This window comes from Muntiacus reevesi, chromosome 1, assembly GCF_963930625.1.
Source record: "Muntiacus reevesi chromosome 1, mMunRee1.1, whole genome shotgun sequence".
Lineage (NCBI taxonomy): Eukaryota > Metazoa > Chordata > Mammalia > Artiodactyla > Cervidae > Muntiacus > Muntiacus reevesi.
Window position 1 is genome coordinate 198,797,247 of NC_089249.1, and position 54,288 is coordinate 198,851,534.

The window sequence follows — 54,288 nt, forward strand, 5'->3', positions numbered from 1 at the left end:
AAGATCCCCTGGAGAAGGTAAAGGTCACCCACTCCAGTATTCTGGCCTGGAGAATTCCATGGACTGTATAGTCCATGGGGTCGCAAAGAGTGGGACGCTACTGAGCGACTTTCACTTTACTTCACTTCTTCGTGGCTCCCAGGAAAACATCTGCTTAGATCCAAGAGTGGCGAGCCTAGAGGGATGTCAGCGATTCCCAGCAAAAAGGTTGAGCCTGGCTGCAAGCTGATGGGTGTGTTTGCAGGCTGAGAAGGGCGGGGCGGGTGGAAAGTCCCGAAGCCCGGAGGTCCCAGGGGCCAGTTTACAACAAAGAAATGCAAAACAGTTCAGCAGGTCTCTAATTAAGTCCCTAAGGGCCCTCTGGAACCCTCAGGAAAGGCGGAGTCCAGAACAGACCCACCTTCCCTTACCCTCCAGGAGTCTCAGTTTTAACTTCTGTAAACTGGATCTGAACAGAACCTCCAGAAGGGGCCAAGCTCCTCCCTGAGACCTAGACACAGTTCAGTGATCCTAGGCACCAGCACTGACCCGCCCATTCCCACCATGCAGCCTGCCAGACCTCCGTATAGTCAGCTGTCCAATCATTCAGAGAAGCGATACACCCCTTCCTAAAGCTATTCCAGAAAATTCCATGCAAAAGAATATCCCTGCTGCATGTAGCTGGACTACCTAACCCTCAGCTGTTTGCAATAATCCTGGACTCTGAGACAAAAGGAGAAATTGACAATAACTGGTCCTATCTTTAAAAAGTTGGATGCTGGGACTTCCCTGGTGGTGCAGTGGCTAAGATTGCTGCTGCTGCTGCTGTTGCTGCTGCTAAGTTGCTTCAGTCATGTCCGACTCTGTGTGACCCCATAGACGGCAGCCCACCAGGCTCTACCGTCCCTGGGATTCTCCAGGCGAGAGCACTGGAGTGGGTTGCCATTTCCTTCTCCAATGCAAGAAAGTAAAAAGTGAAAGTGAATTCACTCAGTCGTGTCCGACTCTTAGGGACCCCATGGACTGGAGCCTACCAGGCTCTTCCATCCATGGGATTTTCCAGGCAAGAGTACTGGAGTGGCGTGCCATTGCCTTCTCCAACATACTCCCAATGCAGGGTGGTCAGGGAATTAGATCCCACATGCCCCAACTAAGAGTTTGTGTGTGCAACTAAAGAACCCTCATGCCACAACTAAGAAGATCCTACATACCGCAACAAAGATTGAAGATCCTGTGTGTGGCAACTCAGACCTGGTGCAGCCAAATAAATAAAAATATTAAAAAATAAAAAGAAGAAGTTGGATACTTTCCTCGTCGTCATGGTCTGTTTTTGCATTTATTTGAATTTTAAAAAGTGATATTAAAATATAATCATCAGAGGGCTTCCCTGATGGTCCTGTTTTTAAGACTCCATGCTTCTAATGCAGGGGACACAGGTTCAATCCTGGTTGGGGAACTGAGATCCCACCTGCTACACAGTATGGACAAAAAAATTTTTTTTTTCCTTAATTTAATCATCAGAGCCATTTTCTGGTGGCCCAGTAGTAAAGAATCCGCCTGCCAATGCAGGAGACGTCCATTCGATCCCTGGATCAGGAGGATTCCCTGGAGGAGGAAATGGCTACTCACTCCAGTATTCTTGTCTGGAGAATCTCACGGATAGGGGAGTCTGGTGGGCTACAGTCCATGGGGTCGCAAAGAGTCGGACATGACTTAGAGACTAAACAACAATAACATCATCAGGGAGATTCCCTGGCAGGCCAGTTGGTTAAGACTCTGTACTTCAAATGTGGGGGAGCATGGGTTCAGTCCCTGGTTGGGGAACAATAAGACCCCCACATGCAACATGGTGCAGTCAAAAATAATAATGACCATTGGGACTGAGTTTTTTGGAGCACCCACCCCCTATTTAAATTTTATGCCTCAAAATTTAAGAGAGTTCCTTGCTCTCTTCAATAAAGCATGTAGTAAGTGTTAATAAATGTTCCTAGAAGGAATGGTTGCAATATATAAAGTCTAGTGTTTATTCCACAATGAGGGCTGTTTCAGTTTGCTGGGGCAGTCACAACAAAATGCCACAGACTGGGTGGCTTACACAGCAGAAACTTATCATCTCACAGTTGTGGAGGTCAGAAGTCCCAGATTGAGGTATATTGGCAAGGTTGGTTTCTCCCGAGGCCCTCCGTCCTTGGCTAGCAGACGGCTGCCTTCTTTCTGTGCCTCCACACAGTCTCCCTCTGGGCCTGTCTTTCCACAATCTCACCAATATGACTGCTGTCACATTAAGTTAGGACCTAAAGACCTCATTTTAACTTAATTGGCTCTTTCAAACCCTGTCTCCAAATAAACTCACATTCTGAGGTCCTGGGGTGTTAGGTCTTTAATATGTGAGTTGAGGAGCAGACACAGTTTAGCTCATAAGAGCAGCAAACTCTTCAATGGGGCTTAATGTGCTAGGTGCTTTTTTTTTGTTTTTTAATTTATTTATTTGGCTGTGTCCCATCTTAGTTGTAGTGTGTGGGATCTTTAGTTGTGGCACGTGAAATCTAGTTCCCTGACCAGGGGTGGAACCCATGTCCCTGCATTGGGAGCACAGAGTCTTAGCCACTGGACCACCAGGGAAGTCCCTAGGTGCTTTATTTATATTAACTTCTTTAAGGTTCACAAGATCCCCAAAATTCAACAGATTCTGTTATTATTCAACATTTTACATGAAGAAGAATTTGAGGCTCAGAGAAGTTATGTAACTTGCCCAAGATCCCACAGACAGTGAGGGCTGAATCTAAATTCACAATATCTGTCTTAATGTCAGCCAAATCTGAAATCCATCTAGGAAGTAGTAGTGGGGCAGAGTTGCTTCCTGACTAAGCCATGCCTTTATGACGTAATATTGACCTTTTTAATCATTTTTGAGTGTGCGGTTTAGTGTGTTCAGTACATTCACATTGTTGTGCAGCCACCCGCATCATCCATCTCCATGACTTTTCCATTTTTCCAAACTGAAACTCTGTCCCCTTTAAACACTGACTCCTGTCCCCTCTCCCTCAGCTCCTGGCACCCACTACTTTGCTTTGTCTTTTTCATTTGACTCCTTTAAGTAGTATACGTACAATTAAGGCTTCAAAGGTGGCACAGTGGTAAAGAATCCACCTGGCAAGCAGGTAGATAAGGGTTTGAACCCTGGGTGGGGAAGATCTCTGGAGAAGGAAATGGCAACCCACTCCAGTCTTCTTGCCTGGAAAATCGCATAGACAGAGGAGCCTGGTGGGCTACAGTTCATGGGGTCGTGGACAAGACTTAGTGACTAAACAGTGACAATAGGTAGAATTATACAATATTTGTCCTTTTGCTTCCAGCTTATTTCACTGAACATAATGTTGTCTTATCCATGTTGTAGCCTGGGTCAGAATTTCCTTCCTTTTTGAGGTTGAGTAATATTCCATTTGGAGAAGGAAATGGCAACCCACTCCAGTATTCTTGCCTGGAGAATTCCAGGGACGGAGGAGCCTGGTGGGCTGCTAGGGGGTCGCACAGAGTCGGACACGACTGACGCGACTTAGCAGCAGCAGCAGCAATATTCCATTAAACTGTACATTTTTAAGTCACTTGGTTCCGCCCTTATTAACTGTGTGACCTTGAGGAAGTTAATTCTCTGAGCCTCAGTTTGCTCCTGCATAAAATAGCCCACACAAAACCCGGAGTGTGGGGAAGCTTACATGAATGAATAAATTTAAAAGGTGGTGATGGGCATCAAATAAGCCCCTCAACAGCATCAAAGACAGATGCAAGGGGCGTGCAGTGGCGGCCTTTGGTCAGCAGGGGCCGCTGCCAGGGCCTCCGGGGGGCCTTCCTGTCTTCCCCGCGCCGCAGCATGCGCATGCGCAGCAGAGCCTCCCTGCAGAGGTTATTTTTTTCTCTCGGTTCCTCCCCGCCCTTTACCCCCGCAGGCATTTATTACTGCAGACCCGGAGCCTGGCTGTGGCTGCTTTTTCTCTGTGCTGAAGCTCTGCTTCTCCCCCAAGCTTATGGGTCTGGTGGGGAGTTGTCTTCTGCCAACACCTGGCCCCATCCCTACAGCTTCGAGATGGAACTCCTCCCCAAGTGGGTTAGAGTGTAGAAAGAGCAGTCGCTCAGTCGTGTCCGACTCTTTGCGACTCCATGGACTGTAGCTGACCAGGCTCCTGCGTCCATGGGATTTTCCAGACAAGAATACTGGAGTGGGTTGCCATTTCCTTCGCCAGGGAATCTTCCTGATCCAGGGATTGAACCCAGATCTCCCGCATTGCAGGCAGGCTCTTTACCATCTGAGCCACCAGGGAAGCCCTGTATGAGGAGGGATGTCTTAAATTTCGCCGTCCTCTTCTCCCCAACTTCTTTAACTTAGACTAAGTTAAAATTTCTCAATAAACAATCTATTCACTTAAGAACAAATTCAACCCTATTAATGAAAACCTTTGCTTTTCATTTCTGAAATGTTCTATTTTGCAAGGAGGTGGTGGTCAAGTGCCTAAGACGGAGCTAGCACAAGTTGTATGCTGAGAGCACTTTAAACACTAAAAAAAATTAAGATAAAACATTTATTAAGAATGGGAAGCTGGATACCCATCTGCTGAAAACGCGTCCCCCGAAGGGCGCATGCACTTGCCTTGCAAAATTAATATAAAACGTTTCTGACACGAACACAGGCACACGTGTTTGAACACCCGGAATTGAGCTAGGGCATTGATTTTAGCTGTCTGCAGCTCTGCGTCTCGGTTGCTCAATAGATATTTAGGGAGCACCGCCTTACTGCCTCAGTTTCCTCCTGGGTTAAACGTGGGATAGTGATAATAATCTTTGATTAAATGAAATCAGGGCTGTGACCACGCTTTACAAAGCAAAATGCGTAAACCCTTTGTAGAGATAGGAGAAGACAATCTTATTTTAGACTCCATATCCGAACTTGCATAGTTTTTTACAGAGGCACAACTGTCTCTTCTCTTCCCAGAGCAGGGAAATCACTGCAGGCTCCCTTCTTTTGACAGAGTGAATTTAGAGGAAGATTTGTTGAAGGGGATTTATTTACGCTAATGAGAATATGATTACCTGATGCAAGATATACTTATGAGCGCCTACTGTGTACCAGGCATTGAGCTGGGTTCTTTATAAAGAATAAAGATCCTGAATTAAATGCCAATTCTTTCTCTCGAGTCGAAGATCTGATATACAACGGTTTCTTAGGGTCATATCAGGACACGAATACAAAGTAGTGTTCCTGCGCCTCCCCCTGGAGAGAAAATGAAGTAGAAAATGAGATTGCGCATGTAGAAAAACGCCTAGCTCCCACGCTTGCGACGCAGCAAACCAGTCCCTGAAATGTGTTCTATAATGGTAACGATAACTAATTAGAAATAACTGAGGTGTATTGAGGACTGTGTCAGACTCGGTGCTAATCCCTCTACATGTATTTAGTGAATTTTACTCTCCCTCAAAGAAGTAGTATTGATCATCCCATTGCGCAGATAAAAAAACTGAAGCATAGAAAAACCTGTATATCTAGTGTAAGAACACTTAAATTGATGGAGCTGATATGGTGTTTTATTTACTGTTTTATCCACAAAGCCTATAGCAATGCCTGGCGTAGTAGACGCTGAATTTATGGGAAAAGTGGGTGATTAATATCTGCTTTTGAAAAGGTTTTTTTTTTAAAGAAATAATTATAAACAGGTGATTGCAGAAATAGTGCAGAGGTCCCAAGTACTCTTCTCCCAGTCCCGGACCTAGTACTGTCACTGTCATCTTACATCATATCAAACCTTAATCTTAGTACAAGCCACAGACCCCATTCATATCGTAATATCCTTTTCATAGAAGTGCTTGGCACTTTGCAAAATGACATAGTTGCTAAGATATGGTTAACAGTCTCAGCTAAAATGCCACTCTTCGCTTTTTGCACCTAAGTATTGCATCCTGGAGGCGTGCACCCAGCTAGAGGCAACCACGCCCCCGGGAAAATCCAAGCCTGGAATGCAGACCCTTGGTATTAAAGCAGCCGCGCCGCCGCCTAAGGGGTTACCCGGGTGGGGTGGTGGTGGTGGCGGGGAGGGTGTTCCTGCGCTTGCGCGCGGCGTCGCTTCGCTCCGCCCCCGAAGCGCGATCAGATGACCCGCCCAACCGGCGTCGGCCTATAAAGTCTCGGGTGTTGACGTCAGCGTTCTCTTCCGCCGTCGTCGCCGCCATCCTCGGCGCGACCTAGCTTCCTCGTATCTGCCTGGGAGAATCCACCGCCATCCGCCACCATGGTGAGCAACGCTGTTCAACCGGGGGCCTGAAACGGCAGCGAGGCCTCGGCATGGCTGGCGCTGCCAAGCCTGGAAACCTGTGGCCTCCCTGACTGGGAGGAGACATGGCGCCGGCGGGGCCGGGGCAGGTGAAGGGGCTGCCGCCATGTCTGCGCGCCGCACTGCTCGCCTACCTCCGCTTCCGGGGGCGCCGCCGCCTCGCGGGGTCTCGGGCCCGGCTGAAGCTGGGGCGGAGGCGGGGCGGGGGGGGGTTATGATGATGTGGCAGACGCTGTAATGGCGGGCGCCGCACCGCGAGCCGGGAGAGGGGAGCCGCCTTATGTAACTCGCGGGCCGGTAGTTTCAGTCCGATTTTCTGTCGGGAGCCGTGGGCATCTTGGAAATGGCTGAAGGAGAGAAGAGTAAGACCTTTAGAAGCGTCCGATCTTCTCGTGCTGTGTAATCTTGGCCTGGTCTCTTGTCTTTCGTGAACCTCCCAATTGTGAACACCTGATCCTAGAGCCACGAGGTGGAGGCTCGCGCCTGTTAGTGCTGCGCACCGCCCCCCCCCAAACCGGGGATGGCATATTTACGAATCAAAGGTGGGGTGGGTGGCTCTAACTGACCCCCACAACCCCAGAGTGGGGTGACCTTGGAGTTCGGAGAGCCCCTTTAGTTGGGAAGCCTCGGGGTATACCAGTGGCCACACAGTGAGACACTTGCGGTTCAGCCGAGAAACCCGTTTCTACGTAGTATGAAGGAAATCTGTTGTCACTCTTTGGGACTTAGTCCCCAATTTCCGTTCTGAGTTGTCACTTTGGTGTGACAGCCAGGATCAGGCTTTTCAGGGACAGGATGAGTTGGACGTCTTTAAAGGGGTGTTAACAAAGAAAGGGGGATTTAGGTCGGAGTTGGCAGCACTGGGGACCAGCCCCTTTTGGCTAGGGCCTTGCAGCCTCTATTGATCAAAGTCTCTGTGCCAAGGGTCTTTTCCTGGAGTGCTGGCCTGTCATGACCCTCCCCTCCCCCACCCTGCCCAGGTGAACTTCACAGTAGACCAGATCCGGGCCATCATGGACAAGAAGGCCAACATCCGGAACATGTCTGTCATTGCCCACGTGGACCATGGCAAGTCCACTCTGACAGACTCTCTGGTGTGCAAGGCGGGTATCATCGCCTCTGCCCGGGCTGGGGAGACCCGCTTCACTGACACCCGGAAGGACGAGCAGGAGCGTTGCATCACCATCAAGTCAACGTGAGTAAATCCCTTGGTGTCATCTCCACAGGGAAAGGGGTTGCTGCTTGCTCTGAGTCTTTGGTAGTGGGCAGGAAGGATAGACAGGCCTTTTCCCACAGGATTCTGGGGAGAGGAGCACTTTGGAGCTGGGCTTCTGAACTAGGAGGGATGATAGAGTTTCATCTAGTGGGATGGGCACCTTTGCCTCCAGGGGAAGAGGCACAGTGATGGGTGGTAGAGTTAAGGAGGTTGGAGGGGAAGGGAGCTGGGGGCTCTTGGCAATGTCTGGAAAAGTCTGAGGATGCTATTGGCACTCGGGGTCAATGCCCACGGCAGCTCCCTGTGTTTTCTGACCCCAGATGTCAGGGTGAGAACCTCCCCCACCCCAAAGAAAAAACAGTTGTCTTCATTTAGTTGTTTGTCTTTGGTCGTTGCTCTGAGACTCACTTCCCTGCAGGGCAGGGAAGGGTGAAAAGTAGACTTTGGGATGTCTAGCTCCTTTTTGACAACAGATGTGTCGAGCCTGGGAGGACCCAGGTGGACTCTGGTGCCAGGGAAGTGGCTATCCCTGGCAGAGGGTGCTGCAAAGGTAAATGTCCCCAGATGCGGTGGCTCTTGTGTGGAAAGTCTTAAGTTCATCTCTAGGGATGAGTAATGCAGGGGGAGGGGACAGGTTGCAGCATCTGCCTGGCTTTTTATTGGATCCCAGCCTCACTTAGAAATGAAGAGTGTCCATCCTGACTCCCCCTCGGTGGGAACCTGATTGACCACAGGCCAGGCTAAGGTGTGGCTTTCACCTGGCTCACCTGTCCCTATTTTTTCAGGGCCATCTCCCTTTTCTACGAGCTTTCAGAGAACGACTTGAATTTCATCAAGCAGAGCAAGGATGGCTCTGGCTTCCTCATCAACCTCATCGACTCCCCTGGGCACGTTGACTTTTCTTCAGAGGTGACAGCCGCGCTCCGTGTCACTGATGGTGCCTTGGTGGTGGTGGACTGCGTGTCGGGTAAGCAGTGGGCACCCCTTAGGATGACTTGGAATCTGGGGCTGTCCCCTCTCTGGCTGCAAGAGCCGCCTCATCCTTTGCTGGTCTCCAGGTGTGTGTGTGCAGACAGAGACGGTACTGCGCCAGGCCATCGCTGAGCGCATCAAGCCGGTGCTGATGATGAACAAGATGGACCGGGCCCTGCTTGAGCTGCAGCTGGAGCCTGAGGAGCTCTACCAAACCTTCCAGCGCATCGTGGAGAACGTCAATGTCATTATCTCCACCTATGGCGAGGGCGAGAGCGGCCCCATGGGCAACATCATGGTAGGACAGCCTGACTGCTGGGTTTAGGGTACCTCCCTCTGCTGTGTTCCTAGTACCCCCTTCCACTTCTCCCGCGGGACAGACTGGAAGGGCTGTGGTCTTGGGCTGCCCCTTGGGGAACTGCTTCTGAATCAGTGACTTCCTAGGGATTCTTGGGAGGTGGAGCTGGGGTTCCAAGGAACCTTAAGAGTGACAGGAAAGCTGGACTTCTGGGGAGGTGAAGTAGTGGCTCCCCCTGCTTGCTGACAGGTGCATGGGGCAGTCCCTGTGGAATCTTTGCACACACACCCCCTCTGGGGGTTGGGCACCTTGTACATGATGACTAAAATTTCTTCACTTTGACCTGATGGCTGTTGAAGAAATCTAAAGTCTGAGGCGTGGGGTGCCCGGGGATTTTGTAACTGGTTTCTGTACAACTATTCCAGCTAAACTGTCTCCTGATCTTGCAGATCGACCCTGTCCTTGGTACTGTTGGCTTCGGGTCTGGTCTCCATGGTTGGGCCTTTACCCTGAAGCAGTTTGCAGAGATGTATGTGGCCAAGTTTGCCGCCAAGGGCGAGGGGCAGCTGGGGCCTGCTGAGCGGGCCAAGAAGGTGGAGGACATGATGAAAAAGCTGTGGGGAGACCGGTGAGTGTTAGAGACACAGCTCAAGTGTCTGGGGGGTCTTCCCCCCCGCCCCCTTCCCTGCCTCTGATTTCTCTAACTCTTGGGTTGGGTATTCTCTGAACAGATACTTTGATCCAGCCACCGGCAAGTTCAGCAAGTCAGCCAACAGCCCTGATGGCAAGAAGTTGCCACGGACGTTCTGCCAGCTCATCCTGGACCCAATCTTCAAGGTGAGCCAGTGTAAACTTGGTAGATACCCATCCCCAGGTTGTCCTTGGGCTCCCCAGACAGTCTGGTACCCAGCCTGCTGCAACCAATGGCAAGATGCCACAAGGCAAGGCAGGGCCAGGCTGCATGGTCAGCTCCTGGAACAAGGATGAGACCACATGAGGTCAAAAGGCCCTCAGTTCAACCCTGGCTAGCAGGTCTCCGACACTCTTGGGCTGCATCTTGGGGTCAGTCAGCCTCCTTGACTGGACAGCAGATGAGGTGTGGCAGAAAGGGCTGACTGTTGTAAGCCAGTGAGTTTTCAGTGAGTGTGTGCCCACTTACATAGGGTGGGTTTTAAGTCTGTTGAGAGATTTCTTTGGTATTTGCTAGATTAACTCAGGCATTTGATGGTGAGTGAGGACTTTTTTTTGCAGCTTTGGCCCTGCTCCATCCATGCCCTTCAGAATCTAGGACATAACTGCAGACTTCAAGTATGTTCCCAAACCCACTTTGCCATCTTTCCTGCATGTTAGGTGTTTGATGCAATCATGAACTTCAAGAAAGAGGAGACGGCAAAACTAATTGAAAAACTGGACATCAAGTTGGACAGTGAAGATAAGGACAAGGAGGGCAAACCACTTCTGAAGGTGAGCGGAGAGACACTCCCGGGAGTCCCACTTTCTTGGAGCTGCTGGTGTCGGTTTTCTTTCTGGTCTCTCTCTGACGTTTCCCTTTGACATCCTCTACTCTAGGCTGTGATGCGCCGCTGGCTGCCTGCTGGGGACGCCCTGCTGCAGATGATCACCATCCACCTGCCTTCCCCTGTGACGGCCCAGAAGTACCGCTGTGAGCTCCTGTACGAGGGGCCCCCAGATGATGAGGCAGCCATGGGTATGTGGGGCCTGCCTGCACCCAGGGGGCCTGATGGTGGACAGAGCCTCAGGAGTCTGGAAAGCTGAGCTGCCATGGAATCACGTTTTCCCCTTTGGGGGTTTTATTTCTCTTCTCAGGCATTAAAAGCTGTGATCCCAAAGGCCCTCTCATGATGTACATTTCCAAAATGGTGCCGACCTCTGACAAAGGTCGGTTCTATGCTTTCGGCCGGGTCTTCTCAGGGCTGGTGTCCACTGGACTGAAGGTCCGCATCATGGGACCCAACTATACTCCTGGGAAGAAGGAGGACCTGTACCTGAAGCCAATCCAGAGGTGAGGTACTCAGGGAGTTAGAGGGGGCCCCAACAGCTTCCTGCTCCTCCTCCATCCAGTGAAAGGGGAAGGGTGGGGTCATCTGAATGTAAGAGACCTGCCGGGGGGAGGGAAGCACCAGGAACTAGCATCCTTCCTCTAACTAAGGATTCTCAGTGTGACATAGTCCTCAGCTGGGAAGCAGGTAGGAAATTAGAGTGATGGGATAGTTAAGGTACCTCGAGAGCAGGCCCTGATCCCAAAGACCTCAGCTGAGGGTGGTGCCCCCAGTCACTGCTGCAGGTGTAGGACTCTGAGGCCCTGACTGCACTAGTATGCAGAGGCTTGCACAGGCACAGCAGCACATTGCCTGGTCTTGCGGTGATAAGAGCCAGAACCCTCACTGAGATGTCACTGGGTTACTGGCCCCTGGTGAGCTGGCTCTGTCCCTCTAGATACGAAGATAGCCGTAGGCTCAAAGGAGGGAACTTTGTGCTTCCACTGCAGCGGGCTTGGGTTCAATCGCTGGTACATGCAGTGTGATACTACCAAAAAAACAAGGGAGGCTTGTCTGGTGATTTGGCGATGTGGCACACAAGTGCTAGTGTGTTGACACCATTTGTGTCATTCCCCCCGCTCCCCCCCAGGACAATCCTGATGATGGGCCGTTACGTGGAGCCCATCGAGGATGTGCCTTGTGGCAACATTGTGGGCCTGGTGGGTGTGGACCAGTTCCTGGTGAAGACTGGCACCATCACCACCTTCGAGCATGCCCACAACATGCGAGTGATGAAGTTCAGTGTGAGCCCTGTTGTCAGGGTCGCTGTGGAGGCCAAGAACCCAGCCGACCTGCCCAAGCTGGTGGAAGGTCTGAAGCGGCTGGCCAAGTCGGACCCCATGGTGCAGGTGGGTGGCCCTTGACCAGAGGTGACACCTGCCACGGTGGCTTGTTGACTTGTTGATGTGGTGTGACTGGGCTGACCTGGCAGAACTCCTTCCCATTTAAATGGTGGTTTTCCACCCAGGAGTCCAACTTTGATACACTACCAGACGGGTTGAACCCTGAGGCCCTTTTTAGAAAGTTAATGTTGAAAACTAGTAAAATGGGCCCTGATACCTTCCCCCCTAAACCCTGTGTTGGGAGTCCACCTTATCCAGCTGGAGCTGGCTTTCCACGTGCCCCCTGGAATCCCTTGAGTTACCGCATGGTCCTGGGGTCAGTGTTGGGCTGATGCTTTGCCTTCTGCAGTGCATCATCGAGGAGTCTGGGGAGCACATCATCGCAGGGGCTGGGGAGCTGCACTTGGAGATCTGCCTCAAGGACCTGGAGGAGGATCACGCCTGCATCCCCATCAAGGTGAGGCTGGCGCTGCCACGCAGTGACAGCTGGAGGCCTGCATCCCCTATACCAAGAGGGCTGATGGAGAGCACGACCTGGGTGGGCTCTGAGGGGCCCGCTGGTGGGGGTCGCTCGGTTCTGCTTCCTTCTGCCCCTTCTTACCAGATAATATGTGCTGTTGTGATATCAGCTGTTGAGATGCACAGGCAGGGTTGGAGTGTGAGGGGTCTGCTAACTTCTGCTAACATAAGTTTACAAAAAAAAAAAACCTTGTGAAAAGGGCAGACTCTGTTTCTGTAGGTGGCTCACCACCCCCAGCTGGTGCACTCAGGTTTCCATTTTCTGCTTTTTCATAGACATGAGCTCAGGTCTGTGTCTGCTTAGCCGAGGTTTTGGGTTTCTTTACATGCTATTTTTCCTTGTTAAACCTCTCTAGTTACGGGAATGAGAGTTTCCATTCTTCAGGGAATTGACAGTTTTTTCACATTCTTTTTTGAATGAGGAAATTATACTGAAAACGGGATCTTGCACTTGTATGTTTACACTTTTCAATTAATACTGCACGTACAGTTTTGCCACAAGTGTTTGTTTAGCCAGCCCTGTTGGCAGTGGGTGTTTAGGGAGTAGCTGCACACTTGTTTACACGAAGTCAGGTGAAGCCTGCTCTGCTCTCTACCCTCTGCCAGTGTGAAGTGGGCATCATTAGGAAGATGCTTCTCTGGGGTGTCTGCTTCCTGGGGCAGACCTGACCCTGCACCTTCCTCTTCCAGAAATCTGACCCAGTTGTCTCATACCGGGAGACTGTCAGTGAGGAGTCGAACGTGCTCTGCCTGTCCAAGTCCCCCAACAAGCACAATAGGCTTTACATGAAGGCGCGGCCCTTCCCTGATGGCCTGGCTGAGGACATCGACAAGGGCGAGGTGTCCGCCCGCCAGGAGCTCAAGCAGCGGGCCCGCTACCTGGCTGAGAAGTACGAGTGGGACGTGGCCGAGGCCCGTAAGATCTGGTGCTTTGGCCCTGATGGCACGGGTCCCAACATCCTCACGGACATCACCAAGGGTGTGCAGTACCTCAATGAGATCAAGGACAGTGTGGTGGCTGGCTTCCAGTGGGCCACCAAGGAGGTGAGGGGGTGCTCAGGTACAGCACTGCAGGTCCAGTCAGCGGGTTAGGTGGGATTGTGTGTGGTCTTGGGAACAGACAGCTGTGGCCAGCCTGTCCCTCAGCTGCTGTGGAGGTGGGTTCTTAAGACGGTGGTCGTCCTTCTTCCTTAGGGGGCGCTGTGCGAGGAGAATATGCGGGGCGTGCGCTTTGATGTCCATGATGTGACGCTGCACGCTGATGCCATCCACCGTGGGGGTGGCCAGATCATCCCCACGGCTCGGCGCTGCCTGTATGCCAGTGTGCTGACTGCCCAGCCCCGGCTCATGGAGCCCATCTATCTTGTGGAGATCCAGGTAAGGGGGCTGGGCTGGGAACCTCCAGCTGCTGTTTTGGGTTCCATCCTGCCCAGCAGCCACTCGAGCCCTTTTTTGCCCGACAGTGTCCGGAACAAGTGGTTGGTGGCATCTACGGTGTCTTGAACAGGAAGCGGGGTCACGTCTTTGAGGAGACCCAGGTCGCTGGCACGCCTATGTTTGTTGTGAAGGCCTACCTTCCTGTCAATGAGTCCTTCGGTGAGTACCAGTCTGGTGTGGTCCTCAGATGTCCACTGCATTCAGGATGGAGCCCAGCAGACATACAGCTGTGGCCCATCCTTTCTTACCATGATGGGAGCTGCCTACTGCAGTTTCCTGCAGCACACTTGTGAAGAAGGGGGTGACCTATTTCTCTCACATGTGGGTCTCAGGACTGTTGATTTAGTGGAGAGGCCTCGGCCTGTGGACCTAAGCAGAGCCACAGAGCATCTGTGCTGGAGATCTGGCTCATCCTCAGAAGGTGCAGATAGAGGCATGGGGCCCAGGAATGGCCAGCCCTGCCTCCCTCTTTAATCAGTAGCCCTTGAGGGAACCTTTGGGTGAGGCGTAGGGTAATGGGGTTAACATCTAACATGACTCTGGGACCCTCTGGTGTGAGTCTGTATTTCTGGTCTCGGCCAGGGGACCGTGAGGCACATACCTGAGCTTCCCAGTGAGCACTGTTTGCCCCTTCTGCAGGCTTCACTGCTGACCTGAGGTCCAACACGGGCGGCCAGGCCTTCCCCCAGTGTGTGTTCGACCACTGGCAGATCCTGCCCGGTGACCCCTTTGACAACACCAGCCGCCCCAGTCAAGTGGTGGCGGAGACGCGCAAGCGCAAAGGCCTGAAAGAAGGCATCCCAGCCCTGGACAACTTCCTGGACAAGTTGTAGGCGGCCTCTGCTCGGCCCACCATTGGGTGGGACTCAGCGCGGCCCTCGCGCCCAGGGACAGTGACCACAGCAACAAGCCCCCACATTCTCCACAACACCTCGAGGCTGTCCAGACCCAGTAATGCTCTGCCTGACAGGTTTCTGGGGCCCACTTCGTGCCATCGCTCAACATGAACACTTGATGCCGTTTCTTTCGATATTTATTTCCAGATTTCAGGGGCAGCAGAAGTGCCCTTGCAGCAGGGACTTATCTGGCCGGTGGGGATGGGGGAGGGGATGGGACATCCAATACTTTTTTGTTGAGAGGGAAATATAATGTCAAAAAAAAGTTAAAAATAAACGCATTAAGAGGTTTATTTGGGTAAATGGCCCATAGTGGATTTTCCTCCAGAAAGGGGGAAGAAACAAGCGGGTAGATGTTCTCTTTGGACAGAAGCTAGAAGGCAGGAAACCCCTCCCACACAGTGTCACTGAGCACCTCCAGCTGTATTAGTGCCATTGGAATAATAAACTTGACATGGTGGAGACTGTGTGTGTGTGTGTGTGGTCTTTCTCCATCTGCTCAGGCTCCAGTGGACTCCCTGGGCCAGTGAGCAAGTCCATTGGTGATATCCAGTACAGTGTTGAGTGTCACCTCCAAGTGACAGTCCAGGAGTCCATCTGTCACACAGCCAGCCAGTCAGACATCTGTACCCCAGAAAGGGGCAGCCACTTTGCCCATGGGTCCTATAAGCATTAGAAATGGGAGCAGTGTGCCTCAAGAACTGAGTGTTTAAATATTGGGTTGGCAAGAAAGCTTATTTGGATTTTTCTGTAACATGTCGGAAAAAACCTGAAGGAACTTTTTGGCAAACCCAGTGTTTACATAGTTGACACTGGTGGTGCAGTAGCAGGCAGTGCAGGCTTGGAAGATTTGCCTGTGTGCTCACTTTGGACCCATCCAAACCATCCCTTGTTATTTCTATGCTGTTTGTTGCTAAGTTGCGTCTGACTCTTGCAACCGCATGGACTGTAGCCCCCCAGGCTCTTCCATCCATGGGATTTCCCAGGCAAGAATACTGGAGTAGATAGCCATTTCCTTCTCCAGGGGGGTCTTTTCGACCCAGGGATGGAACCTTAGTCTCCTGTGTAGCAGGCAGATTCCTTACCGTTGAGCCTCCTGGTGTTAAGTGTGAAGAGGGAGGAAGAGTAGAAACCTGGTGAATATTGCCTAGGACCAGGTGACCAAGGTCAACATCAGTGGTAGGTCCCCATGATGGTATGGGTACCACATGGTCTTAAAACTCATCCCTTCAGTTTAACTGAGAAAAACATCAAGACAAATTCACATTGAGGGAACAGATCAATCTTCAAAACCCAAGTCATCAAAACCCCTGTAAATGAGACTCAAAAAGCACAGAGGACCTAAGGAGACAAATGTGACATGATACTGGGACAAGAAAAGATGGGAGAGTCTAGTAGGGAGTGGTTAATGTGTCACTGTTGGTTCTTTAGTGGGGACAAATGTACCAGATTAATGAGAAAATAATAGGGAAAAGTGAATGAATGTGAGAGAAAGTGCTGCTTTAGCTGTGAAGTGTGCTTTAGGTTTAGTGGAGGAAGGTGGTCCCCAGGCAGGAAGAAGAGTTTTAGTGTCAGCGCTTAAGCGAGGATGAGGTGTGAGGCGAAGAAGGGAAGTCGTGGTGAAGTGAAGTGGAATTGCATGAGGTTGGGACTATCACGACCAGAGGATGGCCTGTGTCAGACGGTATCTGAAGTGGTTCAGCGTGGGCTTTGGGTTCAGGCCTCTCTGGGAAGGAATATCAGTTAATGCCTTTACTGGCTGTGTGACTCTGGGTGGGTTACTTTAATCTCTCTGGGTCTGTTTCCCTAAGTATAGAACTAGTAAAATATTTTACTTCACGTTGTTGATTGGTATGCAGTAAGGCTCAATCAATGCCAGTTCTTATGTATCTTAAGCCTAAAAGGAGTCAAAACAATCCTCAAGCATTTAATGGCAACACCTATCCTAGTTTGAATCTTTATGTATTTGCAATATGGCTAACAGCTTCCCAGGTAGCGCTGGTGGTAAAGAACCCACCTGCCAATGGAAGGTGACTTGAGGTTTGATCCTTGGGTCGGGAAGGTCCCCCAGAGAAGAAAATGGCAACCCACTCCAGTATTCTTGCCTGGAGTATCCCATGGACAGTGGGGACTGGCGAGCTATGCAGAATCGAACACAACTGAAGCAACTTAGCACCCCTAACATTTTACAAAGGAGAAAACTTCCTGTGACTGAAGCAGCCCCAGGGTCCGGCTCAGGAGCTGTCATGAGAGAACTTGGGCATAGGATTCACGTATTTCATGCCCAAGGAAGGCAGGAATGGGGATGCAGGACTTCAGCATCCTACTTCCCAGCTTCAGGACCCCGGTCAGAGGAGAAGGGGCGGGGCGGTTCAGGGACCGGAAGTCGGGAGGCCGACTTCCGTAAATTTGACCGACGTTCTTTGCAGCCAATCAGCTGTGAGCCTGTACCAAACGTGAGGCCTCATTTTGGTGAGGAGGGCCGGAAGCCCGTGTGCGGGGGCCTGAAAGGAGGCGGTGGGCGGGAATTCACGAGCGGTGTGTGTGCTAACCAATGGGCAGTGGGATCCACCTCTCGGGGGCGGGCTCTGGCGGGCGCGGTGACGATGCAAAGGTCTGCGCGTCGCGGCGGCCGAGGCGGCGGGGCCTGCGGACGGGGTGCTCGCCAACGCGGCTGAGGGACAGGTCCGCGGTGCGGGGCCGAGGGTGCGGAGCGAACTTGGTCCGAGGATGCCGGGGGAGGAGATCCTGGGGGACGTAGTAGGGGGGACATTTGGGGACTCGTGGGATGACTGGACGGGAGAAGGATCTGGGCCGGGGCCTGTGAGGGGCGTGGCGGCCTCTGGGACGCTGGAGCCGGGAAGTTAGGGGTTGGGGGAATCTTGGGGGCGTCTCTGAAGGAAGTCGTAGGGGTCTGCCTCGGAGCTTGTGAGAAGGTTGGGGGCGAAGGATGGAGGAGATTCAGATGTGGCCCTTTGCGGGGTTCCGTTGAGGGTGTGGAGCTTGGGGCGGGGGCCTTTGAAACTTGAAAGAGGTGTCTTCGAGGAAGGGGGAGGAGGAAGTTAACTTTGCTAGCACGGCGGAGGGCAGAGGGCGCAAGAATGGGTTAGGAGCTTGGAAGCCATTGTCCAGTTCCTGGGAAATTCAGGAAGGCGGGGGTAAGAGATGGGGTAAGCCCAGCGCCAGAGAGGGTCTTAGAGACCAGCCGAGGAGGGGAGGGCTTGTGGGGGCAGTGGGTAAGAGGAGGAGGGGTTAAGCTTGCTGAGGTACAGGGAGATGGGAGTGTGTTGGAAGTCTAGCAGACAATCAGGGTGTCCCAGGGTTTGGGGTGTGAAGAGCGTGGGAGAACTTATAGGAATTTGGGGTCTATGGATGAGATTGGGAGGAGCCTAGAAGGAAGAGGCAGAAAAAGACTGGGGTGTTGTGTGCAGAACCGCAGATCTATGGCTCCTGGGAGTTACGGGGGTGTAAGTGGCACAAGCTGGGCTAACACTGAACCTTGGGGCAGTGTGGTATCTAAATGAGATGACACATGAAAGTGCCCCACCCACCAAATGCAAGTGCCTTCCACCGGGAAGGTGGAATTTCAGCATGGTGGATCTGAAACCTATTTGGGGGATGCTGATCGATCCTTTGACCCAGAGGTAATGACTGGCATCTCAGTCCTTTGCTATTTCTCTGTCTCCTCCAGAGTCACGGCGAGAGGACTCCGTGAGGTACTATTCCCTGACCACTGACCAGGTTTGTACTGGAGTGGAAGACGCTGGAAGGCAAACCGACCACCATGTCAACATTCAGGCAGGAGGATGTGGAAGATCACTATGAGATGGGAGAGGAGCTGGGAAGGTGAGTAGTCACCTCTGATGGGGCCCCGAGGAGGGGGAGACCCGATCCACTGTGGGGTCTTCTGGGGTATGTCCTCTCCTCCTGCTCTCCCTAAGCAGGGATTAGTCAGGATGCGCTGTGGGATGAGTTTGTGCTTTGGAGGCAGCCAGTCTGGGCCTGGAATTCTTGTTCCAACATCCCCTGTGCACTTCCTTTGGGAATAAAAACATGATCAAGTCCAAACAGCACCTAATACAGTGCCTGGCCTATGGCATGAGAGCAGTAGATGTTGGTAAAGGTCTGTCTGTGTCTTTAAACCTCTCTTGTGGGAGGCGGTGGAGCCTCCTGGGCCTCCTGTCCCGGCCCACACCCTGGCGCATTGTTAGCATTCTTGTGGGAAAGAGCAGAGGTTTCCCAATCCAGCCGGGCAGCTGATTTCCTGCCAGGCCAGGCCTGGGAGCATCCCCTGGGAGCTCTCCAGCCTCAGACCTGCCAGCCACCATCCTTTTTTCTGTCGAGCCTCAACCCTTATTTGGTGAGTTTGTTGCTGGCTGGCCTTCCCGGAGCCGCCTTGGCTGGCCCGATGATGTCACCAGAAGGGAATGTAAATAACTGAGCTGTTAATCAGGCTTTTGCTGAGAGAGCTCGTGGGGCTCATTTGGGATTCTGAAGTCCCTCCTTTAGGAATTTCCTCTGGTAGAGCGGCAGGGAATGCAGACCATCTCCTCCACCCCCACGGAAATCTCAGACTCTATTATTGAAAATGTTCGGGCCTTCTGCTGAGAGTAACTGGGCAGTAGTCAGTAAAACTATCATATATGTTCCGTTTAACCCACTGATTTCACTCATAGGAGTTAATTCTGTGGGTATAGCATATACGTAGACCTAAGATCTAGGGATGGGGAGAGTCACTGTAAGGACTTTATGTGAGCAGAAGATGGAGTCTTTTCAGTGACCATCACAGCACCACTACCTTGTCAACAGAATATTATGCAGCCATTAAAAAGAACATGGCAACTTATATAAAGACATTTTATTGAAATTCTCTGGTAGCTGTCAACTTTAATAATTTTATTATAATGTGTTTTATTTAACCTGTTAGGTCAAACTATTATCATTTTGGTTGTCATTCATTATAAAAATTATTATTATTATTTTAAAAATATTTATTTATTTGGCTGCTCCAGGTCTTAATTGCAGCACTAAGGATTTTTTTTAGTTGTGGCATGCAAGATCTAGTTCCCTGACCAGGGATGGAACCCAGACCCCCTGGATTGGGAGCGTGGAGTCTTGGCCACTGGACCACCAGGGAAGTTCCTATAAAAATTTTCAATGAAATAGTTTACTACCTGTTTTTGATGTGAAGCCTTTGAATTCGGGTGTGTCTTGTATGCTCAACACACCTCAGTTTGAATGGGCTGGACAGCTTCCGTGTGGCCAGTGGCTGTCATCATGGACAGTGCTGCCCTATGTAATGATCTAGAACATTCTTAGAGACACACGAGGTGAAGGATTAATGCCCTGGAACACTGTGCATACTGTGCTGCAACTGTAGAACTTGTAGATGTTGTTTGGCCATCTGAGTCCTGGGCTGTTTTTTGTTACACTCCCATTCATCTGTGAAAGGCTCTACCAGGCAGGACCAGTATCATCCCCATTTTGTGGATGAAGAAACTGAGGCTCAGAGCAGGAAATCAGCTTGCCCAAGGCCATGTAGACTGAAGGTGGCCAGGCAGGACTCAGGCCTTGAGACTAAGCCCTGCTGATCGCAAAGCACAGGTGTGTTGGAGCCAGAGGTGGGCGTCTGGCTTCTGCTTTGAGTTAAGCCCAGCCTAGTCATGGGCTGAATAAAATGGGAGTGAGTATTTTTGTGTGGATGTGTATGGAGGGTTCTCCCAAGTCAAGTCACCTGGGCAATCTTGGGAGATAAATTAGTCTGCGGTTGGTCAGTGTGGACGTCAGCCTGGTTTCTGTGTCACGGAGTGTGTCTGCATTCGTCTCCTCAGGCTGCTGGAGGCTGGATATCAAAGATCAAGGTGTCGCAGGCTTGGTTCCCCCTGAGGCCTTTCTCACTGGTGTGTAGATGCCCACTTTCTCCCTGTGTCCTCACATGGTCTCCCTCTGTGCGCATTTGTGTCCTAACCTCCTCCTCTTATACGGACACCTAACCCTGTTGGTTTAGGATCCACCCCAGTGACCTTGGGCTTCGCTGGTGGCTCAGTGGTAAAGAATCTGCCTGCCAGTGCCGAAGATGCAGGTTTCATCCGTGGGTTGGGAAGATTCCCTGGAGGAGGAAATGGCAACCTGCTCCAGTATTGCCTGGAGAATCTCATGAACAAGAGGAGCCTGGCGGGCTAGTTTATGGGGTCGCAGAGAGTCAGACACAACTGAGCAACTGAGCGCCAGTGACCTCATTTTTACTAAATTACCTCTTCGAAAGCCCTAAATCACAGTAGTCAGATTTGGGGGTCCTAGGGATTAGGATTTTGGGGGACACAGTTTAGCACTAATAGTGTCTTTGTTTCCCTTCCCATGAACTTTTTATTTTTAAAGAGAATATATTATTTATTTGGCTCTGCCAGGTCTTGCAGCACGTGGGATCCTCGAACCTCATTGCAGCATGTGGGATCTAGTTCTTAGACCAAGGCTCCCTGCGGTGGGAGTGCAGAGTCTTAGCCATTAGACGACTAGGAAAGTTTCACCTCCCCCCTGCCATGAACTCTTTGTTAGTTTTTTGGTTCATCTTAGAATAAAACTAGAGGGGAAGAAATCCTTGTATTTGAGAATTAGGACACACATTCAGGCCTAGAGTGTTCGTAATAGGCAGCAAACACTCGGCATTCAATGTCATTACTGTCGGAGTGTCATTGTGGGGTGGGAGGTGGACCTGGAAGAATTTGCCTGGTTGATGTAGGCGGAGGGGAGAAGGAAAGACATTTCAGGAGTGAGGAGTGTTAGCTAAGATGTTGATGGGGTCAGGAGCACAACATACCCAGGGGACCGTTGCGGTGGATTTAAGGGATTGGGGGGAGGCCTGATCAGGGACACTTGACATTTCTCATCTGACTGTGCTCTTGGCTTTTAAACTAGTGTATGAGTTTCCTGTTGCTGCTATAACAAATTACCACAGTTTAGTGGCTGAGAAGAATACCTATGTTTTACGTCAAGGTCTGGGAGTCAGAAGTCTAAAATGAATCTGCTAGGCTGGTCCCTCCGGAGGCTCCTGCCTTTTCCAGCTTCTAGAGGCGCCGCATCCCTGGCTCGCGGCCCCTCCTTCCATCTTCAGCCAACAGCGCAGCATCTCTCGTCTCTCTCTGCCTCTGACCCTCCTGCCTCCCTCTTATGAGGACCCTGTGATGACACTGGGACCACTGGGGAGTCCAGGGTCGTCCCCATCTCAGGGGCCTTAATTCTGTCTTCAGAGCCCCTCTGCCCCATGAGGTGACATGCCCATAGGTCCCAGGGATTCAGATGTGGACCATTATTTAGCTCACCTTGATTGGTGATAATTTGCACTTCCCACCTGCCTACGTTGACCTTACCTGCCTGAGTGGGCACAGAGCATGTCTGTAGCAGCCTGCTGTGGTGCCTTTGTGCCTTGATGCTCACGTGTATAGCGGCTTTAGATGCTTGCCAGCTGCACCTGGTACTGAGTGTCCTAGTAAGGTCCGCTTACTGGGTTCCTTGGGTTTTCTGAAGACCCGACTGGCTGGGCAAAGACACCCTCACTCATCTGTCTCTTGTTCTGCCTGTCCTGTCTGTGCTATCACCAGCTGAGGAGACCCACCTGTCCCCAGGGCACATCTCTGCTGCTCCTTCCTCTACACACTTGGTCCCATTTCTGTGAGTTGTCACATAGTCACCTTGTCTCCTTTCTCTTGACCCCTGGGGGTACCTGGTTGAGGTCTCTTGTGTGCCTTCTGTCTTAGACTTAGTCTTTACTTTCACATGACCCAGTGACCCATAGCCAGTGGGCCACATCCAGCCCTCGCCTAGTTCAGTATGGTCCACTCATGAACGTAGGATGGTTTTTTACTTTTTTAAAGGGTTGTAAAAACACACACAAATTGTGACAGAGACCATATGGCCTGTAAAGCTTAAAATAATTATCCTCTGGCCTTTTTCACTCAACTCCTGAGTGAAAGCAAGTTAACATAGCTAAGTTCCTAGACAGCAAAAGAATTTGGACATTGGACAGCTCCCTGGAGGACAGTAAATAGTTTCTTTCTCTTCAAATAACAGCTGTCTTGAGATATAATTCACACACCATACAGTTTACTCTATTAAACTGTACAACTTAACAATCTTCCATATATTCACAGTTTTACAACCATCACCATTAAATAGTCTCAGAACGTTTTCTTCATCCCAAAAGGAGCCCAGTCCCCATGATCAGTCACCCTCATCGCCTCCTCAGCCTCTGACAACCAGAAACCCACTCTCTGGGATGTATACACTGATTATACACTGAGTGTCCTTCGGCATCTGTTTCTCTCACTGAGCATCATATTCTCAGGGTCCATCCACATTGTAGCAAGTGTCAGGGCTTCACCCCTTTTCAGGACTGAGTGATGCTCCTGTGTGTGGAGGGACCACATTTTGTGTATGCTCTATCCCCTGATCAGCGTTTATCTCTACTTTATGACTGCTGTGAATGATGGTGCTGCGAACATTTGTGTACAAGTTTTTGTAGAGTGGAATTCCTGAGTCTGAAGGTAATTCCATGTTTTGCCTTTTAAGGAACCTGCAGATAGTTTTCACCACAGCTTCCCCATCTGGCTTTCCCCCTAACCGTGCACCAGGCTTCCAGTTTCTCCATAGCCTCCCTCCTCTCTTGTGAAAACGTGTGTGCTTCTTTCACTCTGAAGCCGTTTTGAACTCAGTGGCTTTTTATCTTTTCTTAGATTTTAAACTGTGATGAAATGTTCTGTGAGGAGTTGAATCATATAGAATCGTATCAAATATTAATAAAAAGAAAAAACCCCTCTTCACTGCCCTCAGTCCCACTCTTCAGAGATATCTGCTGCTCATAGCCGGGCATGTGTCCTTCAGACCTCTTACCCGTGGCAACCTCTTACATGTCAGCATACCTCTGTATGTGGGATAACATGTACCTTTCTTTTTTTTGATTAATTAATTAATTTTTGTCTGAGCTGGGTCTTCGTTGCTGCTCAGGCTTTCTTTAGTTGTAGTGAGTTGGGGCTACTCTAATTGTGGTGCATAGGCTTCTCATTGCAGTGGCTTCTTTTGTTGAGGAGCACTGGCTCTAGGGCACCTGGGCTCAGTAGTTCTGGCACTTGGGCTTAGTTGCCCCATGGCATGTGAGATCTTCCCGGACCAGTAATTGAACCTCTGACCCCTGTATTGACGGGCAGATTCTCAACCACTGAACCATCAAGGAAATCCTGTACCTTTCTGTTTTACCTAAAATAACCTCATTCCTTGTGTTCCTCTGCTGCTGTCTTCACTGAGGAGGTCTTCATGGGGGTCTGTCCTCTCAGCGCCTAAAGAATCGTCTTTCAAGAATGCATAAAATTCCACCTGACTTGCCATGATAGGGTCCAGCTTCATTTTGGTAAACATGGAACCATGTTGGTTCTTTCACTACTGCACACACTCTGAGCAGCCACTGTGTTCAGTGCCAGTTTGTGCTCACGTGGAGCACTGCTGCCAGGGGTGCATTCTTGAGGTGGTTGGGACGCACTGTCCTGGGAAGTGGCCCAGGTCCCCAGAGTCCTGCGTCTCTCTCAGCGCCTGCTCCCTCCTCCCGTCCCTTCCGTCCCTGCAGTGGACAGTTTGCGATTGTGCGGAAATGCAGGCAGAAGGGCACCGGGAAGGAGTATGCGGCCAAGTTCATCAAGAAGCGCCGCCTGTCGTCTAGCCGCCGGGGAGTGAGCCGAGAGGAGATTGAGCGGGAGGTGAACATCCTGCGGGAGATCCGGCACCCCAACATCATCACACTTCACGACATCTTTGAGAACAGGACGGACGTGGTGCTCATCCTTGAGCTGGTCTCAGGCGGCGAGCTCTTCGACTTCCTGGCCGAGAAGGAGTCGCTGACCGAGGATGAGGCCACCCAGTTCCTCAAGCAGATCCTGGATGGTGTCCACTATCTGCACTCTAAGCGCATTGCCCACTTTGACCTCAAGGTAGCCCACTGGGCCCGCAGCACAGAGCCAGGAAGGGGCCTGGCCAGCGTGGGTGAGGACGGGGCTGAGAAGGTCCACTTCCCTTCTCCCAGGGTGTCCCTGCTGGGGGCGTTGAGGAGATGGATGGCTCTGGGCTGGACCTGTGGAGGGGAGTCAGCCTGCACACACCCCACATGCTGGGCTGGGCCAGTGCTGTTCCCTGAGACATGGGGCCAGCAGCAGCAGAGCCCCCTGCCTTCTCCCCCCACCAGCCAGAAAACATCATGCTCCTGGACAAGAATGTGCCCAATCCACGGATCAAGCTCATTGACTTCGGCATTGCCCACAAGATCGAGGCAGGGAACGAGTTCAAGAACATCTTTGGGACCCCAGAGTTCGTGGGTGAGGATTGGGTGGGCCTGGGGGCACTGGAGCATTTCCAGTTGGCTTAGGGGGAGGCAGGCCCCCCAGACCTCAGGTTTCCCATCGTGCCCTAGCACTGAGCATTGAGGACTCAAGGCCTGGGGCAGTCACCACCTTGGCTTTCCCTGCCAAGAGCTGACCCTGTCTGTGGGCTCTACTACTCCTCTGGGCCGTGTCCAGGGTGCCCCCTTGGGCACATCCGGGACCTGACCCTGTCTCCCTGTCTCTACAGCTCCTGAAATCGTCAACTATGAGCCCCTGGGTCTGGAGGCAGACATGTGGTGAGTGAGGGTGGTGGGTCCAGGGCCGCCTTTGTTGCTTCTCTTCAGGGAAACCTCCTGGTCTTGGAGCCATGGGGCAGGGGCAGCACAGACTGTTGTCTTAGGACAGGGGTTGCTGACCTCTCCAGGCCTGTGAGCTAGGAAGGGTTCTCAGATCTTTGAAGGGTTGTTAAAAACAGATGAATGTGTGACGGAGACTGTTTGTAGCCCAAAAATCCTGAAACACTCACTGTCTCACCCATTACATTAATAGAAAGAGTTTGCCAGGTCTGCCCTCAGCCATGGAGGCCTCAAGAGGCTCCACATCTGCGTGGTCTGTGGTGCCTTTGTGCTGTGTCTACCCTGCCCACACCCCGGCCACTTTGAGTCTGGACAGGCAGCCATGGCCAGAGGTGCCTGTGTTCAGTCCTGAGACCCTTGGAGCAGAAGGCGGGACTTGGTGGGGGCTGTTCAGACCCTGGAGGGAGAGGGTCCCTGGGGCTGGACAGGCCTGCCCCCCACCTGGCTAGACAGTCTTGGACTCTGGGGGTTGGGGTGCTGAGCCTGCGGCTGAGCTGACCCCATCTCTTCTATGTGTTCTCCTCCAGGAGCATTGGCGTCATAACCTATATCCTGTGAGTACCTGCCCTCCCAGGGCTTTGCTGGGTCAGGAGGAGGGTCGGGAGGCTTCTGTGCAGGGGTCACAAGTGGAATGCGGGACCCTCAGTGTGCTGACCTGTTGCAGTGCTCAGGGACTGGATGGATGGACAGCTGCGTGAGAGTGTGCAGGAGAGAGTGTGTTCAGGAGAGTTCCAAAGACAGGGCCTCACCGTGTGAAGTAACCACGCGAGGCTCTGGGCTGGGACTGTTGTCCCCTTGTCCTTGGGCTGGCAGCTCCTCGGTGTGGTGGAGTTAATCACAGGCCTTCGGAGATGGACTCAGCCTCCAGCCCCTCCACTTTCTGGATGTTGGAGGCAGGATGAAAGTTCATCCCTCTGACCCCACTGCTCTGCCCCAACTGGCAGCCCTCTCCTTAGGGCCTTTCCACAGTCACCTCATTGGTACCAACTCAGGTGTGGCTGGAAGGGGCTTGTCATGAGCAAGAAAAGACACTTCTTTTATCTCTATTCTCTGGAGTTGTTTTAGGAAATGAAACAAAGACCAAATATTATAGCAATAGATGCTCCTGCCTTGGGTTTTAGGAAGTTACAAGGGTTTTGTGTGCCTGTAGTTGGGAGTGAAAACCAGCTATACATATTTCTCACCTAAAAAGTCACAGCATCACACGCCCAGGTTGGTGGTGTGGCCTCAGCGCAGCACGCTGGAAAGACACCTGATGTTTGCGGTGTCGGCCAGGAACCCCCAGCAACCGCCCCCCACCCCCAGTTAACCATTTTGCCTCTAACTACTAAGGGCTTCAGGGAAGGGGCTTTTGAGACCAAGCCCCTAAGACTAAGTTTATGGGGATACTTTGAGGTTTTGCAGAGATTTTGCTGACTCATTTCAGCACCCGTCATTGGCTGGGCAGTGGATTTTCACTGCCTCTGGGCGGCTGGGCGCATTTGTGCAGGTTGGCTGGGGGCCTGGCATCAGCCTTCCTTCCCATCTGCCCCCTCCATGGGCATAGCGGAGCTGGGTGCTGGCCTGGGCAGCAGCCTGGTCATGGAGTGACCGCAGGCCCGTCTGCCCCCCTGAGCCTGGTGTCCGTCTCCTAGCCTGAGTGGTGCGTCCCCGTTCCTGGGTGAAACCAAGCAGGAGACCCTGACCAACATCTCGGCTGTGAACTACGACTTTGACGAGGAGTACTTCAGCAACACCAGTGAGCTGGCCAAGGACTTCATCCGCCGGCTACTTGTCAAAGACCCCAAGTAGGAGCACTGGGCTGGGCAGGGTGGGCCAGGCAAGTCCCCCAGAATGGGCACTGTGGCCGAGGACAAGTAACGTGTCCGTCTGAGATGCCACTTCTGTACCTGGGAGTTGGCTGTGGCTCCTGTTCTGGGCGGAGATAGCACAGGGAGGCCTAGGCTGGCCCTCTTTCGAAGCTGCTGCTTACAAAGCTTTTCATTTGTTGCCAGTGTTTAGGATAGGAGGTTTCATATAAAATTCTAAATTAATGTTTGATTTTTTCTCTAGAAAAAGCTAAATATTCTGGCAGCACAGAGCTTTCATTCACCCAGAGGTGCTTCCATGGGCTAGTCTTGCCCAGGCTCCTCATCTGGGTGTCTCAGTTATGAGACCCCAACATCAGGTGTCAGTGCTGTTAGTGGAAAACATGGAAACCCTGGCGTTCACATTCCCAAGCCCCTTGATGGGCTCCTTATGGCCAGCCAAACAGAGTGGGAGAGCTTAATTGTGCCTCTACTGGCACGGTTGTTTCAGGAACTTGCTGCTGGGCTGCACAGTGACTTCAGGGACCAGGTGTCAGGCTGGTGGCCCAGGGAAGGTGCCCTGAGTCAGCCATAGGAGGGGCTGAGGGCCAGAGCTGCAGCAGGGAGCACGTGGACCACCCCTTCCTGCTCTGTGTGGGGAGGACAGTGAAGGCGGCACACATGCAACTAACCAGTTCTGGGGGCTCTTCCAGGAGGAGAATGACCATCGCCCAGAGCCTGGAGCATTCCTGGATCAAGGTGAGGTGGTGGGGCTGCCCCCACATAGGCATGGCAGTTGGGACCAGCCCCCAGCATGGGCGAGGGTCCCCACGGGAGTGGGCCCAGATGCTGTGGGCATAGGGTGTATGTCAATGTAGTGTCAGAGTTGTCTCATTGAACTGTTGGCTGGAGTCCATGGCTCCTCTGCACACAGCAGGGTGCCCTCCCCAGAACTCAAAAGTGATCACCTCCAGGCCGAGGTCAGGCTTGGCAGCTTCAGTCAAGGGTCAGAGAGTGAATACTTTTGGCTCTGTGGTCTCTGGTGTTACCATGTGGTCTGCCATCAAGTCTCAGCTCAACCAGTGGGAAAGGGCCAGGACCATGTGTAGTTAGATGGGCCGGGCTGTGGGCCAATATAACGTGGGCAGAGGGCCAGACATGGCCCTGGGGGGCTGCACTGTTGGCCCTAGTCCAAGGTGCCCTTTCCTCCCCTCCTCTCCCACCGCAGGCCATCCGGCGGCGGAATGTGCGGCGGGAGGACAGCGGCCGGAAGCCAGAGCGGCGGCGCCTGAAGACGGCACGCCTCAAGGAGTACACCATCAAGTCACACTCGAGCATGCCCCCCAACAACACCTACATCAACTTCGAGCGCTTCTCCAAGGTGCTGGAGGAGGTGGCGGCGGCCGAGGAGGGCCTGCGCGGGCTGGAGCACAGCCGGCGCCTGTTCCATGAGGACCTAGAGGCGCTGACAGCCATCTACGAGGAGAAGGAGGCCTGGTACCGTGAGGAGAATGAGAGCCTAGGCCAGGACCTGCGGCGGCTGCGCCAGGAGCTGCACAAGACGGAGGCGCTGCAGCGGCAGGCACAGGAGGAGGCCAAGGGCGCCCTGCTCGGGGCCAGTGGGCTCAAGCGCCGCTTTAGCCGCCTGGAGAACCGCTACGAGGCACTGGCCAAGCAAGTGGCCTCCGAGATGCGGTTCGTGCAGGATCTGGTGCGCGCCATGGAGCAGGAGAAGCTGCAGGAGGGGGAGTGCAGCCTCCGCTAGGGCCGCCCAGGGTGCTTCATCCTCGGCCCTGGGAGGCCCCGTCACCCTGATGTGGCCCAGGAGCTGGAGGCAGGATGTACTCCATGGGGCCCCGGAATCCATGGCCTAGGGAGGGCTTGGCCCGGCTTTGCCCCAGAGGAGGTGGCTGGTCTGGGTCTTCTCTGCACCGCCCGAGTGCCCCCAGCCCAGCCCCTTCCTCCCTCTTGCAGCTCCACTCCGGGGGCATCCATGGCAACATCAGCTCAGGACCTCTGGGAGGGGGCAGCACATCCATGATGGAACTGGCCATGGTGGACACACATGCCTCACACCTGCCCAGGGCTGGGCTGGCAGCCTTCATGTTCGGAGCCTGTTCAGCAGCCTCAGGCTGTCCATGTGGTCCAGGTGTGTGGAATCTTGGTGTAGGGGCATGGGGGGTGTCTGTGAATGGCATGGGGCTCAGAACTGAGGGGGAGCCTCTGCTCCCTGGCTCCTCCACTCTGGAGAAAAGCTACTCCTCCAGAGTCAGTGGTGGAAGGGCCTCTAATCCAGCTCTCCAGATCCTCCAGCCCCTCTCGGTGCCCCCAGCCCTCGAGGAGATGTCAGTCTGGGGGTTGTATTGGGGGTGGTGGTGGTGGGCACAGGGCCTGGGTGCAGTAAAGGAAGTATCTACAAGGCCGAATCTCCACTTCTTGCCGAGGCGGGGCTTCCGTGGGGAAGGGGATGAAGAGCCTTGGGACCTCCCCTTCTCTCCAGTTCCCTGACAACACTTAGAGCCTTCAGCAGGGTTCCAACCCCGCCTCATCCCCAGCCCCACCCCATCATACTCCCTTCGCCAGTGCTGCCTTTGCACCAGCAGCTCTCTAGTGGGCACCCTGGAGTAACTACTCGGGGCCTAGTTTCCAGCATGGCTTGCCTGGGGAGCCCCAGGGTCCCTTGCGCTCCGTGCGGCCGCTGGAGAAGGCGCCCTTGAGTCGTCTGCGTGGCAGTGCTGCTCTGCGCCACTAGGTGCTGCCCTGCAGCACGGTTCAGAGAAGGTGCCCCAAGAGCCAGGCTTCAGCAGAACCTGGGTCCCCATGCTCCAGTGGAGCTCCCTGCTGCCGTTGTGTTGATCAGGGGCCCTTATGCAGCCCCCCGCCCTTAGTCCGAGAGGAGTCCTCACAACAGGCCAGCCAAGGACACATGCAGGGAGGAGTGGGTGAGAGGGAGGGTGGCACTCCAGCCGTGGCACCGGAGGGGCTCAGGCCACAAGACCTGCGGGGCCTAGGAGGGCACTGGAGCCTGGCTGTGGGACTGGCATAAACGGGTGGGGCGGGCCACTGTGCCTCTTACAGGCACCGTTGTATGACACACACGCCTCTGAGCATGTGCCTGCTGCCGGCCTTAAGGAAATAAAACCCGCTTCCCTGGCTCCTGCTCTTCTCTGCTTGGCTGGGATGGGGGTGGCCTGCCTGGCAGTTAACTGGCATCACGGCCTCTATGGCCTCTTGTGTCTTCTTTCCTCTGTTGTCCCCGGCCCCTACAGCCCTGGGGGGTCTTGGAGGCTGCCCCTATTTTGGGGCTCAGCTGGGGATGTCTCTGAAGAGCTGCAGGCATCCAGACAACTGGAGTTGGCCTGGAGGGGTTTCCTGTCCCTCTGCTCCTCCTGAGAGGCTGTCAGGTCACACGTGGGCCCCCTGCCTGCTCTGGGCCTGTGTGGAGGAGGTATCCTTGCCACTTCTGCCCCCAGTCACCCAGACTCTGGGTCTGGAATGTGGCTCCGAAGAGGGTCCTTCTGAGCCACTTCCTCCTTCCCGGTGGTCTGGTCAGCATTCTGTTCCATGCATCTCCCTATTCCCCTTCTTTTAAACCAATTTTAGAAAAATTGAGACTATGTAAAGTTTATTTTTCATCCTTTATTTGGGGGTGTTCCTTTTTTTGTGGCCATGAAGCATAGCATAGGAGATCTTAGTTCCCCAACCAGGGGTTGAACCCATGTCCCCTGCAGTGGAAGCACAGGACCCTAACCACTGGACCACCAGGGAATTAACCTGTCTTTGATCAACAACTTCCACTTTGAGAGTCTCTGTAGATTTCAGCCTGTGGCGTGGTCGAACCCACTCAGGGTTCTCCAGTTCTGTGATTGTCCTCCATGACGGGCACCTGGTGTTAGCCCTTTGAGACAGGACTCTGAGCTGCACATCCCCCTGTGATTCATTGCAAAACGCAGTCAGCCTGTGGCAGGAAAGGGGCACCCAGTGCGGGTGCCACCTGGAAAAGAAATGGGCTTTCATGCAGTGCTGGAGGGCCTCCAGACCCCAAGAGGGGTGAGCCAGAGGCCCCCTGCAGGCTCCGGGGCACCAGTGAATAGCATTCAGCTAGCCAACCTTTACCCAGTTAGGCTGTCAGGGAGATAACGGTTCCAGTCTTTCTGATTAAGGCTTCCAGATAGAAACCACAGCCCCCTTTGGACTCACACCTGCCCTTTCAGAATCCAGAGCACTTCTGTGCTGAGGGCAAATTCCCCAGTGTCTTCAGGGTCCTTGCTCTGGAGATGACCTCTACCCCCTGACCCAGGTCATCTTGGGTTGCTTTCTCAATCTGTTGGCTAACGGCACAGGGAACCACTGTTTGTTCACAAAGCACCTGCCAGTGTCTCTGTACCCCACAATCATTTACTAATAGCATTGACCCTTGGCAGAGCCTGCAGACTAACGTGCTGTGATTTACCTTGTCTGGCAGGCAGGCCCCCAAGGAGCCCCCGCTCTGCTCCCTACTCCCTTGAGAGCAGGCTGGCCTCCTGGCAGTTTCTGACGACAGAACGCTGTGGAGGTGCTGGAGGTCACGTTGGTGGGTAGGCTGCACAGACTGACGTCCAGCTGACTTCATCGCTGACTGATGTGGTGAGCTTTGTCCATGTGTTGGACAGGCCCATGTGGCAAGTAACAGCCAGCGGGCAGCGAAGCCCACCATTCGTGTGAGAGGGCCTAGCCTTGGGTCCTTCCCCAGTCCAGCCTTCGAATAAAGCCCAGCCTGGGCTGGCACCTGGGTTGCAGCCTCCTGAGGGACCTTCAGCAGAGGACCCAGGTAGGCCAATCAAGACTTCTGGCCCACAACTATGAGATGACAACACCTGTTGATTTAAGGCACTGGGTCTGTGGTAGCAGACTCACACTGATGAAGGCGCACAGTAACCCCCACCTCTCCCACTGGTTCACTGAGCAACTCAACTCTCACTTCCCCTCTTTGAGCACCCCATCCCTCTGCCATGCACTCAGCCCCTTTTCTTCCAGGAGTGTGACTGGGGGTGGGGGGAGGGTGCAAGTTAGTGCCGAGTGCTACAAGGAGCGTGCTCCCAGTAGGTCTGCAGAACCAGGGCTCCCTGTGTCTGACGTCTTCTTGCCTGCTTTTTGAGGGGCTTCCCTGGTGGCTCAGTGGTAAAGAACCTGCCTGCGATGCCAGAGAAGAGACATGGGTTCGATCCCTGGGTTGGGAAGATCCCCTGGAGGAGGAAACGACAACCCACTCCAGTTTTCTTGCCTGGAGAATCCTATGGACAGAGGAGCCTGGTGGACTAGTCCATAGTATTGAAAAGAGCTGGACACAACTGAAGAGGCTTAGCACACACCCATGCTGCTTCCTGAGCAGGGCGGGAAGGGGATGGGGAGTATAAACCATGGGAGTCATGAGTCCCATCCCTTCAGCTGGTGGCCTCAGAATGGACCTGCCCAGCAGTTGGCTCATGTGTGTGAAGCTTGTTGCAAGGAAGCCATTGAAAGCCCGTGTTTATCTCAGAGCCAAGCTTGTGCAGAGGATGGCAAGTGAGGGAGGCTAGGGTTCTGCTGCTGGCTGCACCCTGAACTGCAGAGATCCCCTTCACCGCCTACCGCACCATGATGGCGATGGCTGCTCCCACCAGAGACGCTAGAGGAGGGGGCGGGAACTTCTAGCGCCCCGTGGAAACAAATTAAATCAGAGCAACTCAGAGTCCACGAGAACTCAGGCCAGCAGAATGGTCCCTGGGCAGGTCAAATTCTCCAAGTAGATGTCATGACACCAGCTGCAGAGAGAGATGGTGGCAGGCACAGGGGTCATGATTGTGCCTCTAGAGCCACAATGGGAGAGGGTCTGGGAGGGCTCTGATTTGGGGCCTTAGACAGAGACCAAGCTTTATTTGATTTAAGTCATGAAAGTCAGAAAAGGTCAGTGTTGTCGCCCCTTAGGTTTCAGTTGATCTGATGGTTTAGCCCTCAAGGGGGGTTTAAATTTGGCCATATAGCTCAAGTGGGTGCTTCAGGGGATTTCCCTGGTGGTCCAGTGGTTAGGGTCCTGCACTTCCACTGCAAGGGGCCCAGGTTCAATCACTGGTCAGAGAAGTGTGTAAGTAAGTAAGTAGTAAGAGAAGTGTGTAAGTAAGTAACAAGTAAGATCCTGTGTGCTGTAAGGTGCCCCCCAAAAAGGTAAAAATGTGAATAAAAAAGTGCTTCAGGCTAATCTTTACCTTTACTACCAGAACTGAGGTGTCTTTATGACTGATCTTTGCCATTGTTGCTTCTTTTGCTTGATAAACAGTCCTTCATCTCTGCATTCTTTTGGTTCCTAATGAAAGTGTTAGTCACTCAGTCATCCAACTCTTTGCCACCCCATGGACTGTAGCCCACTATATTCCTCTGTCCATGAAATTCTCCAGTCAAGAATACTGGAGTGGGTAGCCTTTCCCTTCTCTAGGGGAACTTCTGGACACAGGGATCAAACCCAGGTCTCTCCCTTTTCAGATGGATTCTTTACTGTCTGAGCCAACAGGGAAGTCCTTTATTTCTTTAAGCTCGTTAATTATTGAGACCTGTTCTGGGATGAACATCACGGCCAGGCTTAGATCCTGAAACGACTAAGACCAGAAATGGCTTCTCTCATGTCAAGAAACCAGTGCCTGGTTCTGTTTCTTCAGCCCCCCTACCCTATCTGCTTCCGTTGGCTCCCTCGGGCTGGAGTGGGCACATCACTGGGGCGATTTCCAGCCCTGGGCTGAGCTTTCTCCCTGTTCCCTGAATCTGGCCCATGGCTTCCATCTTTCGGGGGAGGGTTGACAGCTGGCCCTGCAGAGAAGTTCTCCAAAGGTCAGGAAGCTCCTGGCACTACCAGAGGCCAGCAGAGAAGGGTCAGGAGGGGCTGGATCTAGGGGAAGACATGGGACGGGTAGGGCCCTTGGGGATCCCCTTCAGGGGAGATGATTTCAAGGCCACCCCAGGATAAAGACTTGGCACAGGGGGATCCAGCAATGTCCTGTGGTTGCCCGCCCCGTCCATGTACCTTCCTGCCCACCTGTTGGGCAGGAAGTTGAGGCAATGTGGACCCTCCAGGCTGGTGGAGTGGCAGGGTTCAGACCCCAGTGTGGACCAGGCGGGGTATGGACAGAACTGTGGGTTGTGGCTGGTCTGCTCACCTGGGGGCTCCTGGGTGAGTGACTTTTTTTTCTCCTTTCTTTTTTTTTTTCGCTATGTGTCTTGTGGGATCTTAGTTCACCAGCCAGGGACTGAACTTGGGGCCACAGCAATGAGAGTGCAGAGTCCTAACCACTGGACTGCCAGGGAATTCCCAGTGACTTGTGTTTCAATCCCCTCCTTGTCACCCATTGGAGAGAGCAGGGGTCCCACTGTAGGGTCAAGGGTGGCTAGACACAGGACGTCTGACATGAGCAGAGGAGTGGATGGTTCCTTATTAGTCATGTGGACTCACAGCTCTGGGAAGAAGGATGCCGCAGGCCCCTGGAGCACTTGGGGTGCACTTGGGCAGGGTGAACCTGGGGCTGTGGGGGGCAGGCTTTCGTGATGAGAGGACTAGGTGGGAGGGTGTTGCTGACTTGCTTGAATAATTCTGAGGACTGGCGGGGCAGTGACAGCAGGAGCCCATTCGATCCCACAGTCCCTTGAGAAGGTGGGTGTTGGGCCAGTGGACCTCATCAGGGTTGACTGGGGCCCTCCTGGTTTTCCCAGCACATGAGATTGGGCCTTTCTTTGGCCACACAGCATGTGGGGTCTTAGTTTCCTGACCAGGGATGGAACCCTCACTCCCTCTGCCATAGAAGCATGGAGTCTTAACCCCTGGACCACCAGGGAAGTCCCAGATTGGGCCTTAACTGAGGCCACCCACCAGCATCTCCATTAACCACACGCTATTTGCAAAATGAGTCAGCTGGGCCTAGGTTCACATGGCCCCTGACCTGGCTCTTGGCAGGCAGGCTACCTCTGGTGTGCCAGCTTTGTCCTTAGAGATAGTGGTGCCCAGAGTGAGGCAAGGGATGGAGGAAGGGGTGTGTCGGGGCCCAGCACACCCTGGGCACCCCCTCACTAAGCGGGTAGTGTTAGATTGGGGGGCTTGGCCCAGGTGTCACCAACCCACGCCGGGTCCTGCCCGCTTCTTGGGGGTCAGAGGGCTGTCCGTCCATGCCACCTGCCCTGGCCCAGTGGCCACACGCCCACAGCTGCCGTGCTCCTGACCATACTCGGGCAAGAGGCGGCGGCCGCTATTAATAACCAGCGCAGCTGCCTGGGGCACAGGGTGGCCTATAAAGCCAGCCCCGCCAGCGTCAGGAGGCTCCTTCAGCCCCCGAGACCTTTAGCCCCCCCGTTGTACAGAGAGAAAAAGAAAAGTAAGTACTGAAACCATCCCCCTGTCCCTCTGCCCAGCCCCACTCGGTGGCCCGAAAAGTGAGACACAGAACAATGGTGAAAGACATACCCCACGCAAAAGACGTGTGAACACAGCCTCGCCTCGGGGGCACTTCACCGGCCCAGGCTGGAAGTGGGGGCGAGGGAGGGGGAGGGGAGGAGGAGGAGGAGGGCTGGGCCTTCTCCTCCTGGACTCTCCTTGTCCTGAGGGGACAGAGCCGGGGGCCCCTCCCTGGCCAGCTGACCCCAGGATGCCTGCATCCTGCAGTTATGGCTGGGGTGCTGTCTCCCCTCAGGGAGCCCACGGCTTCCCCCCTACCCACCCCCACCCCTAACTCCCCAGTGTCCTCCACCTCACCCCCGGCGCGTGTGTGTTAGTCGTTCAGTCGTGTCTGACTATTTGCAACCCCATGGACTGTAGCCCGCCAGGTCCCTCTGTCCATGGGATTCTCCAGGCAAGAATACTGGAATAGAGAGCCATTCCCCTCTCCAGGGTATCTTCCCGACCCAGGAATCGAACCTGGGTCTCCTGCGTTGCAGGCAGATTCTTTACCATCCGAGCCACTAGGGAAGCTGGTGACTGAACCCCACTCCCCGGGGTTTTGTATTTTGAGAGTCCCCAGATGGGAGGACTTACAGGTGGGCCCTGTTTGTATGATGGCAAGCTGCCTCTGCACCCTCCGCTGCCCCCTTCCCTCCCTGGCTTTTCGAAGGCTGAGAGAAGCTTAAACCGGACAGGGTGGCCATGCGGGCATCTGGGTGGACTTGGGGGGGACTCCTGGGCCACCGTGGAGGGCCTGTGGTTGCCTGTCTCTCCCAGTCAGCCTGCTCCTCGCTTAGGCACTGGCTGTCCCCCAACCCCGGGGTGTGCCCCAAGGACACCCCCTCAGCGGCCTGGCAGACAGGATGCCTGGGGTGGGGGCCACCTTCAGAGGCAACCACCCTGACCCTGATGGGACTCGGGTGGGGCGGGCAGAGTTATTGCTGATTAAGAGGGCCGGCTGAGTGCTACTTGATGTGAGTGGCAAGTGCTTGGGGTGGGGGCGTCCTGAAATAGAACGAGGAAGGTGGGGGGCAGGGAGCGGGCTCTGCAGCCTCGCGCCCACATCCTGGGCCTCTGCTGCTGTCTTCCTCCTCCCAGGGCTGTTAGGACATTCAGGAAGGGTCCCCCAGGCAGAGCTCTGGTGGGGTGACCGGCCAGAGGCTTGCCTGGTGACGCTTTGCATGGAAGGTCACCCGCCCATGTATGTCTGCGGTGGGCTGGGGTGGGATACGGTATCCCCAGAGGGACTTCCTAATCAGGGTGGCCTCAGAGAAGCCAGATGCCAGTGAAGGGCTCCCGGAATCCCTCCCATTCCCCTCAACCCCCAGCAATCCTGAGGACGCACCTTGTTCCCCCTTGGAGGTGAGCTGCCTGGCGCCTGGGGCCCTGTAGGGATCCAAGAAGTGGGGTGGCAGGCAGGCCAGGCCAAGTTCCTGGGGGTGGGGGTGACTTGGCCCAGGAGGGTGTCAGCCACCAGATGAAGGGCACATGGGTGTGAGTGTATCACGTGTGTGTGTGTCAGGGTCTGCCCCATCCTGGGTGCTTAGCCTGGCCCACACAGCAAGTCCCACTCGGGGCACCCCAAGTCGGGGAGTGGAGGTTTGAGCCAGTTCTCTGCCTTTAGTCCAGGTTGCCTCCCTCGGCTCTGCTGACATGAGATTCGTAAAGAGAACTAATACATAAACGGTAGTACCGGTGGGGGAGTCTGCTCCAGCCCCATGATGGGGGCAGGTGGAGAATGAATGGCCACAGAGGGGACCTCATAGAGAGAAGGTGGGGACACCAGGAGCTGGGAGGGGCTCCTCTGGGCCTGGGGTTGGGGGAGCCTGGTGGTGATGGGTCCTGCAGGACTGTGGGTACAGCCATGTCCCAAGCACATCTGCCTGGCCTGGAACCCTGCCTGTCGCCTGGGACCAAGGGACTCCTCCCTTGGGAGCCTCAGTTTCCTCATCTGGAAAAAAAGACTAGGTTATTCTGGTTGCCAGAGTACAGGAGAGCTCTCCCAGACTCCCCAAGCACAAGACAGGTGTCCCACAGGTGAGGCGGGCCTCCGGCTCCATCACGGAGGGTGGCAAGACCTGCCACAGACCCAGCAGCAGTGGGCTTCCCAAGCCCAGGGCAGGAGGTGAGGCCCAAGGGGCACGTTACCTGCCCAGGGCCTCTCTCCAGGATGGGCTGAGGCAGCTGGGTTCTAGGGCTGCCCACTCATGCTCCAGGCTGCCTGGTCTTGGGGCCTCCCATCCTAGGGCCTGGCACTGCCACAGGGAGTGCTTGGTGGACACGGGAGGGGCGTGTTGGGTTAGTCTTGGGGTTCTGTCTGGGGAAGGCACAAGTTAGCCTGGCCAGGCCCACGATGAGCCTGGAGCCTTCCTGTGCTGGGGCTGATCTGCTGGGCCCGTCAGACAGTTGTAGAAGGACTGAGAGATTCTTCCAGGGGTTCGGGTGGGAGGGCCATCGGGGGCAAGTGTGAGTAGCCTGGCATGCTTCCCCAGCTGGAGAAGGCCCTGGTGGGCATTTCCAGACTGGAGTTCAAATCTGAACTCTGCTGATCGACCATGGGTAGGTCCCTTTCCTCTCTGAGCCCTAGGGAAGTGGGTCATAGGCTAACCCACCCCTTCAGGTGGCTGGCCCCCATCAGGGGGCAGACTCTCAGTTTGCCTGGACCTGGGCTTCCCCAGCACGGGGAACCCTCACTGCTGAAACACGGAAAGTTCTGTGCACACTCGGTCGAGATGGTCCCCCGCCCCACCTCTACTGTTTTCATAATGACCAAGGTGTCTGGTGACCAGGCAGGGCTCAGGTTGCCCCAGAGCCACCTCTCTCGTGTCCCTGTCCCATCCTGGGTTATTTTGGGCCTGGTGACCGGTGGGTCAGTGTCGCTGTGCTCCGTGCCTGTGGCAAAGGGCAGGGCTTGGCAGGCCCGCTGAAACTCCCTCCTGGCCCTGCCCCAGCTCCCTGCTGCCCTCCAGGACACAGTGACCGCTCCCCAGCCCTCTACCCCAGCCCTCGCATACACTGCAGTATGTGCAGCCGCTGCAGGAGGTAACTGATTCCAGCTGTGCAGACTTGAGGGTCCGCTACAGCCACTCAGCTGGGCCACGTGGTGTGAAAGAAGCCACAGCTGACACACACGTGAATAGGCATGACTGCAGGCCAGTAAAGCCTTATTTATAGATGCTGAAATTTGAAAACATGTGATATACGCATGTCACAAAATTTAATTCTCTTAAATTTTTTCCCCCACAACCATTTAAACATGTGAAGCCATTCTCAGCTTGAAGGATGTGCAAAAACCTACAGTGGGCTGGATTGGACCCAGGGGCCATCCTTTGCTGACCCAAGTACTACATACCCAGTAACTCTAACCCATTACACTGAGCACCTGATTTATTAGCAGGACAGTTATGTGCTGTTAGCGAGTTATGAGTATTAATGAATTTTTAAAATCTTGTTCAGTCGCTAAGTCGTGTCCGACTCCCTGCAACTCCATGGACTGCAGCATGCCAAGCTTCCCTTCTCCCAGAAGGGAGTCCTTCACCATCTCCAAGAGTTTGCTCAAACTCATGTCCATTGAGTCAGTGATGCCGTTTTTTAAAATAATATTTTTATGCTATTTTTCTTTTTGGTCATGCCAAGCCCTGTGACATATGGGACCCCTGACCAGGGATTAAACCCACTTCACCTGCGCTGGAAGTGTGGAGTCCCAACCATTGGACCATCAGGGAAGTTCGACATTAATGCATTTTGTTATTAAAGTCACAAATGTCGAAAATTCCACTGAATAAAAGTCACATTGGGAAATTCCCTGATAGTCCGTTTGGTAGGACTCGGTACTCTAACTGCAAGGAACCCAAGTTCAACCCTTAGTTCGGAAAATAAGATCTCATAAGCAGTGTGGCATAGCCAAAAAAAAAAAGTTACTTTGGGTGATTTTTTTTCTTATCAAGACCTAGTGAATTAAAAAAAAATTATTTATGACATGCAGGATCTTAGTTCCCCGACCAGGAATTGAACCCACGCCCCCTGCAGTGGAAGCACAGAGTCTTCACCACTGGACCACCAAGGAAGTCCCTAGAAGACTTTATTTTTAAATTTGTATTTATGTATATATTTGGCTGTGTATATATTGGGCACGTGGGTTTTATTTCCCTGACCAGGGATCAAACCCAGGCCCCCTGCATTGGGTGCTCAGAGTCTCAGTCACTGGACCACCAGGGAAGTCCTCCAACTTCTCCTTGTATGGACACCAGTCATACTGGATTAAGACCCACCTTCATGACCCACTCACATTCTGCAGTCCTAAGGGTCAGGGCTTCAACATATGAATGTGAGGGTACACAATTCAGCCCAGAATAGTGTCATTTGCTCTTTGATTTTGATGATTTGAAGCGAGGAGAAACTTAACAGGTTCAAATCCCGCTCAAATGTCCCAGGACTCGGTGTTCTAAGCCACTAGGTACACAGTTGCTCGACAGCCAGGGAGGGACGGACACCTGACCTTCGACCTATGGGCTCCTTCACCTTTGCTGCATTGTCCCTACAAAGACTAAAAGTACGGGGACCAATCATCTCGGTTCTGAGAGATTTCTGGGAAAACAGGGCTTTCTGTGCTAACACTAGGAAAGTCCCCAGTACGTGGGGATGGCTGGTCACCTTCCTAGTGGCAGCACTGGGCCTGAGCTGAAGCCCCAACCCAGCTGTGCTGCCTTCCACCTGCTCAGCACTCTCTTCTTTGTGTCTTGCTCTCTGCTGGGTCGTGAGGCTGCAGGGGCAAAAGGCAGTGGTGAGCGCTACGCCGGGTGATTTCTGTTAGCAGGAAGACTGTGTTGAGAAGGGGCAGCATCCGAGCAGGAGGCTTCCGGTTGGGATACAGAAAGTGAGCGATTTCCTGGGACCCCAAACATGGGGTGGAGCAGAACTTACAGGACCGACCCACTGTGAACCAGCCCTTTCTGCAGATCTCCACAGGCCCTGTGAAATGGGTGTACACGATAAACTGAACCACCAGCCTTCTAGGGATGGCTCAGGAACACAGAGAGTGTCCTTAGGAGCCTCTTGGATCATGAGTAGTATCAGCTCCGATCACGGGGGAGGCGCCGGGGTGCAGTGATGGTGGGGCTCAGCCAAGAGCCCCACCCTCAGGCTGGGCTGACCTCCCAGACCCTGCTCTGGGCCGCGCTGCGCCATGTGCTGAAAGCTGGCAGGAAATTTCCCTTTTGAGGAAAAAGGGCCAAAGACCCTCAAGCAGCCACCCAGGGCCACGCTGCCGTGTCCACTAGGTGGAGACTGCCGCTGCCCGGAGCTCTCAGCGTCACCCCCGGAGGTCACCAGTGCACTGAGCAGAAGGGCCGGGAGGGGCCCTCTCGGCACCTCAAACACAACAGGCTGGACCCCAACGGCTAAAAAATAGGATCAGGTTTAATAAGTAAGCCACCGTCGAGGTTACAGATGGATACATCATGGGCCCCAAGCTGCTGGGCTGTGAACGGGGCATCCACTCTCATATGTACAAGACTCCCCGACGGGAATGGTCATGCAGTGTCCGGCTGCAGTGCCCGGCTGCAGTGCCACCCGCTGGCCGCGCTGTGGCCGGAGCTGTGTGTGGGTCCCTGCAGTGGGGGCTGGGCCCCTCCTCTTGGGCCTTGCTAGGAGCGGTTCAGGAGTGAGTTCTGAATGTCTTCCAGGACCTGGTGGAAAAGCTCCTCACGGGGCTTCATGCCATCCAGGTACACTGCAGTTGGAAAGGCCGTAGTCAGAGGCCCATGGGGCTCAGCCAAGGGAGGGCCGGCTCCCTGGGGCTGCTGCCGACCAGCTCACAGCAGGGCTGCCAGACTGCTGGGTCAGGAGGAAGCGGACCCGCAGAGTTAGGCAGCTGGGACAGGCCAGACTCTGGGCCCCAAAGCAAGAGAGACTGCTGGCGAGACTCGAGGAAGACCTTCCAGGTTTCCCACCAGGTCCCAGCGGGGAGGGGCCGGCCTCATCTCACTCAGGAACTTACCCACTTCCACACCGTTGGCCTCCATCTCCCGCTTATATTTCTGGTACATAGGCCACACGTGGCCGTCGAAGAGGCCAGGGGGATCAGGGACTGCGTAGCTTCGTGTACTGGGGAGGGAGATGGGCAAGAATGAGCGACACGCAGGTCACCTGAGGGTGGTGCCAGCGCAGAGCCTGGGGTGCGGTAACTGGGTCAGGAACGGGGATCCCACGGAGTCAGGGGCCCCGTGTTGGGTGCTCCAACTTCCAGCACCGTAAGTTGCTGGAATTCCAGCAACCAATTTTTCCCAGTGGGCCTGGGAGGGCAAGGGTGGGTCATGCTATCCGGACCCCAGGCTGTGGGCCTCTGGAACCCAGCACCGGCCACCCAAGTGCCTGCTGCCAAGCAGTCTGCAGCTTCAGGGTGGCCGTGTGTCTGGCGGGCATAACCCATTTCCTGGTCCCCCGTGGGGACGCAGACAGGGCCCCCCAGGCTCACCTTCTCCTCCACTTGCACTCTTCGTAGGGGACGGTCAGGAAGTACCTTCGGCTGTACAAGTCCAGCAGGGGCCTGGCAGGGGGAGGACATGGTCAGCGCCCGTGGGCCAGAGCACACAACCCCAGAGCCTCCAGGGATGTTCCTCGGTGACAAGGGTCGGGTGGGGAGAGGGGTCTGGGCTGATTAAGTTAGGGATGAGCGGGGGGACCAGCAGTGGCCAGTCTCCTGCTATGCCCACTGCACCCTCCTACTCTGAGGGTGGAGTCATCCCTCTCTCCCAATTCGGGGGCCCAGAGAGGTACAGTGTCTTGCCCAGGGCCACCCAGCAAGGTTGGGGATCCCACCCAGCCTGCTCTGTCTGAGGAAGCTGAGGTACAAGACGGAAGACTCAGTTCCCCCAGGAGGTGTGGGTTTTTGCCCCAGACCCTTGGGTCCGACTCTGAGGCCTGTCCCCGCCCCCCTACTCCCACTGCCCCGATCCCAAGCCTCCCACACCCCCAGGCCTTAGTGTTTGGTCTGTCGAAATAGAGACTCGGTGACTTAGGAGGGCCCGCATTGCCCGGGGCCCATATCCAGATGCTCACTTGTAGCTGTAAAGCAGGAAGCCTTCCAGAATGAGGATGTGGGTGTCTGAGGCATCCAGTCGGACGCTGACCCCGTGGGCGCGGGCAAACTTCCGGGGGCTGCTCACCCAGGCCTGCACGGTGCTCAGCATGGCCTCCATGTCCAGGGACTCCAGCACTGGGGGGTGGGAGACAGGGAGTTGGTGGGGTGGGGGCCGGGGGGTACTGTGGGCAGGGGCGCAGGGCTGCCGCCGTCCGTTCTTACCGTCCCACTGTTTGAAGCCGTCCTCCCCAACTGCTATTTGGTCTTGGGGCTGAAACAGAGGAGCCCAAGCCGCGGGCTCAGTGCCCGCCTTCCCACCTCACCCCACCCTGGGGGAACAGCGCCCAGAGAGCCCCCTATGAGGGTGCGGGGACACCTGCTTGCCCCGTCCCCCTGCAGCTGAGAGTCACAGGCTCTGAGGTCCCAGGCAAGGCACTCAGAACCCCCTCCCCAACTTCATGACTACTGGGATCAGGAGTGGGGACCAGTTACATCCATAGTAAAGTTGCCCCTCACCCTCCACAAAGCAATGAGGGTGGGCTCAGAGCCCATTTTGCAGACGGGAAAGTGGAGGTGCAGAGGATAAAGGGCACCGCCCAGGTGACACATCCCCTCTGGGAATTGCAGTTTCCCCATCTGTGCCCTGAGAATGTGCCAGCCACATAGTAGGTGCTCAGTAATTGAGAACATTGGCCTCAGGGCGCCCCTGAGCGGTCTACCTGCCCTGAGGCTCCTTCTCAGGCCGCCTCCCTCCCCTGCCCCTGGCCAGGGCAGCCACCTTGAAGAAGTCATCCTGGTGGATCACACAGCAGTTGGGCAGCGCCTTGAGGAGGTTGTTGGTCAGGGTAGTCTTGCCGCCGTTGGTCATGCTGTGGGCAGAGCATACTTGTGAGGTTGCCTGGGTCCCTTCTGTGGGCCTGTCTGGGTCTGAGGGGCCCCCAGGATCAGACTAAAACCTAAAACACAAGGCTGTAGTGCTAAGAGGGTATTCATCTAAAGTTCTATTCATCTAAAGTCAGGGGATGAGATGGTTGGATAGCATCACTGACTCAATGAACTGACTCAGATTGCTCGATGGGTTTGAGCAAACTCCGGAAGACAGTGAAGGACAAGGAAGGCGGACATGCTGCAGTCCGTGGGGTTGAAAAGAACAGGACACAACCGAGCGGCTGACCAACAGCAACAGAAAGTCAGGGGAGGGGTTCTGAGTGGCCAACCTGGGCCCACTTGGGCCAGGCACAGGCCTGCACTTGCCGGTGGGGAGAAACAGAGAAAAGCGCAGAGGATGTGAAAACAAGCTGACAAGTTAATACGCAGTCTCAGCTGGGCTCATGGAAGCACTGCTTTCCGTGTTCAGACTCATTCAGTGTGACCGCAAACCCAGGAGGTGGGACTGGGAGCTGGTCTTACAGACCAGGAAACTGAGGCCCACGTGTGACCTAGCCTCTGCAGGCCTTTTTTAAAAAGCCAGACTATTAAAGCAAGTGCTAAGTGGAAAACTGCAAACCTGGGAAGAGGCAGTCACCTTAGGACAATGGGTGGGAATTCCCTGGTGGTTAGGACTCCATGCTTTCTCTGCTGAGGGCCTTAGTCTGATCCCTGGGTGGAGAACTAATATCCCACAAGCCACGTGGTGTGGCAAAAATACAATAAAATCCTCAAAAAACAATGGGCAAAGCAGGGTGACCTGCTCAATCTCATCTGCCCGGGATATCTCTGGTTTTAGTGCCCAAAGTCCCAAATCCTGGGGATCCTTCAGTCCCAGGAAAAGCAGGACAATGGTCACCCTAAGGACTCTAGACTGGGGCCGTCGAAGGACACAGAAGGGTGACTGTCAGGCCTTCCTGGACGTGAGTGTCCCTTTGACCTGGCTGTCCCTGCCCCAGGAATCAGGAGTGGAAAGCTGAGTGTGGAAGGAGGGAGTTGCAGCTTTTAAAAGAGCTGATGGGAAAGGAGACCTCCATACTTGAAGGGGAGCAGGTTAGAACATGCCTGAGGTTAATCTGAGTTGTTAATGACAGGCTCACCATGCCCTCAGGGCCAGCTACAGAAAGGGGGGCCCTTGTCTCATTCTGTTAGGGATTTCAAGAGCGTAATGGAGCACTAAAGCAAACGCAGGGTGGACCCAGGGCAACCTCGCAGATTGGAGCTCCAAGCCAGCCCGGCTTCTGCTAAATGCTTCCCCGGCATAGTCCTAAAAGGCCACAACCCCCAGGAAAGCAAGGTCCCTGCCTGAGGTCAGCAGAAGGAGCTTCTAGAGGCAGGTGCCACCCAGTAGAGTATCACTCTGAGGCCCCCACCCCACCGGCCCAGGAGCCTCTGGGGTTGGCGTCTCCCCATCCCCACCCCCCAGCGCTTCACGGAAGACCTGCCTAAGCCTTATAAAGTCTTCTATCCCTAGGGAGTCTAGTCCAGTCTGGGTGCGGGGTGGGGAAGGGACTTCCAGTGGGGAATTTCCCAACAGAGGGCAGAAACCCCCTCCCAGTACTTCGACCTTGGGCATCGGGTCCCTGCGACACCAGGCGCCAGGCAGCCCTCCATTCATTCCCCTGGCCTCCTGCCCAGGCCGCCGGCTCGGCCCGCACAGGGGCGCGCCCGGCCGGCCTCTCCCTCCTCCGCGCGCTCCCGGGCAGCTCACCCTCCGATGCCCACGATGTACTTCATCTCGGCGCGGAGGGGCGGCGGGGACCGCGGTTGGCAAGCTGACTCCTGACTCCCGGGTGCCCGGCTGGGCCCGACCCCGCAGTGCGTCCCGGCTTCATTGAGAAAACCCCGCGCCTTTATAGGCTGGGGCAGCCCGGAGGCCGCCCGGAGGGAGGCGTCCCACCGCCTATGGGGAGCGCGGCTGCGCGGTGAAGTGGGCGGGCGGGGTGGGGGTGGGGCGCTGCACCTGTTCCCTCTGGATGGAAATAGCTCCACGCTGCCTTTTGCCTAAATTAGTCACGGGTCGGCCAGGCAGGGGGGTGCGGGTGGATGTCACCCCGCTCCCTCTCCCCTCCTCCTACTCCATCCCTCCTCCCCTTCCTGGCCAGGCTGCCCAGGGGACAGATAACGGGCCACACACCTTCCCTCCCTAAAAATATCCAGGCCGGTGTGTCCCCTCGCCTGACCCTGACATTAAGGCCGGTTCTGGTGGCTGAAGAAAGGAACTCACACCTCCCCCCTGGGCCCGGTCTCCAGCCACAGCAGCCGGCCAGCCAGCCGCAGGGGCTCCACACAGCAGGGGACTTCCTTTTCCAAGGGGGTTGCTGCCAAGAAGGGCTTAAGGTCCAGGGCGGTGAATCCCAAGATAGCTTCGTTCAGGTGACCCTGGCCACGGGAAAATCTCAGTGTGACACCAGGGGCCCTTTCTATGGGGACCACCCACGTGAGGCCTGGCGTCATCGGGTTTAGCCTCTGGCCTCTCAGAAGCTGGCCGGGGTAGGGTGGGGGAGGCATGGGTCTGTGGATCCCCCATCCCCCCCGCACCCCCACCCCCAACAACACACATACCTTACTGACCAGCTGGGATTGTATCCCAGACCCTGACTCCCCACCAGAGGAGACCTTTTGCTTTCAGGTCTCTTTCTCACTCTTGAGAACTACTGAGGATCCCAGGGAGCTTTGGTTTATTTATTTATTAAAAAAAATTTTTTTTTGGGGGGGGAGCTTTGGTTTAAATGGATCACTGTTGGGTCTTCCCTGGTGGTCCAGTGGTTAAGACTCTGTCCTTCCAGTGAAGGGGGCATGAGTTTGGTCCCTGGTCTGGGAGCTAGAATCTCGCAAGTCACTCAAGGTGTGGCCTCAGTAAAGAAATAAATAAATGGGTTATTGTCATGGATAATATTTACCATACTGTAACTTAAAACTGAGAAAGATTAACTTTTTAACTTTTAAAAATGATAAAACTACATGGTCACATAAATGTAATATACATATGTATTTATAATTTTGTTGATTTGGGGCTGCCTTTGTTGCTTTGCTTGGACTTTCTGTAGTTGCCGTGAGCAGCGGGGGCTACTCTTGGTTATGGTGTGTGGCTTCTCGTGTTTCAGAGCACAGGCTCTAGGCTCGCAGGCATCCGTAGTTGCAGCACGTGGGCTCAGTAGTTGTGGCCTTTGGGCTTTGGAGTGCCTGGACTTCAGTCGTGGCGCACAGGCTTAGTTGCTCCAAGAAATGTGGGATCTTCCCAGACCAGGGAGGAACCTGTGTCCCTTCCACTGGCAGGTGGATTCTTATCCACTGAGTCATCAGGGAAGTCCACAAATATGATATTTTTAATGAAAAATAATAGTTTTTTTAAAAATTCAGGGAGGGGGCTAGATAAAATTTAAAACTTTTTTGTGTTGAATGACATTATTAAGAAAGTGAAAAGACAGTGCAGGGGATGGGAGAAAATATTTACAAGTCATATATGTGGTAAGGGGTTATTAGAATATATAGAGAACTCTTACAAGGCAGCAACAAAAAGACAAATGACCCAATTTAAAAATGGGCAGACTCTGAATAGACATTTCTTCAAAGAAGATATACTCATGGCCAACAAGCACATGAAAAGATGCTCGGCATCACTGATTACCAGGGAGATGCAAATGGAAGCCACAGTGAGGGAATTCCTTGGTGGGCCAGTGGTCTGGACTCTGGGTTTCACTGCCAAGGGTGTGGGTCAACTGCAGGTCAGGGGACTAAGATGCTGCAAGCTGCAACCCAAAAAATGAATAAATAACCCACAGCGAGATACCACTCACACCCACTAGGATGGCCATAGTCAAAGAGATGGACTGTGTGTATGTCAGTGAGGATGGACAGAGATGGCAGTCCTGTGTGTTGCTGGTGGGCATGGGAAGTGGGGCAGTCTCTGTGGAAAACAGTTGGCAGTTTTTTGGACCCAATTTCACTTCAAAGTGTCAATCCAAGAGAAATGAAAACACATGTCTCCACAGATGCTTGTCCATGAATGTTTATAGCAACATGACTCATAGGAGCCAAAAGGTGGAAATAACTAAGTGTCTATTAGCAGATGAATGGATATACACACTGATCCATTCTCCCACGGACTATTATTCTGCTACGAGAAGGGGAGAAGCCCTGACACTTGCTACCACGTGGACAGACCCTGAGGACACGATGCTCAGTAAGAGAAGCAGACACAGAAGGACACACACGGTGTGACTCCACTGATGGGAAACGTCCAGAACAGGCCGATCCACAGAGATGCCGTTCGTGGTTACCAGGGCCTGGGAGAGGGCAAATGAGGGGTGATTACTTGTTGGGTGCTCTTCTGAGGTGAGGAGAATGTTCTGGAATTAGATAGAGGTGATATTTTCAGAGCACTGTGAATGCACTAAGTGTCACCTAATGGTATACTTTACAATAACGGTTAGTTGCATATTATGTGACTTTCGCCTCAGTTGACAACAACAAAAAAGCTGAGAACCTTTCCAGCTACAGTCAGAGAGAGAGGACACATTGCTACAGCAGGAGGGTCAGAAAGATAACCTGCTGCTGTCTGTGAAGATGGAGCAGGAACCATGAGCCAGGGATGTGGCGGCTCTAGAAGCCAGAAAAGGCAGGAGTCAGTTCTTCCCTGGAGCCTCCTGCGGGACCAGTCCTGCCCCCATCTTTATCTTAGCTCTATGAGACCTGTGTCAGACTCCTCACCTCCAGAACTGTCAGAGAATAAATTTATATTGTTTAAATAAAAAAAATTTTTTTAGGTTAAAGAGTGATATTCTCTCTGTGTGTGTTCAGTTGCCAAGTCATGTCCGATTCTTTGCAACCCCATGAACCTCAGCATGTCAGGCCTCCCTGTCCTTCATTATTTCCCGGAGTTTGCCCAAGTTCATGTTCATTGAGTCAGTGATGCCATCCAACCACCTCATCCTCTGTAGCCCCCTTCTCCCCCTGTCTTCGATCTTTCCCAACATCAGTGTCTTTTCCAGTGAGTCAGCTCTTTACATCAGGTCGCCAAAGTATTGGAGCTTCAGCTTCAGCATCAGTCCTTCCAATGAGTATTCAGGGTTGATTTCCTTTAGGATGGACTGGTTTGATCTCCTTGCAGTCCAAGGGACTCTCAAAAGTCTTCTCCAGCACCAGAGTTCAAATGCATCAATTCTTCGGTGCTCGACCTTCTTACGGTCCAATTCTCACATCTGTATGTGACTACTGGAAAAACCATCGCTTTGACTGTATGGACCTTTGTTGGCAAAGTGATGTCTTTGCTTTTTAACAGTTTGCCTAGATTTGCCATAGTTTTCTCGCCAAAAAGCAATCGTCTTCTAATTTCATGACAGCAGTCACCATCTACAGAGATTTTAGGGCCCAAATCACTTTAATGTCTGGTTTAGAGGGATTCTCGCATCTGCTTGTGGTTCAGCCGGTTTCCATAATTGTTTTGGTCGATATACAGGAGAAAGGGCTTCCCAGGTGGCGCTAGTGGTGAAGAATCTATCTGCCAATGCAGGAGCCATAAGAGACGTGGGTTCTGTCCCTGGGTTGGGAAGGTCCCCTGGAGGAGGGCATGGCAACCCACTCCAATATTCTTGCCTGCAGAATACCATGGACAGAGGAGCCTGGCAGGCTATAGTCCATTGGGTCACAAAGAGTCAGACATGACTGAAGTGACTTAGCATGTACTCACAGGAAGAAAAATCTAGCTTTACACACAGATAAAGGAGGATTTTTAGCCTGTTTTAGGTCATCATGGGTAGTTTTCTTTGTCCTACACCTGAACAGAATGGAAGGAGGTTTATGAAGGTGGACTATTCTTTTTCACTCTCTGCTCCATTAAAGGTCTATCTTTGTACTTTGTTTCTTCGCTTGTTTTTGTTAAATGATTTTTTAAATAACTTTATTTTTTTTATTTATTTTTGGCTGTGCTGGGTTTTCGCTGCTATGTGGGCTTTTCTCTAATTGTGGCGAGTGGGGGCTACTCTCTAGTTGTGGTGCTGAGGCTTCTCATTGCGATGGTTTCTCTTGTTGGGGAGCACGGGCTCTAGGGCACACGGGCTTCAGTAGTTGTGGTGCGTGGGCTCTAGGGCACAGGCTTAATAATTGTGGTGCCGCTTGCTGTGAAAGTATTGAGTCCTGATCACTGGACCACCAAGGAAAGAAAGTGAAAGTGTTAGATGCTCAGTCGTGATCGACTCTTTGCGACCCCATGGACTGTAGCCCACCAGGCTCCTCTGTCCATGGGATTTTCCAGGCAAGAATACTGGAGTGGGTAGCCATTTCCTTCTCCAGGGGATCTTCCCGACCCAGGAATGGAACCTAGGTCTTTTGCATTGGCAGGCAGATTCTTTACTATCTAAGCCACCAGGGAAGTCACTTTGAATGAATCTTTTTTCCATATATGATTCTGACCTTGAAGACCCCCTGAAGGAGTCTCAGTGATCACCACCCTCACCCACTCTGGCCTACTCTTTAAGAATCCTTGGTTAAGAATCCTGTGTTTGTGGAGAGGGAGGTGGGAGGGGGGATCGGGATGGGGAATACGTGTAACTCTATGGCTGATTCATATCAATGTATGACAAAACCCACTGAAATGTTGTGAAGTAATTAGCCTCCAACCAATTAAAAAAAAAAAAAAAAAAGAATCCTGCGTTTGAATCCTGGTTCTGCCACTTGCCACATGGGGGAGCTCAGGCCCCACCCTGGCCTCTCTGCTCCTCACTGTTCCCATCTGTATAAAGGGAGGCTGCTGGCTCCAACCAAGGGAGGGAGGATGTCTATGGCTTTGGGCTCCCACCCCCAGGAGTACGAAGGGAGGATGCCCTGCCCTGTCCATTCTTTACCTGCCCCTCAGCAGCCAAAGTTGCTGTCACAGGGCCTTTGCACATGCCATTGTCTTTTCTGGGAACCACCCCTCCCCTTACCCAATCCTCCTCCCTCGGGCTAACTTTGACTAAGCCATCCTGCATCAGCTTGGACCTCCTCTCTTGCAGGAAGACTTTCTGGATCCCCACTGCCTCTCTCCACATCATGAGTTCCCCCCGGGGCAGGCAGGGCCATGCATGTCTTGTTTTCTGATGTATCCCCAGTGCCTACCAAGGTCAGGTCCACTGATGGTAGCGTCCTTCCCTCCCTAAATAGTAGCAGAGGGAATGAATGAAACAGGAAGGGCCAAGAGATCTTTGAACCCAGCCAACGGCTTCCTAGGTGGTGCTAGTGATAAAGAACCCCCCTACCAATGCAGAAAACCTATGAGGCTCGGGTTTGATCCCTGGGTGCGGAAGATCCCCTGAAAGAGGAAATGGCAAACCACTCCAGTACTCTTGCCTGGGAAATCCCATGGACAGAAGAGCCTGGAGGGCTACAGTTCATGGGGTTACAAAGAGTTGGACAGGACTAAAACAACTTAGCACGCAAGTATGCACGCTGGCTGGAACACAAGGGGATTTCAGCAAGAATCCTGCTAAGTTAGTGTAGCTAGACTGCCCCCTTACCCTTCATGTCCCCTCCTGTGATCTTTCGTTCACCGACCCCACCTGCTCCTTGGCTGTGAACCTGCTTGCCGGTGCTGTCTCGGGAGTGGAAACTGGCTCTATGCTCTCTCTGCCCTCCTGCAATGACTCCTGAATACAATCTGCTTTTATGGCTTGAACTGTCAGGCACCGGTTTTTCTCTAAACCCACCCGCTTTGTGTGACAGCTAGGGAGCTTTGTAAAAACCCAGATGGGGGCTTTCCTGGTGGCTCAGGGGTTGAGAATCCGCCTATTAATGCTGGGGACGTGGGTTCAATCCCTGATCCAGGAAGATCCCGCATGTCTCGGAGCAACTAAGCCTGTGCCCTGCCACTACTGAGCCTGTGCTCTAGAGCCTGGGAGCCCAAGCTACTGAGCCCATGTACTGCAACTTCTGAAGCCCGCGTGTCCTAGAACCCACGCTCTGCAACAAGAGAAGCCACCACAATGAGAAACCACACCACAACTAGCGAGTAGCCCCTGCTCTCCTCAAGTAGAGGATCACCTGGACAGCAATCAAGACCCAGCACAGCTAAAACTAAATAAATAAAATAAAACTGGGGGGAAAAAAACACCCAGATTGGGGGCTGTCTTTCCTGTTTCATCACTCCTGTGCCAAACATTCCTTCCATTCTTATTTGCGTTTAAAAGAAGCACACTGGGACGCCCCTGGTGGTCCAGGGGTTAAGACTCAGGTTTCCAAACCAGGGTGTGCTGGTTCAATCCTTGGTCAGGAAACTAAGATCAGACATGTGCGGTGAGAACAAAAAATAAAAGTAACACACTATCCTCACCCCCAGGCCCTGCCTCTCTGGCCCCCCATGACCTGCCTCCGCTCCTATTTTACTGGGAGGACCAGCAGTGGCTAAGACACCTGCTGAGGGTCATCCAGTGGTGGGGACATAGTGACTGGTCTGGTTAAGAATTGTTTAACAGACTCATCTAGTGGCTTCAGGCAGGACTGACCTGCTTGAAGGTCAGAGGTCAGGAGAGGTCACTGGGGGCAGTGACCCTCTGTTCAAAGGCGGCCACCAGGGGCAGTGTCAAATGCCCGAGACGGGGTCTTGCCCACTGCCCACCCCCTTTCCTCTCCACTCCAGCCCCTTCTGGCTGTCAGGTCCCTCTCTTAGCAGCATGGCTGGACCCGTGACCCTGAGCTCCATCAGCTGCCCCATAGGCGGGAGAAAAGCCAACTCTCTGTGTCACCTCTGGCTCAGTTTCAGTGGCAAGAATTTCCCGGGAGCCTCGTTGTAGGGCACGCGGCCCAAACCATGGGTGACAGTGACATTCCCTGGCAGGGCCCTGCTGGGAGGCCTCTGGGTCGGCTCACCCTGGCACACGGGCTCCCAATACAGACCTGCCTGTCCCCAAAGAGCCCAAGGTCGTTGCAAGTGACCATCCCATGCCATTCTGTGAGATTCCACTGATGGGAAACATCCAGAACAGACCAATCCATAGACACAGAGAGTGGGTTCCTAGTTGTCAGGGGCTGGGGAGTACCTGCTGATGGGGACAGGGTCTCCTTTGGGAGTGATGGAATATTCTGGACCCAGACAGAATATTCTGGGTATTCCGTACAACAGAACGTGCTAAATGTGAATGTGCTAAATGCCATTAATGATAAATTTTAAAAATAACTCATTAGGCCCTGTTTAGCTCTGGCTTTGCAGTAACACCCAGCTGTAGCCAGTCCAGCCTCAGGCCTTCTCTGTCTGCACTCCTCCAGCCAGTCTTCATTTTCCTGCTCCTGTCTCACCCAACTCTGTCCAGCCTCCAAGCCTTGGCCCTTGCCAGATACCTCTTGGCCTGCCCAAAGGCGCGGCTAACTGTCCCTGGGACAGGGAAGACTGTTCCCCCAGGGAAGACTGGGGGCAGGAAGGAAACTCGAATCACAGAGAGGCAGAGCCAGAAGGAGGCCTCAGGAAGAACCCAGGTGGGCTTCCCATTCTGGTGACAGGAGCCAGAAGCAAGACAGGCCATGACTTAAGGTCACGAAAGTCACCGTGGCCCATCCTGGCACATGAAATCTGCTCTCTCTGCACCCTGCCCAAGACCAGTGCCACATCCCATGCACGTGGACAGAAGTCACAAACCTCCCTTCTCACCGATGCTTTATTTTCCATAAAAATCCCCCAAAGCCCGTGGAACTGATGTCTTTACATCATGACAGTAATCATAATGAATTGTTTTAAAAAACCACAAAGCTGGCTGTCGGGACGACGGGCGTGTGAGCTACGACCTTGGGTCGGGGGGGTACTTAGGGCGCACCCCATGTGTCACAGAGGAAAACCCAACGTCCCTTCACAAGGAGGGATTGGTGTCCATTGTATTTCAGCCAAAACTGCCCCATGAATAGAAATCTTCCACAAAGCCCATTTCAGAGGGTATGGCTAGGCTCCCGCCTGGATATGGTGGCCCCATCTGGAGCTGTGCCTCGGAACCTCACGCACCTGTGGAGAGGTGGCTGGCCTGGAGACCACCTCCCTGGGGGGCTCTCTCTCTACTCTGGAGGGGGCTGCATGGCTGGGTTGGGGTCCTTGGTTCCACTCGCCTGCTGTTTGTGGCTGCTGGTGGTCCTGAGGGGTGGCAGGTGGGCCACAGTGAGCTGGGAGGCGGGGTGGGGGTCCGTGTTGAAATTTCTTGTTCGGCCAGATTCTTTAGGCCACAAACTCCTTGAGGGCAGGATGGTCTGCCCCTCTCGTCCCTCTGTGGCCTCTGCACACGTGTTTTTGCGCACATGGTCAGTTGTGTTCGACTCTTTGCGATCACACGGACTGTAGCCCACCAGGCTCCTCTGCCCATGGGGCTCTCCAGGCAAGAATACTGGAGTGGGTTGCCATTTCCTCCTCCAGGGGATCTGCCCAACCCAGGGATCGAACCTGCGTCACCTGTGTTGGCAGGCAGATTCTTTACCACTGAACCACTTTAGAAGCCATCTTGGCTCTGCAGGCTCTCACTAGCTGTCAGGTTGGGTGGAATTCATGGGTTCCTATCCCCAGCTCCTTTCTCACTGTCATTGAAGCACTGTTTCTAGGAGTTACTGCGTATACTGTACTGTGGATTTGTGGGCCTTGCAGGCCACATGTCCATCTCATCAGCAGAGCAGAACCACACTTGAACCTGGAGTTCGATATGGCCCTGCAGATGCCGAGGCACCTTTTATAAAAGGAGGCACTCTGGGCAGGGGTGGGGCATGAGCGGACCCAGGACAGAGGGGACTTTCGGTGGGGGGCTGGAGTGGGGGGAAGCAGCCTGCTTTGGGCTCTAGGTAACTCATCTGAGCCAGAAA

The 54,288-nt window shown here is 53.7% G+C and overlaps 3 protein-coding genes, 1 long non-coding RNA gene and 1 other non-coding gene across 10 annotated transcripts; 4 read left to right on the forward strand and 1 right to left on the reverse strand.

Moving 5' to 3' along the window:
* Positions 1-6,129: 6,129 nt before the first annotated feature.
* Positions 6,130-15,008, forward strand: EEF2 (eukaryotic translation elongation factor 2). Its single transcript, XM_065918034.1, has 15 exons — positions 6,130-6,260; positions 7,280-7,494; positions 8,301-8,482; positions 8,574-8,785; positions 9,235-9,413; positions 9,517-9,622; positions 10,136-10,249; positions 10,355-10,493; positions 10,613-10,808; positions 11,435-11,693; positions 12,037-12,144; positions 12,897-13,250; positions 13,401-13,583; positions 13,670-13,802; positions 14,283-15,008. Exons 1-15 carry the CDS (start codon positions 6,258-6,260, stop codon positions 14,474-14,476), a joined length of 2,577 nt encoding a protein of 858 aa, XP_065774106.1. The 5' UTR covers positions 6,130-6,257; the 3' UTR covers positions 14,477-15,008.
* On the forward strand, positions 9,097-9,161 carry LOC136156448 (small nucleolar RNA SNORD37). Its single transcript, XR_010661000.1, has one exon. It is a non-coding gene; the product is annotated as a small nucleolar RNA SNORD37 (small nucleolar RNA).
* Positions 15,009-17,111: 2,103 nt separating the features above from the next.
* Positions 17,112-33,281, forward strand: DAPK3 (death associated protein kinase 3). Of its 6 annotated transcripts, XR_010660873.1 has the most exons (10): positions 17,112-17,224; positions 18,231-18,385; positions 24,153-24,513; positions 24,765-24,894; positions 25,148-25,196; positions 25,784-25,810; positions 26,891-27,043; positions 27,757-27,802; positions 28,272-31,853; positions 32,182-33,281. XR_010660873.1 is itself a non-coding variant. In XM_065918035.1 (9 exons), exons 2-9 carry the CDS (start codon positions 18,324-18,326, stop codon positions 28,806-28,808), a joined length of 1,365 nt encoding a protein of 454 aa, XP_065774107.1. In that variant the 5' UTR covers positions 17,112-17,224; positions 18,231-18,323; the 3' UTR covers positions 28,809-33,281. The 6 variants fall into 6 exon arrangements, 5 of the variants coding, with proteins under 5 accessions (XP_065774107.1, XP_065774108.1, XP_065774109.1 ...); XM_065918035.1 differs by having other exon boundaries at positions 28,272-33,281; XM_065918036.1 differs by having other exon boundaries at positions 17,148-17,245; positions 28,272-33,281.
* Positions 33,282-35,332: 2,051 nt separating this feature from the next.
* On the forward strand, positions 35,333-51,573 carry LOC136155862 (uncharacterized). The gene is made up of 2 exons (XR_010660874.1): positions 35,333-35,415; positions 51,289-51,573. It is a non-coding gene; the product is annotated as an uncharacterized lncRNA (long non-coding RNA).
* On the reverse strand, positions 40,878-45,355 carry NMRK2 (nicotinamide riboside kinase 2). Its single transcript, XM_065933760.1, has 7 exons — positions 45,197-45,355; positions 43,337-43,427; positions 42,781-42,829; positions 42,537-42,693; positions 41,953-42,024; positions 41,476-41,582; positions 40,878-41,208 (listed from the first exon to the last, which is right to left on the reverse strand). Exons 1-7 carry the CDS (start codon positions 45,220-45,222, stop codon positions 41,123-41,125), a joined length of 588 nt encoding a protein of 195 aa, XP_065789832.1. The 5' UTR covers positions 45,223-45,355; the 3' UTR covers positions 40,878-41,122.
* Positions 51,574-54,288: the final 2,715 nt, after the last annotated feature.

What these genes read in the sequence shown, in the direction of transcription:
- EEF2 (XM_065918034.1), top strand. An exon ending in AGGGCAAACCACTTCTGAAG is followed by an intron (nt 10,250 to 10,354) that starts GTGAGCGGAGAG and finishes CCTCTACTCTAG; the next exon opens with GCTGTGATGCGCCGCTGGCT. An exon ending in TCCAGTGGGCCACCAAGGAG is followed by an intron (nt 13,251 to 13,400) that starts GTGAGGGGGTGC and finishes CTTCTTCCTTAG; the next exon opens with GGGGCGCTGTGCGAGGAGAA.
- DAPK3 (XM_065918035.1), top strand. Translation starts at nt 18,324, where the DNA reads ATGTCAACATTCAGGCAGGAGGATGTGGAAGATCACTATGAGATGGGA. An exon ending in GGTCTGGAGGCAGACATGTG is followed by an intron (nt 25,197 to 25,783) that starts GTGAGTGAGGGT and finishes GTTCTCCTCCAG; the next exon opens with GAGCATTGGCGTCATAACCT. An exon ending in CTACTTGTCAAAGACCCCAA is followed by an intron (nt 27,044 to 27,756) that starts GTAGGAGCACTG and finishes GGGCTCTTCCAG; the next exon opens with GAGGAGAATGACCATCGCCC.
- NMRK2 (XM_065933760.1), bottom strand. Translation starts at nt 45,222, where the DNA reads ATGAAGTACATCGTGGGCATCGGAGG. An exon ending in TACATCGTGGGCATCGGAGG is followed by an intron (nt 43,428 to 45,196) that starts GTGAGCTGCCCG and finishes CTCTGCCCACAG; the next exon opens with CATGACCAACGGCGGCAAGA. An exon ending in CGGCTTCAAACAGTGGGACG is followed by an intron (nt 42,694 to 42,780) that starts GTAAGAACGGAC and finishes CCCACCCCCCAG; the next exon opens with TGCTGGAGTCCCTGGACATG.